We start from the raw sequence: 72089 nt of genomic DNA, 5'->3' as shown, positions 1-72089 counted from the left end.
TCATTATTCTTTGCTTTGTGTTGCTCTTTGACAAAAATTCGGGAATTGTGATCGTGACGTGACAAAATGTTGACAATTTCCGGTTGTAAGAACACTTTTGCAGTCCACCGTTTGTACAAGGCAGAGATTGTTGGGTGGTTGTTGGACCAATCGGACACAAATTGAAGAGTAAAAATAAAGTCTATATAGTTTTAGCGCTGACTGAAGCCATTAGCAGCTCAGTGGTACATGTGGAAACATTACAGCCGACAGGCAGAGGAAATGGGCAGCGCCTGTTAGCACCAAATATACTGTATATTAAGGGCACAGCTGCAGCTAAACCATAGAAAAGTGTTTTAGGAAACGCACATGCCGAGGTACATACTATAACTGAGAGAAGACAGATACATGTAGTAATGGAACATATACGTGCTAATATTTCAGGTATTTTGCAGGATTTTTTTCCATAAAAGGTATCAATAAAATTCTGTGATGAGCAGAAAACTGGAAAAATTACCATCTAAAATAAGAAAAAGTTAATAAGTGCTTGAAATAAGTAATATTTATCATGTTTTGAGTGTCTTTTAACTACTTTAAAGTAAGATTGTCAAGGGAATTGCCATTTACATTTGAAATAAAAACAAAACTTACTTGTTCTATTGGCAAATCATAGAGTAAGAAAGTTAAGAAAATACTGAAAACATGATAAATACGACCGGTACTTAATTACATACATTTTAAATTTATGTTTCCATTTTTCCAGTGCAGAGGTGATAGTCTGCATTCTCAATCGTTATAACTGACGCCAGATAAACATGTTTTATAATTAACGTTTCAAAAGTGAAAAGTGAATTCATTAACCTTGCCTCAACTTTACTACATTTGCTGCACAATGTTTTAGAATTACAATTAGGCCAATTAACATCGACATCAGAAACTATTATAACCGACAAAGATGAATATCAGAACAAGCTGTAAAAAAAAACTACATTTGACCATCCTTTTGTTCTCTGCACATTTATTTCCATGAAGATATTTTGAGGTGAGCTGTGGCTTCATGGGGATTGTCGAGTGTACACCTCCTCACACTGAAGTGGCAGGAAATGGCTCTAACAGCAGAGGCTCATGGGAGAAATGGCAGCGGATGACTATGTCCGTGACACATATTCACCGTGAGGAAATTGCACTTTGTTTCTGATGCAAAAACAGTCAAAGTTTCAAACAGGAAGCAGCATTTGAGATCATATAAAGGAAGTCGAAGTCTGTAGTTAAGATAAAATGCATCACTATTGTTTTCCTCACGTCGATTGATCACAATTTTGAGTACAATTCTATACCCTGATATCAAAAACAGATAAAATGGCTTTCAATATTCATTTTTTAATCATAATCGTCATTTAATTCAATCATTTATTGGCAAAAATAGTCACTTCACATTGTCATTTCTTCCTCTGAACTCCAAAGGATCACAAATGAATTGATTAAAATTAAATGATTGCACAGGTGATATTTACTATAGTACAAAACTGTTTAAAATAATTTTGATTTTTTTTAGTTTATAATTTAGAACATTGTATTTCAAGAAAACTAAAACAACAGTATGTATAACTTTCTGAAGGCGGTATGGAAATATAAAACCATACATTCTCCTTGAAGTAAGTCAGATATGTTTAATTACGTACTGTGGAACAACATTTCCATGGTAACAGGCAGAGGAAGGGTACTCCAGGCCAAGTACAAGTCAGGTTTGCGGAGATGCAAGCCCACACACAGAAAGAACACAGAATAATAAATTCAAATAACTTAAAACATCTCTTTGTTTTGGCGGACAAGTTAAGTACAGGAGCTTTAAGCAAACAAAAGTTAAAGCTTAATTTGGTGATGCTGATATGCTGGTTCCCTCTGCAGCACAGGAAATAAGGAAATAGGTCAGTAAATTGAAATAGGTTTTGTTTTTTTCCATAACGGGTTTTAGCTGCGACCTGGTTTTGTTAAACAGCAGGTTCCTCTTCTGTATGTGTGTATTATGTGTTACTTGTGACGAGGGTGTTCACCTTCTGCTCTCCTCCGTCTCATATCACCGCATACATTAATCCCTGTGTGGAAACTGAGCATATCACAGCCCCCTGAACCCGCCAGAATGACACTGCTTTATGACTTCAGTGCTTTTTCCGGTACAGCAGCAGTGACACATTTTGACAAGAGGAAAATTGCACTTATGGAGCGTTTTAAATGTCACCTGTGTCATATTGTGCTACTTTTATCGACTCCATGCTTCTTTGAGAGATGTTTGTGAAAAACCCTCTATTGTTCATTTTAATCACTAATAATGGAGACGGATCAAACATTTAGTCAAGGGATGTGAACATTTAGGAATACATTAAACACATTACTTTTAACACTTCTAAAATCACTATTTATCCCAGATACCTTTGATAACATGCCACATTCACACTAGTCCTTGGTTCTGGTTTGATCCCAGTTATGTTCTGAATGTGGACTTGGTTTGGTCCTGTTCTAGTCCAGGTTTTGTCATGGCCTAGTTCAGGTCTAATCCCAATTTTACTCCAAGTGTAGTCTCAATATGGGTTCAGGTTAAAGGGAAATTATAATAAATACATGTATATACAGTTATAAATATATATGTATATTAATAACCAACCTACAATAATAATCATAATAAATTCCAAAAATCAAAATCATGTCGTTTTTTGTTTTTGGTACATTTGGCAGGACTTTTTGCAACAAGAACAAACAAAACAGTTGCAGTTTGTTACTTTTTGCAACAAGAACAAACAAAACAGTTGCAGTTTGTTACTTTTTGCAACAAGAACAAACAAAACAGTAGCGCAATTTGTTACTTCTTGCAACAAGAACATACAAAACAGTTGCAGTTTGTTACTTTTTGCATCAAGAACATACAAAACAGAAGCAAAGTTTGTTACTTTTTGCAACAAGAACAAACAAAACAGTTGCAGTTTGTTACTTTTTGCATCAAGAACAAACAAAACAGTTGCAGTTTGTTACTTTTTGCATCAAGAACATGCAAAACAGTTGCAGTTTGTTACTTTTTGCATCAAGAACATACAAAACAGTTGCACAGTTTGTTACTTTTTGCAACAAGAACAAACAAAACAGTTGCAGTTTGTTACTTTTTGCAACAAGAACAAACAAAACAGTAGCGCAATTTGTTACTTTTTGCAACAAGAACATACAAAACAGTTGCAGTTTGTTACTTTTTGCATCAAGAACATACAAAACAGAAGCAAAGTTTGTTACTTTTTGCAACAAGAACATACAAAACAGTAGCGCAATTTGTTACTTTTTGCAACAAGAACATACAAAACAGTTGCAGTTTGTTACTTTTTGCATCAAGAACATGCAAAACAGTTGCAGTTTGTTACTTTTTGCATCAAGAACATACAAAACAGTTGCACAGTTTGTTACTTTTTGCAACAAGAACAAACAAAACAGTTGCAGTTTGTTACTTTTTGCAACAAGAACAAACAAAACAGTTGCAGTTTGTTACTTTTTGCAACAAGAACAAACAAAACAGTAGCGCAATTTGTTACTTTTTGCAACAAGAACATACAAAACAGTTGCAGTTTGTTACTTTTTGCAACAAGAACATACAAAACAGTTGCACAGTTTGTTACTTTTTGCAACAAGAACAAACAAAACAGTTGCAGTTTGTTACTTTTTGCAACAAGAACAAACAAAACAGTTGCAGTTTGTTACTTTTTGCAACAAGAACAAACAAAACAGTAGCGCAATTTGTTACTTTTTGCAACAAGAACAAACAAAACAGAAGCAAAGTTTGTTACTTTTTGCAACAAGAACATACAAAACAGTTGCAGTTTGTTACTTTTTGCAACAAGAACATACAAAACAGAAGCAAAGTTTGTTACTTTTTGCAACAAGAACATAAAAAACAGTAGCGCAATTTGTTACTTTTTGCAGCAAGAACAAACAAAACAGTTGCAGTTTGTTACTTTTTGCATCAAGAACATGCAAAACAGTTGCAGTTTGTTACTTTTTGCATCAAGAACATACAAAACAGTTGCACAGTTTGTTACTTTTTGCAACAAGAACAAACAAAACAGTTGCAGTTTGTTACGTTTTGCAACAAGAACAAACAAAACAGTAGCGCAATTTGTTACTTTTTGCAACAAGAACATACAAAACAGTTGCAGTTTGTTACTTTTTGCATCAAGAACATACAAAACAGAAGCAAAGTTTGTTACTTTTTGCAACAAGAACATACAAAACAGTAGCGCAATTTGTTACTTTTTGCAACAAGAACATACAAAACAGTTGCAGTTTGTTACTTTTTGCATCAAGAACATGCAAAACAGTTGCAGTTTGTTACTTTTTGCATCAAGAACATACAAAACAGTTGCACAGTTTGTTACTTTTTGCAACAAGAACAAACAAAACAGTTGCAGTTTGTTACTTTTTGCAACAAGAACAAACAAAACAGTTGCAGTTTGTTACTTTTTGCAACAAGAACAAACAAAACAGTTGCAGTTTGTTACTTTTTGCAACAAGAACATACAAAACAGTTGCAGTTTGTTACTTTTTGCAACAAGAACATACAAAACAGTTGCAGAGTTTGTTACTTTTTGCAACAAGAACAAACAAAACAGTTGCAGTTTGTTACTTTTTGCAACAAGAACATACAAAACAGTTGCAGTTTGTTACTTTTTGCAACAAGAACAAACAAAACAGTTGCAGAGTGTGTTACTTTTTGCAACAAGAACAAACAAAACAGTTGCAGTTTGTTACTTTTTGCAACAAGAACATGCAAAACAGTAGCAAAGTTTGTTACTTTTTGCAACAAGAACATACAAAACAGTAGCGCAATTTGTTACTTTTTGCAACAAGAACAAACAAAACAGTTGCAGTTTGTTACTTTTTGCATCAAGAACATACAAAACAGTTGCAGTTTGTTACTTTTTGCATCAAGAACATACAAAACAGTTGCAGAGTGTGTTACTTTTTGCAACAAGAACAAACAAAACAGTTGCAGTTTGTTACTTTTTGCAACAAGAACATGCAAAACAGTAGCAAAGTTTGTTACTTTTTGCAACAAGAACAAACAAAACAGTAGCACAGTTTGTTACTGTTTGCAACAAGAACATACAAAACAGTAGCGCAATTTGTTACTTTTTGCAACAAGAACAAACAAAACAGTTGCAGTTTGTTACTTTTTGCAACAAGAACATACAAAACAGTTGCACAATTTGTTACTTTTTGCAACAAGAACATACAAAACAGTTGCACAATTTGTTACTTTTTGCAACAAGAACATACAAAACAGTTGCAGTTTGTTACTTTTTGCAACAAGAACAAACAAAACAGTTGCAGTTTGTTACTTTTTGCATCAAGAACATACAAAACAGTTGCACAGTTTGTTACTTTTTGCAACAAGAACATACAAAACAGTTGCACAATTTGTTACTTTTTGCAACAAGAACATACAAAACAGTTGCACAATTTGTTACTTTTTGCAACACGAACAAACAAAACAGTTGCACAATTTGTTACTTTTTGCAACAAGAACATACAAAACAGTTGCACAATTTGTTACTTTTTGCAACACGAACAAACAAAACAGTTGCACAGTTTGTTACTTTTTGCAACAAGAACATACAAAACAGTTGCAGTTTGTTACTTTTTGCAACAAGAACAAACAAAACAGTTGCAGTTTGTTACTTTTTGCATCAAGAACATACAAAACAGTTGCACAGTTTGTTACTTTTTGCAACAAGAACATACAAAACAGTTGCACAATTTGTTACTTTTTGCAACAAGAACATACAAAACAGTTGCAGTTCGTTACTTTTTGCAACACGAACAAACAAAACAGTTGCACAATTTGTTACTTTTTGCAACAAGAACAAACAAAACAGTTGCAGAGTGTGTTACTTTTTGCAACAAGAACAAACAAAACAGTTGCAGTTTGTTACTTTTTGCAACAAGAACAAACAAAACAGTTGCAGTTTGTTACTTTTTGCAACAAGAACAAACAAAACAGTTGCAGTTTGTTACTTTTTGCAACAAGAACATGCAAAACAGTAGCAAAGTTTGTTACTTTTTGCAACAAGAACATACAAAACAGTAGCAAAGTTTGTTACTTTTTGCAACAAGAACATACAAAACAGAAGCAAAGTTTGTTACTTTTTGCAACAAGAACATACAAAACAGTAGCGCAATTTGTTACTTTTTGCAACAAGAACATACAAAACAGTTGCAGTTTGTTACTTTTTGCATCAAGAACATGCAAAACAGTTGCAGTTTGTTACTTTTTGCATCAAGAACATACAAAACAGTTGCACAGTTTGTTACTTTTTGCAACAAGAACAAACAAAACAGTTGCAGTTTGTTACTTTTTGCAACAAGAACAAACAAAACAGTTGCAGTTTGTTACTTTTTGCAACAAGAACAAACAAAACAGTAGCGCAATTTGTTACTTTTTGCAACAAGAACATACAAAACAGTTGCAGTTTGTTACTTTTTGCAACAAGAACATACAAAACAGTTGCACAGTTTGTTACTTTTTGCAACAAGAACAAACAAAACAGTTGCAGTTTGTTACTTTTTGCAACAAGAACAAACAAAACAGTTGCAGTTTGTTACTTTTTGCAACAAGAACAAACAAAACAGTAGCGCAATTTGTTACTTTTTGCAACAAGAACATACAAAACAGTTGCAGTTTGTTACTTTTTGCAACAAGAACATACAAAACAGTTGCAGAGTTTGTTACTTTTTGCAACAAGAACAAACAAAACAGTTGCAGAGTTTGTTACTTTTTGCAACAAGAACAAACAAAACAGTTGCAGTTTGTTACTTTTTGCAACAAGAACAAACAAAACAGTTGCAGTTTGTTACTTTTTGCAACAAGAACAAACAAAACAGTTGCAGAGTTTGTTACTTTTTGCAACAAGAACAAACAAAACAGTTGCAGTTTGTTACTTTTTGCAACAAGAACATACAAAACAGTTGCAGAGTGTGTTACTTTTTGCAACAAGAACAAACAAAACAGTTGCAGTTTGTTACTTTTTGCAACAAGAACATGCAAAACAGTAGCAAAGTTTGTTACTTTTTGCAACAAGAACATACAAAACAGTAGCGCAATTTGTTACTTTTTGCAACAAGAACAAACAAAACAGTTGCAGTTTGTTACTTTTTGCATCAAGAACATACAAAACAGTTGCAGTTTGTTACTTTTTGCATCAAGAACATACAAAACAGTTGCAGAGTGTGTTACTTTTTGCAACAAGAACAAACAAAACAGTTGCAGTTTGTTACTTTTTGCAACAAGAACATGCAAAACAGTAGCAAAGTTTGTTACTTTTTGCAACAAGAACAAACAAAACAGTAGCACAGTTTGTTACTGTTTGCAAACAAGAACATACAAAACAGTAGCGCAATTTGTTACTTTTTGCAACAAGAACAAACAAAACAGTTGCAGTTTGTTACTTTTTGCAACAAGAACATACAAAACAGTTGCACAATTTGTTACTTTTTGCAACAAGAACATACAAAACAGTTGCACAATTTGTTACTTTTTGCAACAAGAACATACAAAACAGTTGCAGTTTGTTACTTTTTGCAACAAGAACAAACAAAACAGTTGCAGTTTGTTACTTTTTGCATCAAGAACATACAAAACAGTTGCACAGTTTGTTACTTTTTGCAACAAGAACATACAAAACAGTTGCACAATTTGTTACTTTTTGCAACACGAACAAACAAAACAGTTGCACAATTTGTTACTTTTTGCAACAAGAACATACAAAACAGTTGCAGTTTGTTACTTTTTGCAACAAGAACAAACAAAACAGTTGCAGTTTGTTACTTTTTGCATCAAGAACATACAAAACAGTTGCACAGTTTGTTACTTTTTGCAACAAGAACATACAAAACAGTTGCACAATTTGTTACTTTTTGCAACAAGAACATACAAAACAGTTGCAGTTCGTTACTTTTTGCAACACGAACAAACAAAACAGTTGCACAATTTGTTACTTTTTGCAACAAGAACAAACAAAACAGTTGCAGAGTGTGTTACTTTTTGCAACAAGAACAAACAAAACAGTTGCAGTTTGTTACTTTTTGCAACAAGAACATACAAAACAGTTGCAGAGTGTGTTACTTTTTGCAACAAGAACAAACAAAACAGTTGCAGTTTGTTACTTTTTGCAACAAGAACATGCAAAACAGTAGCAAAGTTTGTTACTTTTTGCAACAAGAACATACAAAACAGTAGCAAAGTTTGTTACTTTTTGCAACAAGAACATACAAAACAGTAGCGCAATTTGTTACTTTTTGCAACAAGAACAAACAAAACAGTTGCAGTTTGTTACTTTTTGCAACCAGAACATGCAAAACAGTAGCACAGTTTGTTACTTTTTGCAACAAGAACATACAAAACAGTAGCAAAGTTTGTTACTTTTTGCAACAAGAACAAACAAAACAGTTGCAGTTTGTTACTTTTTGCAACAAGAACATACAAAACAGTTGCAGTTTGTTACTTTTTGCAACCAGAACATGCAAAACAGTAGCACAGTTTGTTACTTTTTGCAACAAGAACAAACAAAACAGTTGCAGTTTGTTACTTTTTGCAACAAGAACATGCAAAACAGTAGCACAGTTTGTTACTTTTTGCAACAAGAACATACAAAACAGTAGCAAAGTTTGTTACTGTTTGCAACAAGAACAAACAAAACAGTAGCGCAAATTGTTACTTTTTGCAACAAGAACAAACAAAACAGTTGCAGTTTGTTACTTTTTGCATCAAGAACATACAAAACAGTTGCAGTTTGTTACTTTTTGCATCAAGAACATACAAAACAGTTGCACAGTTTGTTACTTTTTGCAACAAGAACATACAAAACAGTTGCAGTTTGTTACTTTTTGCAACAAGAACAAACAAAACAGTTGCAGTTTTTTACTTTTTGCATCAAGAACATACAAAACAGTTGCACAGTTTGTTACTTTTTGCAACAAGAACATACAAAACAGTTGCACAATTTGTTACTTTTTGCAACAAGAACATACAAAACAGTTGCAGTTCGTTACTTTTTGCAACACGAACAAACAAAACAGTTTCACAATTTGTTACTTTTTGCAACAAGAACATACAAAACAGTTGCAGTTTGTTACTTTTTGCAACAAGAACAAACAAAACAGTTGCAGTTTGTTACTTTTTGCATCAAGAACATACAAAACAGTTGCACAGTTTGTTACTTTTTGCAACAAGAACATACAAAACAGTTGCACAATTTGTTACTTTTTGCAACAAGAACATACAAAACAGTTGCAGTTCGTTACTTTTTGCAACACGAACAAACAAAACAGTTGCACAATTTGTTACTTTTTGCAACAAGAACAAACAAAACAGTTGCAGAGTGTGTTACTTTTTGCAACAAGAACAAACAAAACAGTTGCAGTTTGTTACTTTTTGCAACAAGAACATACAAAACAGTAGCAAAGTTTGTTACTTTTTGCAACAAGAACATACAAAACAGTAGCAAAGTTTGTTACTTTTTGCAACAAGAACATACAATACAGTAGCACAGTTTGTTACTTTTTGCAACAAGAACATACAAAACAGTAGCAAAGTTTGTTACTGTTTGCAACAAGAACATACAAAACAGTAGCGCAATTTGTTACTTTTTGCAACAAGAACAAACAAAACAGTTGCAGTTTGTTACTTTTTGCAACAAGAACAAACAAAACAGTTGCAGTTTGTTACTTTTTGCATCAAGAACATACAAAACAGTTGCAGTTTGTTACTTTTTGCAACAAGAACATACAAAACAGTTGCACAATTTGTTACTTTTTGCAACAAGAACATACAAAACAGTTGCAGTTCGTTACTTTTTGCAACACGAACATGCAAAACAGTAGCACAGTTTGTTACTTTTTGCAACAAGAACAAACAAAACAGTTGCAGTTTGTTACTTTTTGCAACAAGAACATGCAAAACAGTAGCACAGTTTGTTACTTTTTGCAACAAGAACATACAAAACAGTAGCAAAGTTTGTTACTGTTTGCAACAAGAACATACAAAACAGTAGCGCAATTTGTTACTTTTTGCAACAAGAACAAACAAAACAGTTGCAGTTTGTTACTTTTTGCATCAAGAACATACAAAACAGTTGCAGTTTGTTACTTTTTGCATCAAGAACATACAAAACAGTTGCAGTTTGTTACTTTTTGCAACAAGAACAAACAAAACAGTTGCAGTTTGTTACTTTTTGCATCAAGAACATACAAAACAGTTGCACAATTTGTTACTTTTTGCAACAAGAACATACAAAACAGTTGCAGTTCGTTACTTTTTGCAACAAGAACATACAAAACAGTTGCACAATTTGTTACTTTTTGCAACAAGAACATACAAAACAGTTGCAGTTCGTTACTTTTTGCAACACGAACAAACAAAACAGTTGCACAATTTGTTACTTTTTGCAACAAGAACAAACAAAACAGTTGCAGAGTGTGTTACTTTTTGCAACAAGAACAAACAAAACAGTTGCAGTTTGTTACTTTTTGCAACAAGAACATGCAAAACAGTAGCAAAGTTTGTTACTTTTTGCAACAAGAACATACAAAACAGTAGCAAAGTTTGTTACTTTTTGCAACAAGAACATACAAAACAGTAGCACAGTTTGTTACTTTTTGCAACAAGAACATACAAAACAGTAGCAAAGTTTGTTACTGTTTGCAACAAGAACATACAAAACAGTAGCGCAATTTGTTACTTTTTGCAACAAGAACAAACAAAACAGTTGCAGTTTGTTACTTTTTGCATCAAGAACATACAAAACAGTTGCACAGTTTGTTACTTTTTGCAACAAGAACATACAAAACAGTTGCACAATTTGTTACTTTTTGCAACAAGAACATACAAAACAGTTGCAGTTCGTTACTTTTTGCAACACGAACAAACAAAACAGTTGCACAATTTGTTACTTTTTGCAACAAGAACATACAAAACAGTTGCAGTTTGTTACTTTTTGCAACCAGAACATGCAAAACAGTAGCAGTTTGTTACTTTTTGCAACAAGAACATACAAAACAGTTGCAGAGTTTGTTACTTTTTGCAACAAGAACAAACAAAACAGTTGCAGTTTGTTACTTTTTGCAACAAGAACATGCAAAACAGTAGCACAGTTTGTTACTTTTAGCAACAAGAACATACAAAACAGTAGCAAAGTTTGTTACTGTTTGCAACAAGAACATACAAAACAGTAGCGCAATTTGTTACTTTTTGCAACAAGAACAAACAAAACAGTTGCAGTTTGTTACTTTTTGCAACAAGAACAAACAAAACAGTTGCAGTTTGTTACTTTTTGCATCAAGAACATACAAAACAGTTGCACAGTTTGTTACTTTTTGCAACAAGAACATACAAAACAGTTGCACAATTTGTTACTTTTTGCAACAAGAACATACAAAACAGTTGCAGTTCGTTACTTTTTGCAACACGAACAAACAAAACAGTTGCACAATTTGTTACTTTTTGCAACAAGAACATACAAAACAGTTGCAGTTTGTTACTTTTTGCAACAAGAACAAACAAAACAGTTGCAGTTTGTTACTTTTTGCATCAAGAACAAACAAAACAGTTGCACAATTTGTTACTTTTTGCAACAAGAACATACAAAACAGTTGCAGTTTGTTACTTTTTGCAACCAGAACATGCAAAACAGTAGCACAGTTTGTTACTTTTTGCAACAAGAACATACAAAACAGTAGCAAAGTTTGTTACTTTTTGCAACAAGAACAAACAAAACAGTTGCAGTTTGTTACTTTTTGCAACAAGAACATACAAAACAGTTGCAGAGTTTGTTACTTTTTGCAACAAGAACAAACAAAACAGTTGCAGTTTGTTACTTTTTGCAACAAGAACATGCAAAACAGTAGCACAGTTTGTTACTTTTTGCAACAAGAACATACAAAACAGTAGCAAAGTTTGTTACTGTTTGCAACAAGAACATACAAAACAGTAGCGCAATTTGTTACTTTTTGCAACAAGAACAAACAAAACAGTTGCAGTTTGTTACTTTTTGCATCAAGAACATACAAAACAGTTGCAGTTTGTTACTTTTTGCATCAAGAACATACAAAACAGTTGCACAGTTTGTTACTTTTTGCAACAAGAACATACAAAACAGTAGCGCAATTTGTTACTTTTTGCAACAAGAACAAACAAAACAGTTGCAGTTTGTTACTTTTTGCATCAAGAACATACAAAACAGTTGCAGTTTGTTACTTTTTGCAACAAGAACAAACAAAACAGTTGCAGTTTGTTACTTTTTGCATCAAGAACATACAAAACAGTTGCACAGTTTGTTACTTTTTGCAACAAGAACATACAAAACAGTTGCACAATTTGTTACTTTTTGCAACAAGAACATACAAAACAGTTGCAGTTCGTTACTTTTTGCAACACGAACAAACAAAACAGTTGCACAATTTGTTACTTTTTGCAACAAGAACATACAAAACAGTTGCAGTTTGTTACTTTTTGCAACAAGAACAAACAAAACAGTTGCAGTTTGTTACTTTTTGCAACAAGAACATACAAAACAGTTGCAGTTTGTTACTTTTTGCAACAAGAACATACAAAACAGTTGCACAGTTTGTTACTTTTTGCAACAAGAACATACAAAACAGTTGCACAATTTGTTACTTTTTGCAACACGAACAAACAAAACAGTTGCACAATTTGTTACTTTTTGCAACAAGAACAAACAAAACAGTTGCAGAGTGTGTTACTTTTTGCAACAAGAACAAACAAAACAGTTGCAGTTTGTTACTTTTTGCAACAAGAACATGCAAAACAGTAGCACAGTTTGTTACTTTTTGCAACAAGAACATACAAAACAGTAGCAAAGTTTGTTACTGTTTGCAACAAGAACATACAAAACAGTAGCGCAATTTGTTACTTTTTGCAACAAGAACAAACAAAACAGTTGCAGTTTGTTACTTTTTGCAACAAGAACAAACAAAACAGTTGCAGTTTGTTACTTTTTGCATCAAGAACATACAAAACAGTTGCACAGTTTGTTACTTTTTGCAACAAGAACATACAAAACAGTTGCACAATTTGTTACTTTTTGCAACAAGAACATACAAAACAGTTGCAGTTCGTTACTTTTTGCAACACGAACAAACAAAACAGTTGCACAATTTGTTACTTTTTGCAACAAGAACATACAAAACAGTTGCAGTTCGTTACTTTTTGCAACAAGAACATACAAAACAGTAGCACAGTTTGTTACTTTTTGCAACAAGAACATACAAAACAGTAGCAAAGTTTGTTACTGTTTGCAACAAGAACATACAAAACAGTAGCGCAATTTGTTACTTTTTGCAACAAGAACAAACAAAACAGTTGCAGTTTGTTACTTTTTGCATCAAGAACATACAAAACAGTTGCAGTTTGTTACTTTTTGCATCAAGAACATACAAAACAGTTGCACAGTTTGTTACTTTTTGCAACAAGAACATACAAAACAGTAGCGCAATTTGTTACTTTTTGCAACAAGAACAAACAAAACAGTTGCAGTTTGTTACTTTTTGCATCAAGAACATACAAAACAGTTGCAGTTTGTTACTTTTTGCAACAAGAACAAACAAAACAGTTGCAGTTTGTTACTTTTTGCATCAAGAACATACAAAACAGTTGCACAGTTTGTTACTTTTTGCAACAAGAACATACAAAACAGTTGCACAATTTGTTACTTTTTGCAACAAGAACATACAAAACAGTTGCAGTTCGTTACTTTTTGCAACACGAACAAACAAAACAGTTGCACAATTTGTTACTTTTTGCAACAAGAACATACAAAACAGTTGCAGTTTGTTACTTTTTGCAACAAGAACAAACAAAACAGTTGCAGTTTGTTACTTTTTGCAACAAGAACATACAAAACAGTTGCAGTTTGTTACTTTTTGCAACAAGAACATACAAAACAGTTGCACAGTTTGTTACTTTTTGCAACAAGAACATACAAAACAGTTGCACAATTTGTTACTTTTTGCAACACGAACAAACAAAACAGTTGCACAATTTGTTACTTTTTGCAACAAGAACAAACAAAACAGTTGCAGAGTGTGTTACTTTTTGCAACAAGAACAAACAAAACAGTTGCAGTTTGTTACTTTTTGCAACAAGAACATGCAAAACAGTAGCACAGTTTGTTACTTTTTGCAACAAGAACATACAAAACAGTAGCAAAGTTTGTTACTGTTTGCAACAAGAACATACAAAACAGTAGCGCAATTTGTTACTTTTTGCAACAAGAACAAACAAAACAGTTGCAGTTTGTTACTTTTTGCAACAAGAACAAACAAAACAGTTGCAGTTTGTTACTTTTTGCATCAAGAACATACAAAACAGTTGCACAGTTTGTTACTTTTTGCAACAAGAACATACAAAACAGTTGCACAATTTGTTACTTTTTGCAACAAGAACATACAAAACAGTTGCAGTTCGTTACTTTTTGCAACACGAACAAACAAAACAGTTGCACAATTTGTTACTTTTTGCAACAAGAACATACAAAACAGTTGCAGTTCGTTACTTTTTGCAACAAGAACAAACAAAACAGTTGCACAGTTTGTTACTTTTTGCAACAAGAACATACAAAACAATTGCAGTTTGTTACTTTCTGCAACAAGAACATACAAAACAGTTGCACAGTTTGTTACTTTTTGCATCAAGAACAAACAAAACAGTTGCAGAGTTTGTTACTTTTTGCAACAAGAACATACAAAACAGTAACAAAGTTTGTTACTGTTTGCAACAAGAACAAACAAAACAGTAGCGCAATTTGTTACTTTTTGCAACAAGAACAAACAAAACAGTTGCAGTTTGTTACTTTTTGCAACAAGAACAAACAAAACAGTTGCAGTTTGTTACTTTTTGCAACAAGAACAAACAAAACAGTTGCAGTTTGTTACTTTTTGCATCAAGAACATACAAAACAGTTGCACAGTTTGTTACTTTTTGCAACAAGAACATACAAAACAGTTGCACAATTTGTTACTTTTTGCAACAAGAACATACAAAACAGTTGCAGTTCGTTACTTTTTGCAACACGAACAAACAAAACAGTTGCACAATTTGTTACTTTTTGCAACAAGAACATACAAAACAGTTGCAGTTCGTTACTTTTTGCAACAAGAACAAACAAAACAATTGCAGTTTGTTACTTTTTGCAACAAGAACAAACAAAACAGTAGCGCAATTTGTTACTTTTTGCAACAAGAACATACAAAACAGTTGCAGAGTTTGTTACTTTTTGCAACAAGAACAAACAAAACAGTTACAGAGTTTGTTACTTTTTGCAACAAGAACAAACAAAACAGTTGCAGAGTTTGTTACTTTTTGCAACAAGAACAAACAAAACAGTTGCAGTTTGTTACTTTTTGCAACAAGAACAAACAAAACAGTTGCAGAGTGTGTTACTTTTTGCAACAAGAACAAACTAAACAGTTGCAGTTTGTTACTTTTTGCAACAAGAACATACAAAACAGTTGCAGAGTTTGTTACTTTTTGCAACAAGAACAAACAAAACAGTTGCAGTTTGTTACTTTTTGCAACAAGAACAAACAAAACAGTTGCAGTTTGTTACTTTTTGCAACAAGAACATACAAAACAGTTGCAGAGTTTGTTACTTTTTGCAACAAGAACAAACAAAACAGTAGCGCAATTTGTTACTTTTTGCAACAAGAACAAACAAAACAGTTGCAGTTTGTTACTTTTTGCATCAAGAACATACAAAACAGTTGCAGTTTGTTACTTTTTGCATCAAGAACATACAAAACAGTTGCACAGTTTGTTACTTTTTGCAACAAGAACATACAAAACAGTTGCAGTTTGTTACTTTTGCAACAAGAACAAACAAAACAATTGCAGTTTGTTACTTTTTGCAACAAGAACATACAAAACAATTGCAGTTTGTTACTTTTTGCAACAAGAACAAACAAAACAGTAGCGCAATTTGTTACTTTTTGCAACAAGAACATACAAAACAGTTGCAGTTTGTTACTTTTTGCAACAAGAACATACAAAACAGTTGCAGAGTTTGTTACTTTTTGCAACAAGAACAAACAAAACAGTTGCAGAGTTTGTTACTTTTTGCAACAAGAACAAACAAAACAGTTGCAGTTTGTTACTTTTTGCAACAAGAACATGCAAAACAGTAGCAAAGTTTGTTACTTTTTGCAACAAGAACAAACAAAACAGTTGCAATTTGTTACTTTTTGCAACAAGAACAAACAAAACAGTTGCAGTTTGTTACTTTTTGCAACAAGAACAAACAAAACAGTAGCGCAATTTGTTACTTTTTGCAACAAGAACAAACAAAACAGTTGCAATTTGTTACTTTTTGCAACAAGAACATACAAAACAGTTGCAGTTTGTTACTTTTTGCAACAAGAACATACAAAACAATTGCAGTTTGTTACTTTTTGCAACAAGAACATACAAAACAGTTGCAGTTTGTTACTTTTTGCATCAAGAACAAACAAAACAGTTGCAGAGTTTGTTACTTTTTGCAACAAGAACAAACAAAACAGTTGCAGTTTGTTACTTTTTGCAACAAGAACAAACAAAACAGTTGCAGTTTGTTACTTTTTGCATCAAGAACATACAAAACAGTTGCATTTTGTTACTTTTTGCAACAAGAACAAACAAAACAGTTGCAGAGTTTGTTACTTTTTGCAACAAGAACAAACAAAACAGTTGCAGAGTTTGGTACTTTTTGCAACAAGAACAAACAAAACAGTTGCAGTTTGTTACTTTTTGCAACAAGAACATACAAAACAGTTGCAGTTTGTTACTTTTTGCAACAAGAACAAACAAAACAGTTGCAGTTTGTTACTTTTTGCATCAAGAACATACAAAACAGTTGCACAGTTTGTTACTTTTTGCAACAAGAACATACAAAACAGTTGCACAATTTGTTACTTTTTGCAACAAGAACAAACAAAACAGTTGCAGTTCGTTACTTTTTGCAACAAGAACAAACTAAACAGTAGCGCAATTTGTTACTTTTTGCAACAAGAACATACAAAACAGTTGCACAGTTTGTTACTTTTTGCAACAAGAACAAACAAAACAGTTTGCGCAATTTGTTACTTTTTGCAACAAGAACATACAAAACAGTTGCAGTTTGTTACTTTTTGCAACAAGAACATACAAAACAGTTGCAGTTTGTTACTTTTTGCAACAAGAACAAACAAAACAGTTGCAGTTTGCAGTTTGTTACTTTTTGCAACAAGAACATACAAAACAGTTGCAGAGTTTGTTACTTTTTGCAACAAGAACAAACAAAACAGTTGCAGTTTGTTACTTTTTGCAACAAGAACATGCAAAACAGTAGCAAAGTTTGTTACTTTTTGCAACAAGAACAAACAAAACAGTTGCAATTTGTTACTTTTTGCAACAAGAACAAACAAAACAGTTGCAGTTTGTTACTTTTTGCAACAAGAACAAACAAAACAGTTGCAATTTGTTACTTTTTGCAACAAGAACAAACAAAACAGTTGCAGTTTGTTACTTTTTGCAACAAGAACAAACAAAACAGTAGCGCAATTTGTTACTTTTTGCATCAAGAACAAACAAAACAGTTGCAGTTTGTTATTTTTTGCAACAAGAACAAACAAAACAGTTGCAGTTTGTTACTTTTTGCAACAAGAACATACAAAACAGTAGCAAAGTTTGTTACTGTTTGCAACAAGAACATACAAAACAGTAGCGCAATTTGTTACTTTTTGCAACAAGAACAAACAAAACAGTTGCAGTTTGTTACTTTTTGCAACAAGAACAAACAAAACAGTAGCGCAATTTGTTACTTTTTGCATCAAGAACAAACAAAACAGTTGCAGTTTGTTATTTTTTGCAACAAGAACAAACAAAACAGTTGCAGTTTGTTACTTTTTGCAACAAGAACATACAAAACAGTAGCAAAGTTTGTTACTGTTTGCAACAAGAACATACAAAACAGTAGCGCAATTTGTTACTTTTTGCAACAAGAACAAACAAAACAGTTGCAGTTTGTTACTTTTTGCAACAAGAACAAACAAAACAGTTGCAGTTTGTTACTTTTTGCATCAAGAACATACAAAACAGTTGCACAATTTGTTACTTTTTGCAACAAGAACATACAAAACAGTTGCAGTTCGTTACTTTTTGCAACACGAACATACAAAACAGTAGCAAAGTTTGTTACTTTTTGCAACAAGAACAAACAAAACAGTTGCAGTTTGTTACTTTTTGCAACAAGAACAAACAAAACAGTTGCAGTTTGTTACTTTTTGCATCAAGAACATACAAAACAGTTGCACAGTTTGTTACTTTTTGCAACAAGAACATACAAAACAGTTGCAGTTTGTTACTTTTTGCAACAAGAACAAACAAAACAGTTGCAGTTTGTTACTTTTTGCATCAAGAACATACAAAACAGTTGCACAGTTTGTTACTTTTTGCAACAAGAACATACAAAACAGTTGCACAATTTGTTACTTTTTGCAACAATAACAAACAAAACAGTTGCAGTTCGTTACTTTTTGCAACAAGAACAAACTAAACAGTAGCGCAATTTGTTACTTTTTGCAACAAGAACATACAAAACAGTTGCACAGTTTGTTACTTTTTGCAACAAGAACAAACAAAACAGTAGCGCAATTTGTTACTTTTTGCAACAAGAACATACAAAACAGTTGCAGTTTGTTACTTTTTGCAACAAGAACATACAAAACAGTTGCAGTTTGTTACTTTTTGCAACAAGAACAAACAAAACAGTTGCAGTTTGCAGTTTGTTACTTTTTGCAACAAGAACATACAAAACAGTTGCAGAGTTTGTTACTTTTTGCAACAAGAACAAACAAAACAGTTGCAGTTTGTTACTTTTTGCAACAAGAACATGCAAAACAGTAGCAAAGTTTGTTACTTTTTGCAACAAGAACAAACAAAACAGTTGCAATTTGTTACTTTTTGCAACAAGAACAAACAAAACAGTTGCAGTTTGTTACTTTTTGCAACAAGAACAAACAAAACAGTTGCAATTTGTTACTTTTTGCAACAAGAACAAACAAAACAGTTGCAGTTTGTTACTTTTTGCAACAAGAACAAACAAAACAGTAGCGCAATTTGTTACTTTTTGCATCAAGAACAAACAAAACAGTTGCAGTTTGTTATTTTTTGCAACAAGAACAAACAAAACAGTTGCAGTTTGTTACTTTTTGCAACAAGAACATACAAAACAGTAGCAAAGTTTGTTACTGTTTGCAACAAGAACATACAAAACAGTAGCGCAATTTGTTACTTTTTGCAACAAGAACAAACAAAACAGTTGCAGTTTGTTACTTTTTGCAACAAGAACAAACAAAACAGTAGCGCAATTTGTTACTTTTTGCATCAAGAACAAACAAAACAGTTGCAGTTTGTTATTTTTTGCAACAAGAACAAACAAAACAGTTGCAGTTTGTTACTTTTTGCATCAAGAACATACAAAACAGTTGCACAGTTTGTTACTTTTTGCAACAAGAACATACAAAACAGTTGCACAATTTGTTACTTTTTGCAACAAGAACATGCAAAACAGTAGCACAGTTTGTTACTTTTTGCAACACGAACAAACAAAACAGTTGCACAATTTGTTACTTTTTGCAACAAGAACATACAAAACAGTTGCAGTTTGTTACTTTTTGCATCAAGAACATACAAAACAGTTGCACAGTTTGTTACTTTTTGCAACAAGAACATACAAAACAGTTGCACAATTTGTTACTTTTTGCAACAAGAACATACAAAACAGTTTCAGTTTGTTACTTTTTGCATCAAGAACATACAAAACAGTAGCGCAATTTGTTACTTTTTGCAACAAGAACAAACAAAACAATTGCAGTTTGTTACTTTTTGCAACAAGAACAAACAAAACAGTAGCGCAATTTGTTACTTTTTGCAACAAGAACATACAAAACATTTGCAGTTTGTTACTTTTTGCAACAAGAACATACAAAACAGTTGCAGAGTTTGTTACTTTTTGCAACAAGAACAAACAAAACAGTTGCAGAGTTTGTTACTTTTTGCAACAAGAACAAACAAAACAGTTGCAGAGTTTGTTACTTTTTGCAACAAGAACAAACAAAACAGTTGCAGTTTGTTACTTTTTGCAACAAGAACAAACAAAACAGTTGCAGAGTGTGTTACTTTTTGCAACAAGAACAAACTAAACAGTTGCAGTTTGTTACTTTTTGCAACAAGAACATACAAAACAGTTGCAGAGTTTGTTACTTTTTGCAACAAGAACAAACAAAACAGTTGCAGTTTGTTACTTTTTGCAACAAGAACATGCAAAACAGTTGCAGAGTGTGTTACTTTTTGCAACAAGAACAAACAAAACAGTTGCACAGTTTGTTACTTTTTGCAACAAGAACATACAAAACAGTAGCAAAGTTTGTTACTTTTTGCAACAAGAACAAACAAAACAGTTGCAGTTTGTTACTTTTTGCAACAAGAACAAACAAAACAGTTGCAGTTTGTTACTTTTTGCAACAAGAACATACAATACGGTTGCAGAGTTTGTTACTTTTTGCAACAAGAACAAACAAAACAGTTGCAGTTTGTTACTTTTTGCAACAAGAACATGCAAAACAGTAGCACAGTTTGTTACTTTTTGCAACAAGAACATACAAAACAGTAGCGCAATTTGTTACTTTTTGCAACAAGAACAAACAAAACAGTTGCAGTTTGTTACTTTTTGCATCAAGAACATACAAAACAGTTGCAGTTTGTTACTTTTTGCATCAAGAACATACAAAACAGTTGCAGTTTGTTACTTTTTGCAACAAGAACAAACAAAACAGTTGCAGTTTGTTACTTTTTGCATCAAGAACATACAAAACAGTTGCACAGTTTGTTACTTTTTGCAACAAGAACAAACAAAACAGTTGCAGTTCGTTACTTTTTGCAACACGAACATACAAAACAATTGCAGTTTGTTACTTTTTGCAACAAGAACATACAAAACAATTGCAGTTTGTTACTTTTTGCAACAAGAACAAACAAAACAGTAGCGCAATTTGTTACTTTTTGCAACAAGAACATACAAAACAGTTGCAGTTTGTTACTTTTTGCAACAAGAACATACAAAACAGTTGCAGAGTTTGTTACTTTTTGCAACAAGAACAAACAAAACAGTTGCAGAGTTTGTTACTTTTTGCAACAAGAACAAACAAAACAGTTGCAGTTAGTTACTTTTTGCAACAAGAACATGCAAAACAGTAGCAAAGTTTGTTACTTTTTGCAACAAGAACAAACAAAACAGTTGCAATTTGTTACTTTTTGCAACAAGAACAAACAAAACAGTTGCAGTTTGTTACTTTTTGCAACAAGAACAAACAAAACAGTTGCAATTTGTTACTTTTTGCAACAAGAACATACAAAACAGTTGCAGTTTGTTACTTTTTGCAACAAGAACATACAAAACAATTGCAGTTTGTTACTTTTTGCAACAAGAACATACAAAACAGTAGCGCAATTTGTTACTTTTTGCAACAAGAACATACAAAACAGTTGCAATTTGTTACTTTTTGCAACAAGAACAAACAAAACAGTTGCAGTTTGTTACTTTTTGCAACAAGAACAAACAAAACAGTTGCATTTTGTTACTTTTTGCAACAAGAACAAACAAAACAGTTGCAGTTTGTTACTTTTTGCAACAAGAACAAACAAAACAGTAGCGCAATTTGTTACTTTTTGCAACAAGAACAAACAAAACAGTTGCAATTTGTTACTTTTTGCAACAAGAACATACAAAACAGTTGCAGTTTGTTACTTTTTGCAACAAGAACATACAAAACAATTGCAGTTTGTTACTTTTTGCAACAAGAACATACAAAACAGTTGCAATTTGTTACTTTTTGCAACAAGAACAAACAAAACATTTGCAGTTTGTTACTTTTTGCATCAAGAACATACAAAACAGTTGCATTTTGTTACTTTTTGCAACAAGAACAAACAAAACAGTTGCAGTTTGTTACTTTTTGCATCAAGAACAAACAAAACAGTTGCACAGTTTGTTACTTTTTGCAACAAGAACATACAAAACAATTGCAGTTTGTTACTTTCTGCAACAAGAACAAACAAAACAGTTGCAGTTTGTTACTTTTTGCATCAAGAACATACAAAACAGTTGCACAGTTTGTTACTTTTTGCAACAAGAACATACAAAACAGTTGCACAATTTGTTACTTTTTGCAACAAGAACAAACAAAACAGTTGCAGTTCGTTACTTTTTGCAACAAGAACATACAAAACAATTGCAGTTTGTTACTTTTTGCATCAAGAACATACAAAACAGTTGCACAGTTTGTTACTTTTTGCAACAAGAACATACAAAACAGTTGCACAATTTGTTACTTTTTGCAACAAGAACAAACAAAACAGTTGCAGTTCGTTACTTTTTGCAACAAGAACATACAAAACAATTGCAGTTTGTTACTTTTTGCAACAAGAACAAACAAAACAGTTGCAGTTTGTTACTTTTTGCAACAAGAACATACAAAACAGTTGCAGAGTTTGTTACTTTTTGCAACAAGAACAAACAAAACAGTTACAGTTTGCAGTTTGTTACTTTTTGCAACAAGAACAAACAAAACAGTTGCAGTTTGCAGTTTGTTACTTTTTGCAACAAGAACATACAAAACAGTTGCAGAGTTTGTTACTTTTTGCAACAAGAACAAACAAAACAGTTGCAGTTTGTTACTTTTTGCAACAAGAACATGCAAAACAGTAGCAAAGTTTGTTACTTTTTGCAACAAGAACAAACAAAACAGTTGCAATTTGTTACTTTTTGCAACAAGAACAAACAAAACAGTTGCAATTTGTTACTTTTTGCAACAAGAACATACAAAACAGTTGCAGAGTTTGTTACTTTTAGCAACAAGAACAAACAAAACAGTTGCAGTTTGCAGTTTGTTACTTTTTGCAACAAGAACAAACAAAACAGTTGCAGTTTGCAGTTTGTTACTTTTTGCAACAAGAACATACAAAACAGTTGCAGTTTGTTACTTTTTGCAACAAGAACAAACAAAACAGTTGCAATTTGTTACTTTTTGCAACAAGAACAAACAAAACAGTTGCAGTTTGTTACTTTTTGCAACAAGAACAAACAAAACAGTAGCGCAATTTGTTACTTTTTGCATCAAGAACATACAAAACAGTTGCAGTTTGTTACTTTTTGCAACAAGAACAAACAAAACAGTTGCAGTTTGTTACTTTTTGCAACAAGAACATACAAAACAATTGCAGTTTGTTACTTTTTGCAACAAGAACAAACAAAACAGTTGCAGTTTGTTACTTTTTGCAACAAGAACATACAAAACAGTTGCAGAGTTTGTTACTTTTTGCAACAAGAACAAACAAAACAGTTGCAGTTTGCAGTTTGTTACTTTTTGCAACAAGAACAAACAAAACAGTTGCAGTTTGCAGTTTGTTACTTTTTGCAACAAGAACATACAAAACAGTTGCAGAGTTTGTTACTTTTTGCAACAAGAACAAACAAAACAGTTGCAGTTTGTTACTTTTTGCAACAAGAACATGCAAAACAGTAGCAAAGTTTGTTACTTTTTGCAACAAGAACAAACAAAACAGTTGCAATTTGTTACTTTTTGCAACAAGAACAAACAAAACAGTTGCAATTTGTTACTTTTTGCAACAAGAACATACAAAACAGTTGCAGAGTTTGTTACTTTTTGCAACAAGAACAAACAAAACAGTTGCAGTTTGCAGTTTGTTACTTTTTGCAACAAGAACAAACAAAACAGTTGCAGTTTGCAGTTTGTTACTTTTTGCAACAAGAACATACAAAACAGTTGCAGTTTGTTACTTTTTGCAACAAGAACATGCAAAACAGTAGCAAAGTTTGTTACTTTTTGCAACAAGAACAAACAAAACAGTTGCAATTTGTTACTTTTTGCAACAAGAACAAACAAAACAGTTGCAGTTTGTTACTTTTTGCAACAAGAACAAACAAAACAGTAGCGCAATTTGTTACTTTTTGCATCAAGAACATACAAAACAGTTGCAGTTTGTTACTTTTTGCAACAAGAACAAACAAAACAGTTGCAGTTTGTTACTTTTTGCAACAAGAACATACAAAACAATTGCAGTTTGTTACTTTTTGCAACAAGAACATACAAAACAGTTGCAGTTTGTTACTTTTTGCAACAAGAACAAACAAAACAGTAGCGCAATTTGTTACTTTTTGCAACAAGAACAAACAAAACAGTTGCAGTTTGTTACTTTTTGCATCAAGAACAAACAAAACAGTTGCACAGTTTGTTACTTTTTGCAACAAGAACATACAAAACAGTAGCACAATTTGTTACTTTTTGCAACAAGAACATACAAAACAATTGCAGTTTGTTACTTTTTGCATCAAGAACATACAAAACAGTTGCAGTTTGTTACTTTTTGCAACAAGAACAAACAAAACAGTAGCGCAATTTGTTACTTTTTGCAACAAGAACAAACAAAACAGTTGCAGTTTGTTACTTTTTGCATCAAGAACATACAAAACAGTAGCACAATTTGTTACTTTTTGCAACAAGAACATACAAAACAATTGCAGTTTGTTACTTTTTGCAACAAGAACATACAAAACAATTGCAGTTTGTTACTTTTTGCAACAAGAACAAACAAAACAGTTGCACAGTTTGTTACTTTTTGCATCAAGAACAAACAAAACAGTTGCAGAGTTTGGTACTTTTTGCAACAAGAACAAACAAAACAGTAGCAAAGTTTGTTACTTTTTGCAACAAGAACATACAAAACAGTAGCGCAATTTGTTACTTTTTGCAACAAGAACAAACAAAACAGTTGCAATTTGTTACTTTTTGCAACAAGAACATACAAAACAGTTGCAATTTGTTACTTTTTGCAACAAGAACATACAAAACAGTTGCAGTTTGTTACTTTTTGCATCAAGAACATACAAAACAGTTGCAGTTTGTTACTTTTTGCAACAAGAACATACAAAACAGTTGCAGTTTGTTACTTTTTGCATCAAGAACATACAAAACAGTTGCAGTTTGTTACTTTTTGCATCAAGAACATACAAAACAGTTGCACAATTTGTTACTTTTTGCAACAAGAACATACAAAACAGTTGCAGTTCGTTACTTTTTGCAACAAGAACATACAAAACAGTAGCAAAGTTTGTTACTTTTTGCAACAAGAACATACAAAACAGTTGCAGTTCGTTACTTTTTGCATCAAGAACATACAAAACAGTTGCAGTTTGTTACTTTTTGCAACAAGAACATACAAAACAATTGCAGTTTGTTACTTTTTGCAACAAGAACAAACAAAACAGTAGCGCAATTTGTTACTTTTTGCAACAAGAACATACAAAACAGTTGCAGTTTGTTACTTTTTGCAACAAGAACATACAAAACAGTTGCAGAGTTTGTTACTTTTTGCAACAAGAACAAACAAAACAGTTGCAGTTTGTTACTTTTTGCAACAAGAACAAACAAAACAGTTGCAGTTTGCAGTTTGTTACTTTTTGCAACAAGAACATACAAAACAGTTGCAGAGTTTGTTACTTTTTGCAACAAGAACATGCAAAACAGTAGCAAAGTTTGTTACTTTTTGCAACAAGAACAAACAAAACAGTTGCAATTTGTTACTTTTTGCAACAAGAACAAACAAAACAGTTGCAGTTTGTTACTTTTTGCATCAAGAACATACAAAACAGTTGCAGTTTGTTATTTTTTGCAACAAGAACAAACAAAACAGTTGCAGTTTGTTACTTTTTGCAACAAGAACATACAAAACAGTTGCAGTTTGTTACTTTTTGCAACAAGAACAAACAAAACAGTAGCGCAATTTGTTACTTTTTGCAACAAGAACAAACAAAACAGTTGCAGTTTGTTACTTTTTGCATCAAGAACAAACAAAACAGTAGCACAATTTGTTACTTTTTGCAACAAGAACATACAAAACAATTGCAGTTTGTTACTTTTTGCAACAAGAACATACAAAACAGTTGCACAGTTTGTTACTTTTTGCATCAAGAACAAACAAAACAGTTGCAGAGTTTGTTACTTTTTGCAACAAGAACAAACAAAACAGTTGCAGTTTGCAGTTTGTTACTTTTTGCAACAAGAACAAACAAAACAGTTGCAGTTTGCAGTTTGTTACTTTTTGCAACAAGAACATACAAAACAGTTGCAGAGTTTGGTACTTTTTGCAACAAGAACAAACAAAACAGTAGCAAAGTTTGTTACTTTTTGCAACAAGAACATACAAAACAGTTGCAGTTTGTTACTTTTTGCAACAAGAACAAACAAAACAGTTGCAATTTGTTACTTTTTGCAACAAGAACAAACAAAACAGTTGCAGTTTGTTACTTTTTGCAACAAGAACAAACAAAACAGTAGCGCAATTTGTTACTTTTTGCATCAAGAACATACAAAACAGTTGCAGTTTGTTACTTTTTGCATCAAGAACAAACAAAACAGTTGCACAGTTTGTTACTTTTTGCAACAAGAACATACAAAACAGTAGCACAATTTGTTACTTTTTGCAACAATAACATACAAAACAATTGCAGTTTGTTACTTTTTGCATCAAGAACATACAAAACAGTTGCAGTTTGTTACTTTTTGCAACAAGAACAAACAAAACAGTAGCGCAATTTGTTACTTTTTGCAACAAGAACAAACAAAACAGTTGCAGTTTGTTACTTTTTGCATCAAGAACATACAAAACAGTAGCACAATTTGTTACTTTTTGCAACAAGAACATACAAAACAATTGCAGTTTGTTACTTTTTGCAACAAGAACAAACAAAACAGTTGCAGTTTGTTACTTTTTGCATCAAGAACATACAAAACAGTAGCACAATTTGTTACTTTTTGCAACAAGAACATACAAAACAATTGCAGTTTGTTACTTTTTGCAACAAGAACAAACAAAACAGTTGCACAATTTGTTACTTTTTGCATCAAGAACATACAAAACAGTTGCAGTTTGTTACTTTTTGCAACAAGAACATACAAAACAGTTGCAGAGTTTGTTACTTTTTGCAACAAGAACAAACAAAACAGTTGCAGTTTGTTACTTTTTGCAACAAGAACATACAAAACAGTTGCAGAGTTTGTTACTTTTTGCAACAAGAACAAACAAAACAGTTGCAGTTTGTTACTTTTTGCATCAAGAACATACAAAACAGTTGCACAGTTTGTTACTTTTTGCAACAAGAACATACAAAACAGTTGCAGTTTGTTACTTTTTGCAACAAGAACAAACAAAACAGTTGCAGTTTGTTACTTTTTGCATCAAGAACATACAAAACAGTTGCACAGTTTGTTACTTTTTGCAACAAGAACATACAAAACAATTGCAGTTTGTTACTTTTTGCAACAAGAACATACAAAACAATTGCAGTTTGTTACTTTTTGCAACAAGAACAAACAAAACAGTAGCGCAATTTGTTACTTTTTGCAACAAGAACATACAAAACAGTTGCAGTTTGTTACTTTTTGCAACAAGAACATACAAAACAGTTGCAGAGTTTGTTACTTTTTGCAACAAGAACAAACAAAACAGTTGCAGTTTGTTACTTTTTGCAACAAGAACATGCAAAACAGTAGCAAAGTTTGTTACTTTTTGCAACATTAACAAACAAAACAGTTGCAATTTGTTACTTTTTGCAACAAGAACAAACAAAACAGTTGCAGTTTGTTACTTTTTGCAACAAGAACAAACAAAACAGTAGCGCAATTTGTTACTTTTTGCAACAAGAACAAACAAAACAGTTGCAATTTGTTACTTTTTGCAACAAGAACATACAAAACAGTTGCAGTTTGTTACTTTTTGCAACAAGAACATACAAAACAATTGCAGTTTGTTACTTTTTGCAACAAGAACATACAAAACAGTAGCGCAATTTGTTACTTTTTGCAACAAGAACATACAAAACAGTTGCAGTTTGTTACTTTTTGCAACAAGAACAAACAAAACAGTTGCATTTTGTTACTTTTTGCAACAAGAACAAACAAAACAGTTGCAGTTTGTTACTTTTTGCAACAAGAACAAACAAAACAGTTGCAGTTTGTTACTTTTTGCAACAAGAACAAACAAAACAGTTGCATTTTGTTACTTTTTGCAACAAGAACAAACAAAACAGTTGCAGTTTGTTACTTTTTGCAACAAGAACAAACAAAACAGTAGCGCAATTTGTTACTTTTTGCAACAAGAACAAACAAAACAGTTGCAATTTGTTACTTTTTGCAACAAGAACATACAAAACAGTTGCAGTTTGTTACTTTTTGCAACAAGAACATACAAAACAATTGCAGTTTGTTACTTTTTGCAACAAGAACATACAAAACAGTAGCGCAATTTGTTACTTTTTGCAACAAGAACATACAAAACAGTTGCAATTTGTTACTTTTTGCAACAAGAACAAACAAAACAGTTGCAGTTTGTTACTTTTTGCATCAAGAACATACAAAACAGTTGCATTTTGTTACTTTTTGCAACAAGAACAAACAAAACAGTTGCAGTTTGTTACTTTTTGCATCAAGAACAAACAAAAGAGTTGCACAGTTTGTTACTTTTTGCAACAAGAACATACAAAACAATTGCAGTTTGTTACTTTCTGCAACAAGAACATACAAAACAGTTGCACAGTTTGTTACTTTTTGCATCAAGAACAAACAAAACAGTTGCAGAGTTTGTTACTTTTTGCAACAAGAACAAACAAAACAGTTGCAGAGTTTGGTACTTTTTGCAACAAGAACAAACAAAACAGTTGCAGTTTGTTACTTTTTGCAACAAGAACAAACAAAACAGTTGCAGTTTGTTACTTTTTGCATCAAGAACATACAAAACAGTTGCACAGTTTGTTACTTTTTGCAACAAGAACATACAAAACAGTTGCAGTTTGTTACTTTTTGCAACAAGAACAAACAAAACAGTTGCAGTTTGTTACTTTTTGCATCAAGAACATACAAAACAGTTGCACAGTTTGTTACTTTTTGCAACAAGAACATACAAAACAGTTGCACAATTTGTTACTTTTTGCAACAAGAACAAACAAAACAGTAGCAAAGTTTGTTACTTTTTGCAACAAGAACATACAAAACAGTTGCAGTTTGTTACTTTTTGCAACAAGAACAAACAAAACAGTTGCAATTTGTTACTTTTTGCAACAAGAACAAACAAAACAGTTGCAGTTTGTTACTTTTTGCAACAAGAACAAACAAAACAGTAGCGCAATTTGTTACTTTTTGCATCAAGAACATACAAAACAGTTGCAGTTTGTTACTTTTTGCATCAAGAACAAACAAAACAGTTGCACAGTTTGTTACTTTTTGCAACAAGAACATACAAAACAGTAGCACAATTTGTTACTTTTTGCAACAATAACATACAAAACAATTGCAGTTTGTTACTTTTTGCATCAAGAACATACAAAACAGTTGCAGTTTGTTACTTTTTGCAACAAGAACAAACAAAACAGTAGCGCAATTTGTTACTTTTTGCAACAAGAACAAACAAAACAGTTGCAGTTTGTTACTTTTTGCATCAAGAACATACAAAACAGTAGCACAATTTGTTACTTTTTGCAACAAGAACATACAAAACAATTGCAGTTTGTTACTTTTTGCAACAAGAACAAACAAAACAGTTGCAGTTTGTTACTTTTTGCATCAAGAACATACAAAACAGTAGCACAATTTGTTACTTTTTGCAACAAGAACATACAAAACAATTGCAGTTTGTTACTTTTTGCAACAAGAACAAACAAAACAGTTGCACAATTTGTTACTTTTTGCATCAAGAACATACAAAACAGTTGCAGTTTGTTACTTTTTGCAACAAGAACATACAAAACAGTTGCAGAGTTTGTTACTTTTTGCAACAAGAACAAACAAAACAGTTGCAGTTTGTTACTTTTTGCAACAAGAACATACAAAACAGTTGCAGAGTTTGTTACTTTTTGCAACAAGAACAAACAAAACAGTTGCAGTTTGTTACTTTTTGCATCAAGAACATACAAAACAGTTGCACAGTTTGTTACTTTTTGCAACAAGAACATACAAAACAGTTGCAGTTTGTTACTTTTTGCAACAAGAACAAACAAAACAGTTGCAGTTTGTTACTTTTTGCATCAAGAACATACAAAACAGTTGCACAGTTTGTTACTTTTTGCAACAAGAACATACAAAACAATTGCAGTTTGTTACTTTTTGCAACAAGAACATACAAAACAATTGCAGTTTGTTACTTTTTGCAACAAGAACAAACAAAACAGTAGCGCAATTTGTTACTTTTTGCAACAAGAACATACAAAACAGTTGCAGTTTGTTACTTTTTGCAACAAGAACATACAAAACAGTTGCAGAGTTTGTTACTTTTTGCAACAAGAACAAACAAAACAGTTGCAGTTTGTTACTTTTTGCAACAAGAACATGCAAAACAGTAGCAAAGTTTGTTACTTTTTGCAACATTAACAAACAAAACAGTTGCAATTTGTTACTTTTTGCAACAAGAACAAACAAAACAGTTGCAGTTTGTTACTTTTTGCAACAAGAACAAACAAAACAGTAGCGCAATTTGTTACTTTTTGCAACAAGAACAAACAAAACAGTTGCAATTTGTTACTTTTTGCAACAAGAACATACAAAACAGTTGCAGTTTGTTACTTTTTGCAACAAGAACATACAAAACAATTGCAGTTTGTTACTTTTTGCAACAAGAACATACAAAACAGTAGCGCAATTTGTTACTTTTTGCAACAAGAACATACAAAACAGTTGCAGTTTGTTACTTTTTGCAACAAGAACAAACAAAACAGTTGCATTTTGTTACTTTTTGCAACAAGAACAAACAAAACAGTTGCAGTTTGTTACTTTTTGCAACAAGAACAAACAAAACAGTTGCAGTTTGTTACTTTTTGCAACAAGAACAAACAAAACAGTTGCATTTTGTTACTTTTTGCAACAAGAACAAACAAAACAGTTGCAGTTTGTTACTTTTTGCAACAAGAACAAACAAAACAGTAGCGCAATTTGTTACTTTTTGCAACAAGAACAAACAAAACAGTTGCAATTTGTTACTTTTTGCAACAAGAACATACAAAACAGTTGCAGTTTGTTACTTTTTGCAACAAGAACATACAAAACAATTGCAGTTTGTTACTTTTTGCAACAAGAACATACAAAACAGTAGCGCAATTTGTTACTTTTTGCAACAAGAACATACAAAACAGTTGCAATTTGTTACTTTTTGCAACAAGAACAAACAAAACAGTTGCAGTTTGTTACTTTTTGCATCAAGAACATACAAAACAGTTGCATTTTGTTACTTTTTGCAACAAGAACAAACAAAACAGTTGCAGTTTGTTACTTTTTGCATCAAGAACAAACAAAAGAGTTGCACAGTTTGTTACTTTTTGCAACAAGAACATACAAAACAATTGCAGTTTGTTACTTTCTGCAACAAGAACATACAAAACAGTTGCACAGTTTGTTACTTTTTGCATCAAGAACAAACAAAACAGTTGCAGAGTTTGTTACTTTTTGCAACAAGAACAAACAAAACAGTTGCAGAGTTTGGTACTTTTTGCAACAAGAACAAACAAAACAGTTGCAGTTTGTTACTTTTTGCAACAAGAACAAACAAAACAGTTGCAGTTTGTTACTTTTTGCATCAAGAACATACAAAACAGTTGCACAGTTTGTTACTTTTTGCAACAAGAACATACAAAACAGTTGCAGTTTGTTACTTTTTGCAACAAGAACAAACAAAACAGTTGCAGTTTGTTACTTTTTGCATCAAGAACATACAAAACAGTTGCACAGTTTGTTACTTTTTGCAACAAGAACATACAAAACAGTTGCACAATTTGTTACTTTTTGCAACAAGAACAAACAAAACAGTTGCAGTTCGTTACTTTTTGCAACAAGAACATACAAAACAATTGCAGTTTGTTACTTTTTGCAACAAGAACATACAAAACAGTAGCGCAATTTGTTACTTTTTGCAACAAGAACATACAAAACAGTTGCAATTTGTTACTTTTTGCAACAAGAACAAACAAAACAGTTGCAGTTTGTTACTTTTTGCAACAAGAACAAACAAAACAGTTGCAGTTTGTTACTTTTTGCAACAAGAACAAACAAAACAGTTGCACAATTTGTTACTTTTTGCATCAAGAACATACAAAACAGTTGCAGTTTGTTACTTTTTGCAACAAGAACATACAAAACAGTTGCAGAGTTTGTTACTTTTTGCAACAAGAACAAACAAAACAGTTGCAGTTTGTTACTTTTTGCAACAAGAACATACAAAACAGTTGCAGAGTTTGTTACTTTTTGCAACAAGAACAAACAAAACAGTTGCAGTTTGTTACTTTTTGCATCAAGAACATACAAAACAGTTGCACAGTTTGTTACTTTTTGCAACAAGAACATACAAAACAGTTGCAGTTTGTTACTTTTTGCAACAAGAACAAACAAAACAGTTGCAGTTTGTTACTTTTTGCATCAAGAACATACAAAACAGTTGCACAGTTTGTTACTTTTTGCAACAAGAACATACAAAACAATTGCAGTTTGTTACTTTTTGCAACAAGAACATACAAAACAATTGCAGTTTGTTACTTTTTGCAACAAGAACAAACAAAACAGTAGCGCAATTTGTTACTTTTTGCAACAAGAACATACAAAACAGTTGCAGTTTGTTACTTTTTGCAACAAGAACATACAAAACAGTTGCAGAGTTTGTTACTTTTTGCAACAAGAACAAACAAAACAGTTGCAGTTTGTTACTTTTTGCAACAAGAACATGCAAAACAGTAGCAAAGTTTGTTACTTTTTGCAACATTAACAAACAAAACAGTTGCAATTTGTTACTTTTTGCAACAAGAACAAACAAAACAGTTGCAGTTTGTTACTTTTTGCAACAAGAACAAACAAAACAGTAGCGCAATTTGTTACTTTTTGCAACAAGAACAAACAAAACAGTTGCAATTTGTTACTTTTTGCAACAAGAACATACAAAACAGTTGCAGTTTGTTACTTTTTGCAACAAGAACATACAAAACAATTGCAGTTTGTTACTTTTTGCAACAAGAACATACAAAACAGTAGCGCAATTTGTTACTTTTTGCAACAAGAACATACAAAACAGTTGCAGTTTGTTACTTTTTGCAACAAGAACAAACAAAACAGTTGCATTTTGTTACTTTTTGCAACAAGAACAAACAAAACAGTTGCAGTTTGTTACTTTTTGCAACAAGAACAAACAAAACAGTTGCAGTTTGTTACTTTTTGCAACAAGAACAAACAAAACAGTTGCATTTTGTTACTTTTTGCAACAAGAACAAACAAAACAGTTGCAGTTTGTTACTTTTTGCAACAAGAACAAACAAAACAGTAGCGCAATTTGTTACTTTTTGCAACAAGAACAAACAAAACAGTTGCAATTTGTTACTTTTTGCAACAAGAACATACAAAACAGTTGCAGTTTGTTACTTTTTGCAACAAGAACATACAAAACAATTGCAGTTTGTTACTTTTTGCAACAAGAACATACAAAACAGTAGCGCAATTTGTTACTTTTTGCAACAAGAACATACAAAACAGTTGCAATTTGTTACTTTTTGCAACAAGAACAAACAAAACAGTTGCAGTTTGTTACTTTTTGCATCAAGAACATACAAAACAGTTGCATTTTGTTACTTTTTGCAACAAGAACAAACAAAACAGTTGCAGTTTGTTACTTTTTGCATCAAGAACAAACAAAACAGTTGCACAGTTTGTTACTTTTTGCAACAAGAACATACAAAACAATTGCAGTTTGTTACTTTCTGCAACAAGAACATACAAAACAGTTGCACAGTTTGTTACTTTTTGCATCAAGAACAAACAAAACAGTTGCAGAGTTTGTTACTTTTTGCAACAAGAACAAACAAAACAGTTGCAGAGTTTGGTACTTTTTGCAACAAGAACAAACAAAACAGTTGCAGTTTGTTACTTTTTGCAACAAGAACAAACAAAACAGTTGCAGTTTGTTACTTTTTGCATCAAGAACATACAAAACAGTTGCACAGTTTGTTACTTTTTGCAACAAGAACATACAAAACAGTTGCAGTTTGTTACTTTTTGCAACAAGAACAAACAAAACAGTTGCAGTTTGTTACTTTTTGCAACAAGAACAAACAAAACAGTTGCAGTTTGTTACTTTTTGCATCAAGAACATACAAAACAGTTGCACAGTTTGTTACTTTTTGCAACAAGAACATACAAAACAGTTGCACAATTTGTTACTTTTTGCAACAAGAACAAACAAAACAGTTGCAGTTCGTTACTTTTTGCAACAAGAACATACAAAACAATTGCAGTTTGTTACTTTTTGCAACAAGAACATACAAAACAGTAGCGCAATTTGTTACTTTTTGCAACAAGAACATACAAAACAGTTGCAATTTGTTACTTTTTGCAACAAGAACAAACAAAACAGTTGCAGTTTGTTACTTTTTGCAACAAGAACAAACAAAACAATTGCAGTTTGTTACTTTTTGCAACAAGAACAAACAAAACAGTTGCACAATTTGTTACTTTTTGCATCAAGAACATACAAAACAGTTGCAGTTTGTTACTTTTTGCAACAAGAACATACAAAACAGTTGCAGAGTTTGTTACTTTTTGCAACAAGAACAAACAAAACAGTTGCAGTTTGTTACTTTTTGCAACAAGAACATACAAAACAGTTGCAGAGTTTGTTACTTTTTGCAACAAGAACAAACAAAACAGTTGCAGTTTGTTACTTTTTGCATCAAGAACATACAAAACAGTTGCACAGTTTGTTACTTTTTGCAACAAGAACATACAAAACAGTTGCAGTTTGTTACTTTTTGCAACAAGAACAAACAAAACAGTTGCAGTTTGTTACTTTTTGCATCAAGAACATACAAAACAGTTGCACAGTTTGTTACTTTTTGCAACAAGAACAAACAAAACAGTAGCGCAATTTGTTACTTTTTGCAACAAGAACATACAAAACAGTTGCAGTTTGTTACTTTTTGCAACAAGAACATACAAAACAGTTGCAGAGTTTGTTACTTTTTGCAACAAGAACAAACAAAACAGTTGCAGTTTGTTACTTTTTGCAACAAGAACAAACAAAACAGTTGCAGTTTGCAGTTTGTTACTTTTTGCAACAAGAACATACAAAACAGTTGCAGAGTTTGTTACTTTTTGCAACAAGAACATGCAAAACAGTAGCAAAGTTTGTTACTTTTTGCAACAAGAACAAACAAAACAGTTGCAATTTGTTACTTTTTGCAACAAGAACAAACAAAACAGTTGCAGTTTGTTACTTTTTGCATCAAGAACATACAAAACAGTTGCAGTTTGTTATTTTTTGCAACAAGAACAAACAAAACAGTTGCAGTTTGTTACTTTTTGCAACAAGAACATACAAAACAGTTGCAGAGTTTGTTACTTTTTGCAACAAGAACATACAAAACAGTTGCAGTTTGTTACTTTTTGCAACAAGAACAAACAAAACAGTAGCGCAATTTGTTACTTTTTGCAACAAGAACAAACAAAACAGTTGCAGTTTGTTACTTTTTGCATCAAGAACAAACAAAACAGTAGCACAATTTGTTACTTTTTGCAACAAGAACATACAAAACAATTGCAGTTTGTTACTTTTTGCAACAAGAACATACAAAACAGTTGCACAGTTTGTTACTTTTTGCATCAAGAACAAACAAAACAGTTGCAGAGTTTGTTACTTTTTGCAACAAGAACAAACAAAACAGTTGCAGTTTGCAGTTTGTTACTTTTTGCAACAAGAACAAACAAAACAGTTGCAGTTTGCAGTTTGTTACTTTTTGCAACAAGAACATACAAAACAGTTGCAGAGTTTGTTACTTTTTGCAACAAGAACAAACAAAACAGTAGCAAAGTTTGTTACTTTTTGCAACAAGAACATACAAAACAGTTGCAGTTTGTTACTTTTTGCAACAAGAACAAACAAAACAGTTGCAATTTGTTACTTTTTGCAACAAGAACAAACAAAACAGTTGCAGTTTGTTACTTTTTGCAACAAGAACAAACAAAACAGTAGCGCAATTTGTTACTTTTTGCATCAAGAACATACAAAACAGTTGCAGTTTGTTACTTTTTGCATCAAGAACAAACAAAACAGTTGCACAGTTTGTTACTTTTTGCAACAAGAACATACAAAACAATTGCAGTTTGTTACTTTCTGCAACAAGAACATACAAAACAGTTGCACAGTTTGTTACTTTTTGCATCAAGAACAAACAAAACAGTTGCAGAGTTTGTTACTTTTTGCAACAAGAACAAACAAAACAGTTGCAGAGTTTGGTACTTTTTGCAACAAGAACAAACAAAACAGTTGCAGTTTGTTACTTTTTGCAACAAGAACAAACAAAACAGTTGCAGTTTGTTACTTTTTGCATCAAGAACATACAAAACAGTTGCACAGTTTGTTACTTTTTGCAACAAGAACATACAAAACAGTTGCAGTTTGTTACTTTTTGCAACAAGAACAAACAAAACAGTTGCAGTTTGTTACTTTTTGCATCAAGAACATACAAAACAGTTGCACAGTTTGTTACTTTTTGCAACAAGAACATACAAAACAGTTGCACAATTTGTTACTTTTTGCAACAAGAACAAACAAAACAGTTGCAGTTCGTTACTTTTTGCAACAAGAACATACAAAACAATTGCAGTTTGTTACTTTTTGCAACAAGAACATACAAAACAGTAGCGCAATTTGTTACTTTTTGCAACAAGAACATACAAAACAGTTGCAATTTGTTACTTTTTGCAACAAGAACAAACAAAACAGTTGCAGTTTGTTACTTTTTGCAACAAGAACAAACAAAACAATTGCAGTTTGTTACTTTTTGCAACAAGAACAAACAAAACAGTTGCACAATTTGTTACTTTTTGCATCAAGAACATACAAAACAGTTGCAGTTTGTTACTTTTTGCAACAAGAACATACAAAACAGTTGCAGAGTTTGTTACTTTTTGCAACAAGAACAAACAAAACAGTTGCAGTTTGTTACTTTTTGCAACAAGAACATACAAAACAGTTGCAGAGTTTGTTACTTTTTGCAACAAGAACAAACAAAACAGTTGCAGTTTGTTACTTTTTGCATCAAGAACATACAAAACAGTTGCACAGTTTGTTACTTTTTGCAACAAGAACATACAAAACAGTTGCAGTTTGTTACTTTTTGCAACAAGAACAAACAAAACAGTTGCAGTTTGTTACTTTTTGCATCAAGAACATACAAAACAGTTGCACAGTTTGTTACTTTTTGCAACAAGAACAAACAAAACAGTAGCGCAATTTGTTACTTTTTGCAACAAGAACATACAAAACAGTTGCAGTTTGTTACTTTTTGCAACAAGAACATACAAAACAGTTGCAGAGTTTGTTACTTTTTGCAACAAGAACAAACAAAACAGTTGCAGTTTGTTACTTTTTGCAACAAGAACAAACAAAACAGTTGCAGTTTGCAGTTTGTTACTTTTTGCAACAAGAACATACAAAACAGTTGCAGAGTTTGTTACTTTTTGCAACAAGAACATGCAAAACAGTAGCAAAGTTTGTTACTTTTTGCAACAAGAACAAACAAAACAGTTGCAATTTGTTACTTTTTGCAACAAGAACAAACAAAACAGTTGCAGTTTGTTACTTTTTGCATCAAGAACATACAAAACAGTTGCAGTTTGTTACTTTTTGCAACAAGAACAAACAAAACAGTTGCAGTTTGTTACTTTTTGCAACAAGAACATACAAAACAGTTGCAGAGTTTGTTACTTTTTGCAACAAGAACATACAAAACAGTTGCAGTTTGTTACTTTTTGCAACAAGAACAAACAAAACAGTAGCGCAATTTGTTACTTTTTGCAACAAGAACAAACAAAACAGTTGCAGTTTGTTACTTTTTGCATCAAGAACAAACAAAACAGTAGCACAATTTGTTACTTTTTGCAACAAGAACATACAAAACAATTGCAGTTTGTTACTTTTTGCAACAAGAACATACAAAACAGTTGCACAGTTTGTTACTTTTTGCATCAAGAACAAACAAAACAGTTGCAGAGTTTGTTACTTTTTGCAACAAGAACAAACAAAACAGTTGCAGTTTGCAGTTTGTTACTTTTTGCAACAAGAACAAACAAAACAGTTGCAGTTTGCAGTTTGTTACTTTTTGCAACAAGAACATACAAAACAGTTGCAGAGTTTGTTACTTTTTGCAACAAGAACAAACAAAACAGTAGCAAAGTTTGTTACTTTTTGCAACAAGAACATACAAAACAGTTGCAGTTTGTTACTTTTTGCAACAAGAACAAACAAAACAGTTGCAATTTGTTACTTTTTGCAACAAGAACAAACAAAACAGTTGCAGTTTGTTACTTTTTGCAACAAGAACAAACAAAACAGTAGCGCAATTTGTTACTTTTTGCATCAAGAACATACAAAACAGTTGCAGTTTGTTACTTTTTGCATCAAGAACAAACAAAACAGTTGCACAGTTTGTTACTTTTTGCAACAAGAACATACAAAACAGTAGCACAATTTGTTACTTTTTGCAACAATAACATACAAAACAATTGCAGTTTGTTACTTTTTGCATCAAGAACATACAAAACAGTTGCAGTTTGTTACTTTTTGCAACAAGAACAAACAAAACAGTAGCGCAATTTGTTACTTTTTGCAACAAGAACAAACAAAACAGTTGCAGTTTGTTACTTTTTGCATCAAGAACATACAAAACAGTAGCACAATTTGTTACTTTTTGCAACAAGAACATACAAAACAATTGCAGTTTGTTACTTTTTGCAACAAGAACAAACAAAACAGTTGCAGTTTGTTACTTTTTGCATCAAGAACATACAAAACAGTAGCACAATTTGTTACTTTTTGCAACAAGAACATACAAAACAATTGCAGTTTGTTACTTTTTGCAACAAGAACAAACAAAACAGTTGCACAATTTGTTACTTTTTGCATCAAGAACATACAAAACAGTTGCAGTTTGTTACTTTTTGCAACAAGAACATACAAAACAGTTGCACAGTTTGTTACTTTTTGCAACAAGAACATACAAAACAGTTGCAGTTTGTTACTTTTTGCAACAAGAACAAACAAAACAGTTGCAGTTTGTTACTTTTTGCATCAAGAACATACAAAACAGTTGCACAGTTTGTTACTTTTTGCAACAAGAACATACAAAACAATTGCAGTTTGTTACTTTTTGCAACAAGAACATACAAAACAATTGCAGTTTGTTACTTTTTGCAACAAGAACATACAAAACAGTTGCACAGTTTGTTACTTTTTGCATCAAGAACAAACAAAACAGTTGCAGAGTTTGTTACTTTTTGCAACAAGAACAAACAAAACAGTTGCAGTTTGCAGTTTGTTACTTTTTGCAACAAGAACAAACAAAACAGTTGCAGTTTGCAGTTTGTTACTTTTTGCAACAAGAACATACAAAACAGTTGCAGAGTTTGTTACTTTTTGCAACAAGAACAAACAAAACAGTAGCAAAGTTTGTTACTTTTTGCAACAAGAACATACAAAACAGTTGCAGTTTGTTACTTTTTGCAACAAGAACAAACAAAACAGTTGCAATTTGTTACTTTTTGCAACAAGAACAAACAAAACAGTTGCAGTTTGTTACTTTTTGCAACAAGAACAAACAAAACAGTAGCGCAATTTGTTACTTTTTGCATCAAGAACATACAAAACAGTTGCAGTTTGTTACTTTTTGCATCAAGAACAAACAAAACAGTTGCACAGTTTGTTACTTTTTGCAACAAGAACATACAAAACAGTAGCACAATTTGTTACTTTTTGCAACAATAACATACAAAACAATTGCAGTTTGTTACTTTTTGCATCAAGAACATACAAAACAGTTGCAGTTTGTTACTTTTTGCAACAAGAACAAACAAAACAGTAGCGCAATTTGTTACTTTTTGCAACAAGAACAAACAAAACAGTTGCACAGTTTGTTACTTTTTGCAACAAGAACATACAAAACAGTTGCAGTTTGTTACTTTTTGCAACAAGAACAAACAAAACAGTTGCAGTTTGTTACTTTTTGCATCAAGAACATACAAAACAGTTGCACAGTTTGTTACTTTTTGCAACAAGAACATACAAAACAATTGCAGTTTGTTACTTTTTGCAACAAGAACATACAAAACAATTGCAGTTTGTTACTTTTTGCAACAAGAACAAACAAAACAGTAGCGCAATTTGTTACTTTTTGCAACAAGAACATACAAAACAGTTGCAGTTTGTTACTTTTTGCAACAAGAACATACAAAACAGTTGCAGAGTTTGTTACTTTTTGCAACAAGAACAAACAAAACAGTTGCAGTTTGTTACTTTTTGCAACAAGAACATGCAAAACAGTAGCAAAGTTTGTTACTTTTTGCAACATTAACAAACAAAACAGTTGCAATTTGTTACTTTTTGCAACAAGAACAAACAAAACAGTTGCAGTTTGTTACTTTTTGCAACAAGAACAAACAAAACAGTAGCGCAATTTGTTACTTTTTGCAACAAGAACAAACAAAACAGTTGCAATTTGTTACTTTTTGCAACAAGAACATACAAAACAGTTGCAGTTTGTTACTTTTTGCAACAAGAACATACAAAACAATTGCAGTTTGTTACTTTTTGCAACAAGAACATACAAAACAGTAGCGCAATTTGTTACTTTTTGCAACAAGAACATACAAAACAGTTGCAGTTTGTTACTTTTTGCAACAAGAACAAACAAAACAGTTGCATTTTGTTACTTTTTGCAACAAGAACAAACAAAACAGTTGCAGTTTGTTACTTTTTGCAACAAGAACAAACAAAACAGTTGCAGTTTGTTACTTTTTGCAACAAGAACAAACAAAACAGTTGCATTTTGTTACTTTTTGCAACAAGAACAAACAAAACAGTTGCAGTTTGTTACTTTTTGCAACAAGAACAAACAAAACAGTAGCGCAATTTGTTACTTTTTGCAACAAGAACAAACAAAACAGTTGCAATTTGTTACTTTTTGCAACAAGAACATACAAAACAGTTGCAGTTTGTTACTTTTTGCAACAAGAACATACAAAACAATTGCAGTTTGTTACTTTTTGCAACAAGAACATACAAAACAGTAGCGCAATTTGTTACTTTTTGCAACAAGAACATACAAAACAGTTGCAATTTGTTACTTTTTGCAACAAGAACAAACAAAACAGTTGCAGTTTGTTACTTTTTGCATCAAGAACATACAAAACAGTTGCATTTTGTTACTTTTTGCAACAAGAACATACAAAACAATTGCAGTTTGTTACTTTCTGCAACAAGAACATACAAAACAGTTGCACAGTTTGTTACTTTTTGCATCAAGAACAAACAAAACAGTTGCAGAGTTTGTTACTTTTTGCAACAAGAACAAACAAAACAGTTGCAGAGTTTGGTACTTTTTGCAACAAGAACAAACAAAACAGTTGCAGTTTGTTACTTTTTGCAACAAGAACAAACAAAACAGTTGCAGTTTGTTACTTTTTGCATCAAGAACATACAAAACAGTTGCACAGTTTGTTACTTTTTGCAACAAGAACATACAAAACAGTTGCAGTTTGTTACTTTTTGCAACAAGAACAAACAAAACAGTTGCAGTTTGTTACTTTTTGCATCAAGAACATACAAAACAGTTGCACAGTTTGTTACTTTTTGCAACAAGAACATACAAAACAGTTGCACAATTTGTTACTTTTTGCAACAAGAACAAACAAAACAGTTGCAGTTCGTTACTTTTTGCAACAAGAACATACAAAACAATTGCAGTTTGTTACTTTTTGCAACAAGAACATACAAAACAGTAGCGCAATTTGTTACTTTTTGCAACAAGAACATACAAAACAGTTGCAATTTGTTACTTTTTGCAACAAGAACAAACAAAACAGTTGCAGTTTGTTACTTTTTGCAACAAGAACAAACAAAACAGTTGCATTTTGTTACTTTTTGCAACAAGAACAAACAAAACAGTTGCAGTTTGTTACTTTTTGCAACAAGAACAAACAAAACAGTAGCGCAATTTGTTACTTTTTGCAACAAGAACAAACAAAACAGTTGCAATTTGTTACTTTTTGCAACAAGAACATACAAAACAGTTGCAGTTTGTTACTTTTTGCAACAAGAACATACAAAACAATTGCAGTTTGTTACTTTTTGCAACAAGAACATACAAAACAGTAGCGCAATTTGTTACTTTTTGCAACAAGAACATACAAAACAGTTGCAATTTGTTACTTTTTGCAACAAGAACAAACAAAACAGTTGCAGTTTGTTACTTTTTGCATCAAGAACATACAAAACAGTTGCATTTTGTTACTTTTTGCAACAAGAACAAACAAAACAGTTGCAGTTTGTTACTTTTTGCATCAAGAACAAACAAAACAGTTGCACAGTTTGTTACTTTTTGCAACAAGAACATACAAAACAATTGCAGTTTGTTACTTTCTGCAACAAGAACATACAAAACAGTTGCACAGTTTGTTACTTTTTGCATCAAGAACAAACAAAACAGTTGCAGAGTTTGTTACTTTTTGCAACAAGAACATACAAAACAGTTGCACAGTTTGTTACTTTTTGCATCAAGAACAAACAAAACAGTTGCAGAGTTTTAGTACTTTTTGCATCAAGAACAAACAAAACAGTTGCAGAGTTTGTTACTTTTTGCAACAAGAACAAACAAAACAGTTGCAGAGTTTGGTACTTTTTGCAACAAGAACAAACAAAACAGTTGCAGTTTGTTACTTTTTGCAACAAGAACAAACAAAACAGTTGCAGTATGTTACTTTTTGCATCAAGAACATACAAAACAGTTGCACAGTTTGTTACTTTTTGCAACAAGAACATACAAAACAGTTGCAGTTTGTTACTTTTTGCAACAAGAACAAACAAAACAGTTGCAGTTTGTTACTTTTTGCATCAAGAACATACAAAACAGTTGCACAATTTGTTACTTTTTGCAACAAGAACAAACAAAACAGTTGCAGTTCGTTACTTTTTGCAACAAGAACATACAAAACAATTGCAGTTTGTTACTTTTTGCAACAAGAACAAACAAAACAGTTGCAGTTTGTTACTTTTTGCAACAAGAACATACAAAACAGTTGCAGAGTTTGTTACTTTTTGCAACAAGAACAAACAAAACAGTTGCAGTTTGCAGTTTGTTACTTTTTGCAACAAGAACAAACAAAACAGTTGCAGTTTGCAGTTTGTTACTTTTTGCAACAAGAACATACAAAACAGTTGCAGTTTGCAGTTTGTTACTTTTTGCAACAAGAACAAACAAAACAGTTGCAGCGTTTGTTACTTTTTGCAACAAGAACAAACAAAACAGTTGCAATTTGTTACTTTTTGCAACAAGAACATACAAAACAGTTGCAGTTTGCAGTTTGTTACTTTTTGCAACAAGAACATACAAAACAGTTGCAGAGTTTGTTACTTTTTGCAACAAGAACAAACAAAACAGTTGCAGTTTGTTACTTTTTGCAACAAGAACATGCAAAACAGTGGCAAAGTTTGTTACTTTTTGCAACAAGAACAAACAAAACAGTTGCAATTTGTTACTTTTTGCAACAAGAACATACAAAACAGTTGCAGTTTGCAGTTTGTTACTTTTTGCAACAAGAACATACAAAACAGTTGCAGAGTTTGTTACTTTTTGCAACAAGAACAAACAAAACAGTTGCAGTTTGTTACTTTTTGCAACAAAAACATGCAAAACAGTAGCAAAGTTTGTTACTTTTTGCAACAAGAACAAACAAAACAGTTGCAATTTGTTACTTTTTGCAACAAGAACAAACAAAACAGTTGCAGTTTGTTACTTTTTGCAACAAGAACAAACAAAACAGTTGCAATTTGTTACTTTTTGCAACAAGAACAAACAAAACAGTTGCAGTTTGTTACTTTTTGCAACAAGAACAAACAAAACAGTAGCGCAATTTGTTACTTTTTGCAACAAGAACAAACAAAACAGTTGCAGTTTGTTACTTTTTGCATCAAGAACAAACAAAACAGTTGCATAGTTTGTTACTTTTTGCAACAAGAACATACAAAACAGTAGCACAATTTGTTACTTTTTGCAACAAGAACATACAAAACAATTGCAGTTTGTTACTTTTTGCATCAAGAACATGCAAAACAGTTGCAGTTTGTTACTTTTTGCAACAAGAACAAACAAAACAGTAGCGCAATTTGTTACTTTTTGCATCAAGAACATACAAAACAGTTGCAGTTTGTTACTTTTTGCAACAAGAACATACAAAACAATTGCAGTTTGTTACTTTTTGCAACAAGAACAAACAAAACAGTTGCAGTTTGTTACTTTTTGCAACAAGAACATACAAAACAATTGCAGTTTGTTACTTTTTGCAACAAGAACAAACAAAACAGTTGCAGTTTGTTACTTTTTGCAACAAGAACATACAAAACAGTTGCAGTTTGTTACTTTTTGCAACAAGAACAAACAAAACAGTAGCGCAATTTGTTACTTTTTGCAACAAGAACAAACAAAACAGTTGCAGTTTGTTACTTTTTGCATCAAGAACATACAAAACAGTAGCACAATTTGTTACTTTTTGCAACAAGAACATACAAAACAATTGCAGTTTGTTACTTTTTGCAACAAGAACATACAAAACAATTGCAGTTTGTTACTTTTTGCAACAAGAACAAACAAAACAGTTGCACAGTTTGTTACTTTTTGCATCAAGAACAAACAAAACAGTTGCACAGTTTGTTACTTTTTGCAACAAGAACATACAAAACAATTGCAGTTTGTTACTTTTTGCATCAAGAACATACAAAACAGTTGCAGTTTGTTACTTTTTGCAACAAGAACAAACAAAACAGTAGCGCAATTTGTTACTTTTTGCAACAAGAACAAACAAAACAGTTGCAGTTTGTTACTTTTTGCATCAAGAACATACAAAACAGTAGCACAATTTGTTACTTTTTGCAACAAGAACATACAAAACAATTGCAGTTTGTTACTTTTTGCAACAAGAACAAACAAAACAGTTGCACAATTTGTTACTTTTTGCATCAAGAACAAACAAAACAGTTGCAGCGTTTGTTACTTTTTGCAACACGAACAAACAAAACAGTTGCAGAGTTTGGTACTTTTTGCAACAAGAACAAACAAAACAGTAGCACAGTTTGTTACTTTTTGCAACAAGAACATACAAAACAGTAGCGCAATTTGTTACTTTTTGCAACAAGAACAAACAAAACAGTTGCAGTTTGTTGCTTTTTGCATCAAGAACATACAAAACAGTTGCAGTTTGTTACTTTTTGCAACAAGAACAAACAAAACAGTTGCAGTTTGTTACTTTTTGCAACAAGAACAAACAAAACAGTTGCAGTTTGTTACTTTTTGCATCAAGAACAAACAAAACAGTTGCAGTTTGTTACTTTTTGCAACAAGAACAAACAAAACAGTTGCAGTTTGTTACTTTTTGCATCAAGAACAAACAAAACAGTAGCACAATTTGTTACTTTTTGCAACAAGAACATACAAAACAATTGCAGTTTGTTACTTTTTGCATCAAGAACATACAAAACAGTTGCACAATTTGTTACTTTTTGCAACAAGAACAAACAAAACAGTTGCAGTTTGTTACTTTTTGCAACAAGAACATACAAAACAGTTGCAGAGTTTGTTACTTTTTGCAACAAGAACAAACAAAACAGTTGCAGTTTGTTACTTTTTGCAACAAGAACATGCAAAACAGTAGCAAAGTTTGTTACTTTTTGCAACAAGAACAAACAAAACAGTTGCAATTTGTTACTTTTTGCAACAAGAACAAACAAAACAGTTGCAGTTTGTTACTTTTTGCAACAAGAACAAACAAAACAGTTGCAATTTGTTACTTTTTGCATCAAGAACATACAAAACAGTTGCAGTTTGTTATTTTTTGCAACAAGAACAAACAAAACAGTTGCAGTTTGTTACTTTTTGCAACAAGAACATACAAAACAGTTGCAGTTTGTTACTTTTTGCAACAAGAACAAACAAAACAGTAGCGCAATTTGTTACTTTTTGCAACAAGAACAAACAAAACAGTTGCAGTTTGTTACTTTTTGCATCAAGAACAAACAAAACAGTTGCACAGTTTGTTACTTTTTGCAACAAGAACATACAAAACAATTGCAGTTTGTTACTTTTTGCATCAAGAACAAACAAAACAGTTGCAGTTTGTTACTTTTTGCAACAAGAACAAACAAAACAGTAGCGCAATTTGTTACTTTTTGCAACAAGAACAAACAAAACAGTTGCAGTTTGTTACTTTTTGCATCAAGAACATACAAAACAGTAGCACAATTTGTTACTTTTTGCAACAAGAACATACAAAACAATTGCAGTTTGTTACTTTTTGCAACAAGAACAAACAAAACAGTTGCACAATTTGTTACTTTTTGCATCAAGAACATACAAAACAGTTGCAGTTTGTTACTTTTTGCAACAAGAACATACAAAACAATTGCAGTTTGTTACTTTTTGCAACAAGAACAAACAAAACAGTTGCAGTTTGCAGTTTGTTACTTTTTGCAACAAGAACATACAAAACAGTTGCAGAGTTTGTTACTTTTTGCAACAAGAACATGCAAAACAGTAGCAAAGTTTGTTACTTTTTGCAACAAGAACAAACAAAACAGTTGCAATTTGTTACTTTTTGCAACAAGAACAAACAAAACAGTTGCAGTTTGTTACTTTTTGCAACAAGAACAAACAAAACAGTAGCTCAATTTGTTACTTTTTGCATCAAGAACATACAAAACAGTTGCAGTTTGTTACTTTTTGCATCAAGAACATACAAAACAGTTGCAGTTTGTTATTTTTTGCAACAAGAACAAACAAAACAGTTGCAGTTTGTTACTTTTTGCAACAAGAACATACAAAACAATTGCAGTTTGTTACTTTTTGCAACAAGAACATACAAAACAGTTGCAGTTTGTTACTTTTTGCAACAAGAACAAACAAAACAGTAGCGCAATTTGTTACTTTTTGCAACAAGAACAAACAAAACAGTTGCAGTTTGTTACTTTTTGCATCAAGAACAAACAAAACAGTAGCACAATTTGTTACTTTTTGCAACAAGAACATACAAAACAATTGCAGTTTGTTACTTTTTGCAACAAGAACATACAAAACAGTTGCACAGTTTGTTACTTTTTGCATCAAGAACAAACAAAACAGTTGCAGCGTTTGTTACTTTTTGCAACACGAACAAACAAAACAGTTGCAGAGTTTGGTACTTTTTGCAACAAGAACAAACAAAACAGTAGCACAGTTTGTTACTTTTTGCAACAAGAACATACAAAACAGTAGCGCAATTTGTTACTTTTTGCAACAAGAACAAACAAAACAGTTGCAGTTTGTTGCTTTTTGCATCAAGAACATACAAAACAGTTGCAGTTTGTTACTTTTTGCAACAAGAACAAACAAAACAGTTGCAGTTTGTTACTTTTTGCAACAAGAACAAACAAAACAGTTGCAGTTTGTTACTTTTTGCATCAAGAACATACAAAACAGTTGCAATTTGTTACTTTTTGCAACAAGAACAAACAAAACAGTTGCAGTTTGTTACTTTTTGCAACAAGAACAAACAAAACAGTTGCAGTTTGTTACTTTTTGCATCAAGAACATACAAAACAGTTGCACAATTTGTTACTTTTTGCAACAAGAACATACAAAACAGTTGCAGTTCGTTACTTTTTGCAACAAGAACAAACAAAACAGTTGCAGTTCGTTACTTTTTGCAACAAGAACATACAAAACAGTAGCAAAGTTTGTTACTTTTTGCATCAAGAACATACAAAACAGTTGCAGTTTGTTACTTTTTGCAACAAGAACATACAAAACAAGCAGTCGCTCAGCACACAAGTTGTGTTGAGTGGGTTTTTCCACCAGGCGCTCCAGTTTTCCCCGTCAACCCAAAATATGCACAATGCACCGCCCTCCAGCTGCAGAACATAGTGGACGTTTATCTCTGGGTTAATAAACAAGTGCAGGGCTCAGACCAGCAATCTCGTCCCGAAGGATGATGAACGGCTCACGACACATCAAAATGTCACCGCAAATAAATCCGGAGGCCACAGCAGACACGCAGCTGCAGGTTCAAACAGATCTATCAAACGTGTATTCATGATGAGGAGATAGATGCATTTTCAAAGGTCAGGAAGGTCTGAGACAGGAGCTGGAGAGGCTTTTGGAGACACGTATGGAAAACATAGTCAACACAGGCTCAGCATCATAGTTTGGAAATTCATCACTATATCATAAGTGGTCCATAATAATCAAGGCTGTGGTGAATTATTATATATTAAGAAGGGAAAATGTTCGTCAACTCTTCTGTTGAAATTGCAATTGACAGTTTAAAAATCCAAATTAAGTGATACGGTTGGACTGAATAAACATTAGACCACTTAATTTGGGTTAGTTTTGAGCCACTTTGACCCATTTTCAACTAAAAATGTATTATTTATTAGCTAAAAATTAATCCCTTTCACCTCTCTGCATTAAACCGAATCCATCGATTTTGGGTTTTTACTGATATACAGTGCAATCTTCCTGTTTATGCTTTATAAGACATACAGCAAGCAATAGCCACTAACGTTAAACAAACAAGTATTACATTATCATGGCTGGAAAGAGTACTGGAAAAACCATGTTCAAAATGCAAAAGAGTCCATTACCATCTCCTCATGTCCAGCCGTCTAAACTGAAAATCAATCTGGGCGTTTGTGTTTTTATGCTTAACATCTATTAGTCTCTATTACAAACCCCAATGTCTGTAACATTAGTCTGCCGGCCTCGTTAGGGACAGTAATAGAGCCAGTAAACGCTGTCATTCAAGAGGTGAGCCAGACAGCTGCAGCCTATTCAAACCAGTATCGCATATTACAAATTCAGACCACTCCAATGCGATACACGGCGGCCTTTCTCCGAGCCATGACTGACAATCAACGGCTAACTGCAGTTTGCTCTGTCATCTCTTTTTAAAGCGGGTGGAATCGAGTTATCTGATTTTGTCTGAAAGGATGTGGATTGTTTTATAGAAGAAGTGAGAAGACACGGCACAGTTTTGATCATGAATGATTCTAAACCTGTCAACTACGGCAGAGAAACGTTCAAATGCAACAGTCAGGTGTTTGCTAGTGCGGTCGGAGACATATGGTCAGTTTATTCTTTCTACTTTGCCTTTTACAAGAAAAAACGGTTCACAAATGGTGCACGAAAGTTGTGGTTTTTTGCCAACTTAAGTCCCGCCGGACAGTCAAAGCAGATGCTGAGGCTTTTGAATGTCTTTTTAATGACTACACAGACATATAATGGGCACACGTTCATCAATGTAAGCGCTAAAAGCTCAAAATCAACTAAAAACCAATGGATTTTTAGAGCAGCGCTATTAACAAGCACTTGTACAGTTTCTTTGCCATGTTTCAGTTTTTTGAAGACTTCACAGAGTCCGTTATGTTCATACCATGGTTTATACCTGTATGCTAATAACTATTCCTCATCATTGACAAGCATTTTATAAAAACTCGTAACAACAAAGAGTTGACAGTCAAAATTAGGACCGTTATATAGGATATTTTAGCCGTTTTTGTAGATTCCCTTTGGAGTTTATATTTGTTTACTTTGGGATTGGAACCAATATGGCCGCAATATGGAGTACGGGTGTTTGGCACGGACCGATGTGATACAAAGATGATGTTGCAATGGTAATGATGAATTGAGACTAAAATGAAGCATATTTTAGGATAGGAGAAGCCTTGTTATTGGTCTCAACTGAACCTTTGTGACTGATAATATTTGGGCCAATTTCGCAATGATTACAGCTATTGTTTAAGGAAAGACAGTGCTCAAAATCTGCACCAAAATACTGATTGATTGATTTGCAACAAGAATTACAAGGCAGGGCTTTCAGAGCCGACTCCAGCCTGGACACGGTTTCTGATGAAAGAGATGAAAAAGAAGCATAAAGCAATAAATCAGGCCTATTCAGTCTTTTTCAAACAATCTGATCCGGCCCATCTTCCAGGCATTTACAAAAATAAATGTTCTAGTCTCGTTTTAGTCCCTGTTTGGTCCTGGTTTTGTCCTAGTTTGATTCTGGGATCAAACAAACCCGGTTGATACTAGTCTAGTCTTCGTTTCAATTCTGGTTCAGTCGTGAATTTACAATTTTGCAGTGTTGGTAAAGGCATCAATCATGGCATAAATCTAATAAAGCAGTTATACAAAGACTGTTTTGTTATAAAGTTATAAAAAGGACTTTGTGGAGTGGAACCACCTCCTCATCAACGCAGGGAAGACCAAAGAGATGGTGGTGGACTTCCACAGACGCCACCCCACTGCCCCCTCACCAGTGAACATCCAGGGACGGGACATTGAGAGAGTGACTCATACAAGTACCTGATGTTCATCTGAACCACAAACTGGACTGGACTCATAACACAGACGCACTGTACAGGAAGAGCCAGAGTCGGCTCTACCTCCTGAGAAGACTCAGGTCTTTTGGAGTGACAGGGCCACTCCTGAAGACCTTCTACGACTCTGTGGTGGCATCAGCCCTCCTGTACGGTGTGGCCTGCTGGAGCAGCAGCATCACAGAGAGGGAGAGGAAGAGGCTGGACAAAGTCATCAAGAAGTCCAGCTCCGTCCTGGGCTGTGCTCTGGACTCGGTGAAGGAGGTGGGGGACAGGAGGGTCCTGGCTAGATTCACATCTATGCTGGACCATGAGTGTCGCCCCCTGCAGGACACTCTGTCCACTCTGGAGAGCAGCTTCAGTGAGAGACTGATCCACCCTCGCTGTGTGAAGGAAAGGTTTCGTAGGTCTTTCCTTCTGCTGCTGTCAGACTTTATAACAAACACTGTTAGTCCTGAACACTCGCAATACTGATGTAACCATGTGCAATTCCGTCATATGTGCAATTACTGTCGTGATCACATTCAATGGTATTTATTTATTTATTTTATCTTTATTATTTTTCCCCTCCATCCCTTGTTGGGAAATGGGAGGTTTTGTCTATGGGAGTTTTTGTTTATAGGAGATCTTCTACTGAGAGTGTTTTTCAAACTTCCTATAATTGATCTGTTCTTTTCCCCTGTATCTACCTCTGTATCTACCTGCGTGTGGACAATAACGGATTATCTTATCTTATCTTATAGTTGTTATATAATCATTATTGAAACAGATCTAGTGTTGGGGATATTTAGTTATTTTCCAAATTGTGTAAAATGTAGTTGAATAGCCCTGTAATGTCATGTCATGTGGATGCAAAGCACACATCCTGTTGAAAGAAAAGTAAAACGTTTAGTTTGATCATTTTGAATAGACGTAATCCCTGTTTTTTGTTGTGAAATTCAGTCCTATCAGTCCACATTATTTCCACGTGGCTGTTACAAACACTGGTACAACCCTTGGGGAGACTCTCTGGTCCTCTCTGTCCAGCTGTGTGGCATTTGGGCTCCAGATGGCTCGGTTTCAGGCGGAGGAAGCTTTAACTGTGCACCCTACTTTTGCCAATCGCTCGTGGGCTGGGAAAAGACAAACTTTCTACCAACAGGTTTTCACATTTGAGCAAACAAAAGGACAAGAGTGGCAGTGACCTTAAAACTGTGTGTGAAACGGGGACACGGATCGAGGTCAAGAACATCGTTTTAAACACTCGCGCACACACACACTCATTGTATTTGACTCGCTGAATGAGAAAAGAGCAGATAATGTCCTGTCAACAGAGCTTATTTTCGCAGATCCCCGTGGTTTGCCCCATTCGGAGACGACCATGTCCGAAAGCCGTGTCTCCTTTGAACACAATCACCTGGTTCAGCACTATTCTAGGTCATGGAGGTCATTGCCCGCTGAGATGAATGTTCTCCGGCGTGTTGTCAGAAATGAAAACAACGAGTCGGGTGGAAGAGGGAATCCCACCGGGGAGGGAAAGGCGCAGCGTGGATCAGATTTCAGGTCAATTTTCCAAACAAACCCTCCCTCCAGCGCTGTCCAGGAACACATCAGCTGGGCCTATCAGGTTCAAAAGGGGGGGAAAGAACAGGTTTTGTACAGTGTTTCAGTCAACTATAGGCCAACGCCGACTATTGGGCCAACAATCTGCACCGAGAGAGACGTCTGCTGTTCTTTCTGCTTCACACGGAGAATGCATTTGCCTGGGTTTTCTTTTATCATATTCTGGCTTTAGATACAATTCATAGAATCATTGTGCCAGACACGTCAGTCACAAGCTTGAACAATGCACTTTGAACTTTGATCTAGCACCTTACTGTGTATTTATCGACTTGTTTCACAGTGTTGAAAGGTTTCTTGGGAATTTTTGTGTTTTGTAACTTGTCTTCATTGTTAGTTTATGTGGTTGTTTTTAATGTTTTGCTGTGCACTTTGCGCTTTTTGATTTCCAATGTGGTTCTCAAACTACAAATGTTAAAAAAAAAGAAACTAAAAACAAAACTACAGACAGGTTAACAATATATTAACAGCAACTTCAGACTTGAGGTGCAGTAAATACTTGACCAGTGGCTCCCAAACCTTTCACGTCAGGTCTAAAATAGAATTGTTCCAGATCTAAATTAGGGCTAGACTAGATCTGCACCTTTCCTAAACTAAAACATTGCTGGTTCGTCCAATGCAATAATGCTATGTCCATATTAAATAAAAGATAAAAAGAGGCGCTTGTGTGCATCAGAACCATTTTGTTGTAGAAAAAACTAAATTAAAATCGCTGAAGCAAATCTCTTAAATGCACTATTTCAGAAAGAAAATATAGTTAAATTTTTTTTGAGTAACACGCAGTAGAAATGATGAGCCATGTAACACAAAATATTTGATCCAGTATTTAAGTCATGTTCTCTATTTGTTCTTATACATAAAGTGGTATGCACAGACATGAGGAGAACATGAGAACTTCTCTACACGATTCACAATTACACAATTCAAAACCAGTTCTATTACTTGTTACTTGAGTTGTCTTGGGTATTTTAAATCTCATTTCTCACAACCTAATAGTCCGACTGCTCTCATTCCGTGACCCGGCTCTTGTTGCCCAAGGAGAGGATTTAATTGTGCGCTTGTCACCCGGCTGTTTGAATATGAAACTGTCTCCTTCAAATGTGAATTGCGCTGTGCATTTGTGGAGCGGTTCACTCGGTGCCTCCCAGCGCTGCACCTGCTTCAGACCGAGCCCCATTAAAACTGTATGAAAACTGAAGTGTCCTCTCGGCGCCAGGATGAAAAGTAAGTCTTGACCAGCGCATTTGGAGGAGTATCGTAACTTCAGAGCACAATTTGAAGCTTAAGTTTAAAAATACAAATGTTTTTTTATAATAATTACTGACAAGTTCACAGGTATTTTGCATTATGGTTGCAGTTATTTTTCTTTTCATATTGATCGACCATCCATATTATTCCACTCTCTCCAGCAAATAAAACTAAACCGAGGAATGAAAGCCACAAGGTCTACAACCTGACCTGAAGCTGAACAGATGCAAAACGTCTGCCTTATTTTAGTTTCCAAGCCAACTCCACGCTTAATGAGGTAAAGCAGGGCTATTCAACTTCATTTTCCAGAGGGCCAGATTTTTGGTGGGCCATGACCTCGGGGCCGGAGGTGCACAACACACCACGACATTTAGGGTTCCACAAAATGAACACTGTTTCAATAAATGTTGTTACTATAATAGTATAACTACTGATAGAATAGATTGATTTTTAGTGAGAAATAACATACAAAATGCTTTGCAAAGTTCCAGGACTGAACCAGAATTAAACTAGGACTAGACTAGAACCAACCAGGTCCAAACTAGGACCAACCCTGAATAAAAATCTGTATAATGAAAATTATACATATATCATATATGTAAAATGGGTAGGGGTCAGATTATATCACTTGGAGGACCAAATTTGGCCCCCGGGCCTTATGTTGAATAGCCCTGTGCTAAAGAAGTCTCTATGTCACTTTCCCGGCGGACTGTCGCCATGGAGATGTTATTGCTTCACCTGGAGTGTGCACACATGTGACATTAAGCGTATTTCAGATCAGTGGAGAGGATTAATGCTAATGCTAATGCTAATGTTAATGCATGAGCAACAGAAAAGGAAAAAACACAGAAAAATTTAATGCTACACTGTGGAACATTCAAGGTAAAGCAACAACTAAGAGTTTCCAAACTTCCCTCAAACCTTGCTGGCCTGAAATGATCACATGCAGTACATGTCTTTATTAATCCATTTTGGGCCATAATTTGACCCAGTGCTTGGTGTACCAGGACCCTTCACTATCAAATCAAATCAATTTATTTTTGTAAGGCCCAAAATCACAACAACAGTTGCCTCTGAGGGCCACAGGGAGAAATGAATCAACAATGTCTGTGGTGGCGATGGAGTCAGACAATGTCTGTGGTGGCGATGGAGTCAGACAATGTCTGTGGTGGCGAGGGACGATGTCCCAGGGTCCTCTGTCCTTAGACTCTCCTTCTCGGCCAGGAAAAACTACAAAAAAACCTCTTTGGGAAAAAAGCGTAGAAACCTGGAGGAGTTCCAGTGAAGGAGAGATCCGACTCTCACAGACGGACAGACGGACACAAGGAGACTGGAGCTGGACCCACTCTTCAGGCAGAAGAGGGACCGTCTGAGTCGAGCTGGACCCACTCTTCAGGCAGATGAGGGACCGTCTGAGTCGAGCTGGATCCACTCTTCAGGCAGAAGAGGGACCGACTGAGGCGAACTGGAGCCACTCTTCAGGCAGATGAGGGACCGACTGAGGCGAACTGGACCCACTCTTCAGGCAGATGAGGGACCGTCTGAGTCGAGCTGGACCCACTCTTCAGGCAGATGAGGGACCGACTGAGGCGAACTGGACCCACTCTTCAGATGAGGGACCGACTGAGGCGAACTGGACCCACTCTTCAGGCAGATGAGGGACCGTCTGAGTCGAGCTGGACCCACTATGAGCCAAACCCTGAGGACCTGCAGCCCCAGGACCAAGCTCTTTTCCCCGTTTTTGGATAGTGGGCGACCAGTCAAACTCAACACAGAAAGGCCCTACTTCTTCGGACAAACGAGCAATTTTTCACTAGAACTGATTTCGCGGGGAGAAGTCTTCCCGAAACGACATCAGTTGATTAGCCTGTTTTTGTCAGACGAGTTCTTTCAGCGCGGCCCCTGACAATACCTCCAATCAGGCGGCAAAGCGTTCACCTGCGGGCAGCAATATCGATAATGCCCATTTGATTTCATTGTTACGACTTGAATGCTCGGCAAAGTTTTCTTTTCAGACAAATGTGTTAAGGATCATAAAAAAACCAACAGGTCGCCGCTAGTAGTAGTAGTATTTTATTTCTCCTCGAGGCGAACTGGTGGATCGTAACTGCTACTGCACTGCCAGACAGGGGAAACTTTTAAGATGACAGTGCACGCAAGAGGCCAATAATAATAAAGTTAATATTAATATGAAGAATGGAGTTACAAAGGCATCACCATAAAAAGATATTTACCCCCTATTGTGGCTGGAGGAAATGAAAGGGAAATAGTACTCATCAATAAGTTAATAAACCAGTGCTTGGGTTGCAACGTGTTATGATGATTCAAAACTCAATTGATATACGTGCCTTTAGGCTAAAACGTTTATATATTGGACACACTGTCGGCATAAAACTGAGCAGAGAAGAGCAGTTTAGCTAAAGATTTAATCAATTATTGTATCGGCCACATTTGTTTTACTTAATTAGGTGTAATAAATAGGCAACGAAGGAAACAACTGCTCAAAATTCCACTTTTAAGACGTTTTAAACTTATTTTCTTCCTCTGTTTTGAGAAAATAATCCAAGGCTCAAGGGTTTAAGTCATTAGCCAAAACATAAAATGATGATCCAAAAGTGTGTGGATTAAAATATAGCAGACTAAAGCATGATATGGCTTCTTTAACATGAAAAAGTGTATTTATTTATTTTTCTCCAGACTTTAAATGCGTATAACAAAAATGATCTAAAGGAACAAACGTGAAACTGGTACACAACGTCTGGTTTATCCAAATAAGAAACTAAAGGAATGCACTAAATACATGCATAAGTAAATACAGGTAGTTTAAATGACAAGTTTCCAAAGCTGCTTGGTCTTTCATTGTAAAATGTGGCAAGCAGTGATGTAGGAATATATCTGGGGTGGCCAAAATGGTGAAAAATATATACTGTAATTCCGTTTATTTAAAACATGAGCAGGGCAAGTAACTCATTGCTGCCCACCTCTGTTGAACCGTGACACTTTGCTAAACGTTTTCCAAGTAGCCTGTGAATAATGTACGCTTTACTTCACTGGGGTCAAAGTAGGAGTCAATGTGGATTCAACAAACAACTGGAAACGCCGCCGCCGGTCTCGGAGGGAGGTCAACGGTTTACCATTTTTTTGCTCGATATGTGCAGCCGGCTGGAAGAGTTTGAGATAGTTCTGCTTCTCACCCGCTGACTGTACGTTGGAACACTGGCCTTGCGTGTGTCGAGGCGGCGCGCTGGAGGTCGGCGGCGTTGTAAATCTAACGGCGTTGAAGGAGGAGAGCGGCTCAGACCTGTCCACGGCTCCGGTCCTGATCCTGATTTAAACATGACGCGGCCCAGATGAGCTTTGCATTGTCCACTCCAAAACTTCTCCTTCTCCTCATCTCAACAGAGCAGTTTGCAGCTCATTCTGTGGCTAATGGTCACGGGATGTCAGCGTTTTGATCAATTAATTCAGCGGTTTGTGATCATTTGAGGAGGTTTAGTTTATTAGTTTGTTTCGGTCACTTATATTCAGATATTATGTATTCAAAGACGTTAACACTTGGCTTGCAGAAAGACCAAAAAGGTGTAGATTATGCTTATTCTGCCTATACCTAATAATACAAGTGTGAAACCATTCGTAATTCACAGAAAGCAGACGGAAACTGTGCAATAACAGACGCAAAGCGCATCATTGTTACAAACTAAGACTCAGAATTCACGTATCTGTCGAGAGTTATACATTTTAACCTACATTTTAAAGTGCAAGACAGTGATTTAAGTTCATCTGTGCAACTGTTCCAGAGATGTAGGTTTAGCACGACTGAATTATCTATGTTCAGTATTACCACAAATTACCATTTATAACAATTACCTAATGAAGATGCAGTTGCAAAAAACATGGATAAAAATTAAATCCTGTTGATGTTACGATGATAAAATGTATTTGAATTCTCCAAAATAAAGATTGAGGAAATATAGCTCGGCATAAAAAAACACACACACATTAAATAAAAGCAATAATGAACCAAACATGTTGAAACGTGTTTGAATTAAAGGTACACCGTGCAACTTTTCTGGTGTAGAATCTTGCTTGGAGTGTTCCACATGAGGTTTTTGTCTCCATGAAGACAAGCAGGTGACGCTAGGCCAAGTTACAGGTCAGATCTGTGGCTAGGCGAGCGCTCTCATTCTAAGTGTGCATGTTTTTCAAAGTATATTAAAGCAATGAAAGAAAGATTAGAAGCAACAACATCAGCAGTTACATAGTGCACCTTTAAGTTCCCTATTCAAAATGTTAACTTCTAATAGTGAACTTTTCTTGAGTCTTGATATTGTCGTGCTGTCCAGTTTTAGTCACACATTGTTACTCTTCATCGGTGTGTTGCAGGTCGAACAGCGGGACATGATGATCTATTCACAGCAGACGTGTCGGACTGTGCAGTGTTTCATGTTTACGCCGAGGCAGCCTTGAAACAGGACCCGGCGCTCGAGGACCCGGCACTCGAGGACCCCTTTAAGGCTTTGAGTGATTCGCCTGGTTCTGACTCTGTGGATCCGTGTCCTTGGTCGTACCGTTTTAGCATGTTCAGATGAGTGACGATCAAATGGAAGAACAGAATCAAGTGTTGGCTTTTGCAGACGGCACAGTGTGTTGTGTTGTGGCATTGACTTGACAAAGCGTTGTGCTTTTGGAAAGAGACGTGTTTACTATACATTTTCCTCACGCAGACAGACAGATCATTAAGTTTACATACATACATACATACAGACATACATACATACATACACACATACACACAGACGTACAGACATACATACATACATACAGACACACACACACACACACACATACACACACACATACATACATACATACATACATAGAGACATATAAACATACATACAGACATACAAACTAATAATCCATCCATCCATCCATTTTCTACCGCTTGGTCCTTTTCAATAATAATATTGTACTTAACAAGATTTTGACAGATTTTACAGAAGTATTTGTTCATATCTGATTGAAAAGCTGATTTATTAAGGTTAACTCTAGCACTCTAGGGGGGGGGGGTCTCGCCTTAATTGAAAACTTGAAGTGATGAAGTGGTATTTTCTCCTTATTGTAGGTTTGATCACTTTATTATGTGTCATCTAGGACTTCCCATCCATCTTCCCTGTCAAAGTAAGACACAACTGTATATACTTTTAGACAAAATGATGTACTCACCTTAAATGTTTAAAAATGTCAGATGTTTTGTGTCTGATCTCCTTCTGTTGCATCTGATTTGACGATGAACCCAACTTAAAGAGCCAAGTTTCCTACATAAGATATTGTGGGCGGTTCATGTGTCATTCTGAGTGTTCATCATGAGCCATCACAACCTGTCACTGAATCATCACCAAACAAATACAACACATAATCAGCTGGCCTCAGGTTGGAGCGCTGGCAGCATCACATCTGTGTTGCATTACATGAGGAGAGTCTCTTTCAGGAAATGTCTTTCAGGACACATGTGTATGGAACGCTTCTATGGGATTTGCCCTTCAGCTGCTTTCTATACGCTGGACCACAAGAATGCACCGGCTTCACTCATGCGGCTGGATCTGAGCTTAAAGATGGTGGATACTTGTCTTGTCCACACAAAATACAGCATTTTGATTTCAATTTTTACTTGTAGAATATGGAAAAACATTGCTAAAAAAACAAGAGTATATTTCCACACTGAAGCATATCTCCAGATTAGAAATGACTGGACGCTGTCAAAAGTGACATTCTGACAACGTCCACATTTGCCGAAGGACGAGGCAAAACATATAAAGATGAGGTAAAATATGAATGAATCAAAGAGTGACACGGTGGTTCAGACTGTCACCTACAGAAAGAAGATTCCAAGTTTGATGACACATTTTGCATGTTCTCATGTCTGCGTAGGTTTCCTGTAGACACGCCCCCTGCACCTCCAAAAACATGTGGGTCAAGTTGGCCCAGCAGTGCAAGAGCTACTTATAATAATAAATATTGTACTTTGAAGAAAGTAAAATAAGCATAAGCACAGATAAGCACGTCATAATTTAGGCTTTGATGTCATTTAAAGCAAAGCATAAACTCCCCTTTAAGTCCTACAGGGTTGAGTAACTGCCCCCGATGTCTTTTTATTTATGTTATTTACCTTTATTCTACCAGGTAAAACCCAATGAGATCAAAACCTTTGTTCAAGGGTGACCTGGGGTGAGGTGGAAATGCAGCAGCACAGATCCTCAAACATTTGCACATTTAAAAGAGACATGTAAGAAAATGTAAAACTAAAATGATTTATTGATTTTTGAGATGGTTCTGTTTGTATAGAAATAGCAATAGAGTAAAGCAAAGTATATCCACATTTCTTTGCTAAAACAATACTACAAATTACTTCATTCACGTAAACCATGTACCATTTTAAATAAACGTGCATGCAAATTGTCACGGGATTTTGCTAACGTAAATCTTAAAAGTCGTTTCCTCCGTGCGCGGCGCTGAGCAGCTGTAATATTACACAAACCCGCTGCAAAACCTCCGCTTGTACAAATACACAGCGGTCAGGACGGCCTTGACGAAGTGTTACCTGTTCACGATCTGGTATTTCTGCTCGGTCCACACCAGCGCCTCGTGATTGGCTGCTCAAACTGCGCACGCTCTCCAGGCTAAGCTAAGGCTAATGGGCCCAGCAGGTTAAATGAGGCTATCACTCACCTCGCGCTGCTGCAAAAAAGACTAACTTCAGCAACGCGCTCACAAACGTAGTCCACAGTTTTGTGCAGGTGTTACAGTTTAAAGTGAAACAATACTGAATCTCTCTTTCTCTCTCTCTTGCTCTCTGGATGGTATTTCCTCTGCAAAAGCTGGAAGCAATTGGAGTTCTGTTTCTTACCGTTTTGAGGGTTTATCATTCTTCGCTGGTCTGTTTTATTGCTCTGTAGACGTTGAAAAATGTATGGTTTCAACACATTGTACATTCTCAAAGGGCCTGTGCTTGTTTTAGTTCTTATAGTTTAGGAAAACCTTTTATACCACAAAAAAAAGCAGCTGTTTGTGGGGGAAAAAAGCGCAGGCCGTCTGATTATTGCTTGTACATTTGAAAAGGGATCGCGTTTGATGTCATGAGATTATAGAGGGAGAGAAAGAACTAAGTGGGCGGCGTTAACTGATTATTCTGATAAATGCTCTTCAAAATCTGATACAGGCCCTATAAATTACAGCCAATCAATTTTAATTACACATTTTACAGCCACAACAGAAGCTTCAAAAGTTTCAAAAGTGCAGCGCAATACGAGTAAAAGACACAGACACAATAAGAAGCAATATTCAAATGTCTGTCTCATCTACTTCTGCAGTTTTGAAGTTCTTTGTGGCTGTAATGTCTCATAAACGACACGTAAGATGTCCGTGTTGTAATTATCATTATTTTAAAAGGCTTTGAAATTATTCCCGTACATAATTTCATGCGCTCTCCAGATGGTGAAACAGTTGGTTGTGAGTTGTAGCTTGGTGTTTTCGACAGTGATCAGTCATAGCTCAGGTCTGCGCTCACCTCCGCACACGCACACGCACACGCACACACACACACACACACACACACACACGCACTCACACACACACACACACACACACACACACACACTCACACACACGCACGCACTCCTCCCACAGTCACACGGTGCGAGGCTCCCTGTGGGCTGAACGCGGACAGACATACATCATGTTATTACGTGAATAACAGCGTGTTGGTCGTGGTGCTTGTTGGTGGGTGGGATTTAGGGTTTGAGCCTGTTTAGCAAATTCCCCCGAGAGTGATGCACTGCCTTGTGAGGTCAGATCTAACAGGGTTCTGAATGTCCCTCCGCATTCTTTGCCTCTATTTCATGCTGCTATATCGTCTCAAAGGAATCCTATAACCAGCCAAAACGTCATTAACAGATATCGTACCACTTTATCATAAGAAATTTGCCTCATTAAAGCATGAACAAATATTAATTTAATCATGAACAAAGAGTTTATTGATTCAGGCGAAGTTACCACTTCATCAAGAGTTTAGGAGTTAGGATTATGGTTTTAATTAAGTAGTTACTAATCCTGAATCATTCTTAATGAACCATTTGTTCTTGTTCATATTACATCTCAGATAACCAGTTCACTTAAAAGTTTTTCATGTCTTTTCCTATGTAAAGCTAAATTTTGTATACAATTCAATTCAATCAATGAAAAAGAGTGTCTAAATAAGTGCAGAAGGCCTAAATGGATTTACAGGACAATATATAGGAACTATAGGAACAGTTGGTCACCCAGAGGAACAGACAAACCTTTTTTTCTATTCTCAATTTCTAATATGATTTGATACAATTTACAGATGGATTTGTTGATAGATAATACTAATCCTGCTTTATCAATTCTCAAACTCTAAAAAATGTGGCAGAATTTTAAATTGTATATTTTAAGTCAGATCTAGTTTACTCAGATGCTAAATAAGATGTCAAAAACCCTCTTGTCTTATATGTCAACAAAAGAACCAAGTGGAAACCGAGTGGGATAAAACACATTCAAAAAGTGAATTAAATACGTTTAATACGAGCTTTGGCGCTATAGTGTGCTTAGTGTGCTTTTCCAAACTGTTTCTCTGAGCGGTCTAAAATGTTCAAACTCGTCCTCACCTCCTTCTCTCACGCTCATGCTCTGTCGTGTCCATCACACACACACTTGACACATGTTGTCCACAGAACCTAAAGCAAACATGCCTCCTGCGTCTGTGCGGACATGTGCAACACTCCCCCCTCAGAGTGTGAGGTGAATGTGCTGACGCCCCGCAGACTGCACTGAGACGGCCCGCATTGAGACGGCCCGCAGACTGCACTGAGACGCCCCGCAGACTGCACTGAGACGGCCCGCATTGAGACGGCCCGCAGACTGCACTGAGACGCCCCGCAGACTGCACTGAGACGGCCCGCATTGAGACGGCCCGCAGACTGCACTGAGACGGCCCGCAGACTGCACTGAGACGGCCCGCATTGAGACGGCCCGCAGACTGCACTGAGACGGCCCGCATTGAGACGGCCCGCAGACTGCACTGAGACGGCCCGCAGACTGCACTGAGACGCCCCGCAGACTGCACTGAGACGGCCCGCATTGAGACGGCCCGCAGACTGCACTGAGACGGCCCGCAGACTGCACTGAGACGGCCCGCATTGAGACGGCCCGCAGACTGCACTGAGACGGCCCGCATTGAGACGGCCCGCAGACTGCACTGAGACGGCCCGCAGACTGCACTGAGACGCCCCGCAGACTGCACTGAGACGGCCCGCATTGAGACGGCCCGCAGACTGCACTGAGACGGCCCGCATTGAGACGGCCCGCAGACTGCACTGAGACGGCCCGCAGACTGCACTGAGACGCCCCGCAGACTGCACTGAGACGGCCCGCATTGAGACGGCCCGCAGACTGCACTGAGACGGCCCGCAGACTGCACTGAGACGGCCCGCATTGAGACGGCCCGCAGACTGCACTGAGACGGCCCGCATTGAGACGGCCCGCAGACTGCACTGAGAAGGCCCGCAGACTGCACTGAGACGCCCCGCAGACTGCACTGAGACGGCCCGCATTGAGACGGCCCGCAGACTGCACTGAGACGGCCCGCATTGAGACGGCCCGCAGACTGCACTGAGACGGCCCGCAGACTGCACTGAGACGGCCCGCAGACTGCACTGAGACGCCCCGCAGACTGCACTGAGACGGCCCGCATTGAGACGGCCCGCAGACTGCACTGAGACGGCCCGCACTGAGACGGCCCGCAGACTGCACTGAGACGGCCCGCAGACTGCACTGAGACGCCCCGCAGACTGCACTGAGACGGCCCGCAGACTGCACTGAGACGCCCCGCAGACTGCACTGAGACGGCCCGCATTGAGACGGCCCGCAGACTGCACTGAGACGGCCCGCATTGAGACGGCCCGCAGACTGCACTGAGACGGCCCGCAGACTGCACTGAGACGGCCCGCAGACTGCACTGAGACGCCCCGCAGACTGCACTGAGACGGCCCGCATTGAGACGGCCCGCAGACTGCACTGAGACGGCCCGCATTGAGACGGCCCGCAGACTGCACTGAGACGGCCCGCATTGAGACGGCCCGCAGACTGCACTGAGACGGCCCGCAGACTGCACTGAGACGCCCCGCAGACTGCACTGAGACGGCCCGCATTGAGACGGCCCGCAGACTGCACTGAGACGGCCCGCAGACTGCACTGAGACGGCCCGCATTGAGACGGCCCGCAGACTGCACTGAGACGGCCCGCATTGAGACGGCCCACAGACTGCACTGAGACGGCCCGCAGACTGCACTGAGACGCCCCGCAGACTGCACTGAGACGGCCCGCATTGAGACGGCCCGCAGACTGCACTGAGACGGCCCGCATTGAGACGGCCCGCAGACTGCACTGAGACGGCCCGCAGACTGCACTGAGACGCCCCGCAGACTGCACTGAGACGGCCCGCATTGAGACGGCCCGCAGACTGCACTGAGACGGCCCGCAGACTGCACTGAGACGGCCCGCATTGAGACGGCCCGCAGACTGCACTGAGACGGCCCGCATTGAGACGGCCCGCAGACTGCACTGAGACGGCCCGCAGACTGCACTGAGACGCCCCGCAGACTGCACTGAGACGGCCCGCATTGAGACGGCCCGCAGACTGCACTGAGACGGCCCGCATTGAGACGGCCCGCAGACTGCACTGAGACGGCCCGCAGACTGCACTGAGACGGCCCGCAGACTGCACTGAGACGCCCCGCAGACTGCACTGAGACGGCCCGCATTGAGACGGCCCGCAGACTGCACTGAGACGGCCCGCATTGAGACGGCCCGCAGACTGCACTGAGACGGCCCGCAGACTGCACTGAGACGGCCCGCAGACTGCACTGAGACGCCCCGCAGACTGCACTGAGACGGCCCGCAGACTGCACTGAGACGCCCCGCAGACTGCACTGAGACGGCCCGCAGACTGCACTGAGACGCCCCGCAGACTGCACTGAGACAGCCCGCATTGAGACGGCCCGCAGACTGCACTGAGACGGCCCGCATTGAGACGGCCCGCAGACTGCACTGAGACGGCCCGCAGACTGCACTGAGACGGCCCGCAGACTGCACTGAGACGGCCCGCATTGAGACGGCCCGCAGACTGCACTGAGACGGCCCGCAGACTGCACTGAGACGGCCCGCAGACTGCACTGAGACGCCCCGCAGACTGCACTGAGACGGCCCGCATTGAGACGGCCCGCAGACTGCACTGAGACGGCCCGCATTGAGACGGCCCGCAGACTGCACTGAGACGGCCCGCATTGAGACGGCCCACAGACTGCACTGAGACGGCCCGCAGACTGCATTGAGACGGCCCGCAGACTGCACTGAGACGGCCCGCAGACTGCACTGAGACGGCCCGCATTGAGACGGCCCGCAGACTGCACTGAGACGGCCCGCATTGAGACGGCCCGCAGACTGCACTGAGACGGCCCGCAGACTGCACTGAGACGCCCCGCAGACTGCACTGAGACGGCCCGCATTGAGACGGCCCGCAGACTGCACTGAGACGGCCCGCAGACTGCACTGAGACGGCCCGCATTGAGACGGCCCGCAGACTGCACTGAGACGGCCCGCATTGAGACGGCCCGCAGACTGCACTGAGACGGCCCGCAGACTGCACTGAGACGCCCCGCAGACTGCACTGAGACGGCCCGCATTGAGACGGCCCGCAGACTGCACTGAGACGGCCCGCATTGAGACGGCCCGCAGACTGCACTGAGACGGCCCGCAGACTGCACTGAGACGCCCCGCAGACTGCACTGAGACGGCCCGCATTGAGACGGCCCGCAGACTGCACTGAGACGGCCCGCAGACTGCACTGAGACGGCCCGCATTGAGACGGCCCGCAGACTGCACTGAGACGGCCCGCATTGAGACGGCCCGCAGACTGCACTGAGAAGGCCCGCAGACTGCACTGAGACGCCCCGCAGACTGCACTGAGACGGCCCGCATTGAGACGGCCCGCAGACTGCACTGAGACGGCCCGCATTGAGACGGCCCGCAGACTGCACTGAGACGGCCCGCAGACTGCACTGAGACGGCCCGCAGACTGCACTGAGACGCCCCGCAGACTGCACTGAGACGGCCCGCATTGAGACGGCCCGCAGACTGCACTGAGACGGCCCGCACTGAGACGGCCCGCAGACTGCACTGAGACGGCCCGCAGACTGCACTGAGACGCCCCGCAGACTGCACTGAGACGGCCCGCAGACTGCACTGAGACGCCCCGCAGACTGCACTGAGACGGCCCGCATTGAGACGGCCCGCAGACTGCACTGAGACGGCCCGCAGACTGCACTGAGACGGCCCGCATTGAGACGGCCCGCAGACTGCACTGAGACGGCCCGCATTGAGACGGCCCGCAGACTGCACTGAGACGGCCCGCAGACTGCACTGAGACGGCCCGCAGACTGCACTGAGACGCCCCGCAGACTGCACTGAGACGGCCCGCATTGAGACGGCCCGCAGACTGCACTGAGACGGCCCGCATTGAGACGGCCCGCAGACTGCACTGAGACGGCCCGCATTGAGACGGCCCGCAGACTGCACTGAGACGGCCCGCAGACTGCACTGAGACGCCCCGCAGACTGCACTGAGACGGCCCGCATTGAGACGGCCCGCAGACTGCACTGAGACGGCCCGCATTGAGACGGCCCGCAGACTGCACTGAGACGGCCCGCATTGAGACGGCCCGCAGACTGCACTGAGACGGCCCGCAGACTGCACTGAGACGCCCCGCAGACTGCACTGAGACGGCCCGCATTGAGACGGCCCGCAGACTGCACTGAGACGGCCCGCAGACTGCACTGAGACGGCCCGCATTGAGACGGCCCGCAGACTGCACTGAGACGGCCCGCATTGAGACGGCCCACAGACTGCACTGAGACGGCCCGCAGACTGCACTGAGACGCCCCGCAGACTGCACTGAGACGGCCCGCATTGAGACGGCCCGCAGACTGCACTGAGACGGCCCGCATTGAGACGGCCCGCAGACTGCACTGAGACGGCCCGCAGACTGCACTGAGACGCCCCGCAGACTGCACTGAGACGGCCCGCATTGAGACGGCCCGCAGACTGCACTGAGACGGCCCGCAGACTGCACTGAGACGGCCCGCATTGAGACGGCCCGCAGACTGCACTGAGACGGCCCGCATTGAGACGGCCCGCAGACTGCACTGAGACGGCCCGCAGACTGCACTGAGACGCCCCGCAGACTGCACTGAGACGGCCCGCATTGAGACGGCCCGCAGACTGCACTGAGACGGCCCGCATTGAGACGGCCCGCAGACTGCACTGAGACGGCCCGCAGACTGCACTGAGACGGCCCGCAGACTGCACTGAGACGCCCCGCAGACTGCACTGAGACGGCCCGCATTGAGACGGCCCGCAGACTGCACTGAGACGGCCCGCATTGAGACGGCCCGCAGACTGCACTGAGACGGCCCGCAGACTGCACTGAGACGGCCCGCAGACTGCACTGAGACGCCCCGCAGACTGCACTGAGACGGCCCGCAGACTGCACTGAGACGCCCCGCAGACTGCACTGAGACGGCCCGCAGACTGCACTGAGACGCCCCGCAGACTGCACTGAGACAGCCCGCATTGAGACGGCCCGCAGACTGCACTGAGACGGCCCGCATTGAGACGGCCCGCAGACTGCACTGAGACGGCCCGCAGACTGCACTGAGACGGCCCGCAGACTGCACTGAGACGGCCCGCATTGAGACGGCCCGCAGACTGCACTGAGACGGCCCGCAGACTGCACTGAGACGGCCCGCAGACTGCACTGAGACGCCCCGCAGACTGCACTGAGACGGCCCGCATTGAGACGGCCCGCAGACTGCACTGAGACGGCCCGCATTGAGACGGCCCGCAGACTGCACTGAGACGGCCCGCATTGAGACGGCCCACAGACTGCACTGAGACGGCCCGCAGACTGCATTGAGACGGCCCGCAGACTGCACTGAGACGGCCCGCAGACTGCACTGAGACGGCCCGCATTGAGACGGCCCGCAGACTGCACTGAGACGGCCCGCATTGAGACGGCCCGCAGACTGCACTGAGACGGCCCGCAGACTGCACTGAGACGCCCCGCAGACTGCACTGAGACGGCCCGCATTGAGACGGCCCGCAGACTGCACTGAGACGGCCCGCAGACTGCACTGAGACGGCCCGCATTGAGACGGCCCGCAGACTGCACTGAGACGGCCCGCATTGAGACGGCCCGCAGACTGCACTGAGACGGCCCGCAGACTGCACTGAGACGCCCCGCAGACTGCACTGAGACGGCCCGCATTGAGACGGCCCGCAGACTGCACTGAGACGGCCCGCATTGAGACGGCCCGCAGACTGCACTGAGACGGCCCGCAGACTGCACTGAGACGCCCCGCAGACTGCACTGAGACGGCCCGCATTGAGACGGCCCGCAGACTGCACTGAGACGGCCCGCAGACTGCACTGAGACGGCCCGCATTGAGACGGCCCGCAGACTGCACTGAGACGGCCCGCATTGAGACGGCCCGCAGACTGCACTGAGAAGGCCCGCAGACTGCACTGAGACGCCCCGCAGACTGCACTGAGACGGCCCGCATTGAGACGGCCCGCAGACTGCACTGAGACGGCCCGCATTGAGACGGCCCGCAGACTGCACTGAGACGGCCCGCAGACTGCACTGAGACGGCCCGCAGACTGCACTGAGACGCCCCGCAGACTGCACTGAGACGGCCCGCATTGAGACGGCCCGCAGACTGCACTGAGACGGCCCGCACTGAGACGGCCCGCAGACTGCACTGAGACGGCCCGCAGACTGCACTGAGACGCCCCGCAGACTGCACTGAGACGGCCCGCAGACTGCACTGAGACGCCCCGCAGACTGCACTGAGACGGCCCGCATTGAGACGGCCCGCAGACTGCACTGAGACGGCCCGCATTGAGACGGCCCGCAGACTGCACTGAGACGGCCCGCATTGAGACGGCCCGCAGACTGCACTGAGACGGCCCGCAGACTGCACTGAGACGGCCCGCAGACTGCACTGAGACGCCCCGCAGACTGCACTGAGACGGCCCGCATTGAGACGGCCCGCAGACTGCACTGAGACGGCCCGCATTGAGACGGCCCGCAGACTGCACTGAGACGGCCCGCATTGAGACGGCCCGCAGACTGCACTGAGACGGCCCGCAGACTGCACTGAGACGCCCCGCAGACTGCACTGAGACGGCCCGCATTGAGACGGCCCGCAGACTGCACTGAGACGGCCCGCAGACTGCACTGAGACGGCCCGCATTGAGACGGCCCGCAGACTGCACTGAGACGGCCCGCATTGAGACGGCCCACAGACTGCACTGAGACGGCCCGCAGACTGCACTGAGACGCCCCGCAGACTGCACTGAGACGGCCCGCATTGAGACGGCCCGCAGACTGCACTGAGACGGCCCGCATTGAGACGGCCCGCAGACTGCACTGAGACGGCCCGCAGACTGCACTGAGACGCCCCGCAGACTGCACTGAGACGGCCCGCATTGAGACGGCCCGCAGACTGCACTGAGACGGCCCGCAGACTGCACTGAGACGGCCCGCATTGAGACGGCCCGCAGACTGCACTGAGACGGCCCGCATTGAGACGGCCCGCAGACTGCACTGAGACGGCCCGCAGACTGCACTGAGACGCCCCGCAGACTGCACTGAGACGGCCCGCATTGAGACGGCCCGCAGACTGCACTGAGACGGCCCGCATTGAGACGGCCCGCAGACTGCACTGAGACGGCCCGCAGACTGCACTGAGACGGCCCGCAGACTGCACTGAGACGCCCCGCAGACTGCACTGAGACGGCCCGCATTGAGACGGCCCGCAGACTGCACTGAGACGGCCCGCATTGAGACGGCCCGCAGACTGCACTGAGACGGCCCGCAGACTGCACTGAGACGGCCCGCAGACTGCACTGAGACGCCCCGCAGACTGCACTGAGACGGCCCGCAGACTGCACTGAGACGCCCCGCAGACTGCACTGAGACGGCCCGCAGACTGCACTGAGACGCCCCGCAGACTGCACTGAGACAGCCCGCATTGAGACGGCCCGCAGACTGCACTGAGACGGCCCGCATTGAGACGGCCCGCAGACTGCACTGAGACGGCCCGCAGACTGCACTGAGACGGCCCGCAGACTGCACTGAGACGGCCCGCATTGAGACGGCCCGCAGACTGCACTGAGACGGCCCGCAGACTGCACTGAGACGGCCCGCAGACTGCACTGAGACGCCCCGCAGACTGCACTGAGACGGCCCGCATTGAGACGGCCCGCAGACTGCACTGAGACGGCCCGCATTGAGACGGCCCGCAGACTGCACTGAGACGGCCCGCATTGAGACGGCCCACAGACTGCACTGAGACGGCCCGCAGACTGCATTGAGACGGCCCGCAGACTGCACTGAAACGGCCCGCAGACTGCACTCAGACGCCCCGCAGACTGCACTGAGACGGCCCGCAGACTGCATTGAGACGGCCCGCAGACTGCACTGAAACGGCCCGCAGACTGCACTGAGACACCCCGCAGACTGCACTGAGACGCCCCGCAGACTGCATTGAGACGGCCTGCGCTCAGACACCATTTCCTCTTCTTTCTGTGGGTCTCCTTCCTGGGCGCCTCTATCTAAGTTTGAAAGGCACTTGTGTTTCCCATCGAGACTTTTGTACATCGTATAAAGTGCGGCGCAGTACCAGCCCTAAACTTAACTAAATTAAACCTAATCCTGACCATAACGTGAAGTGTGAAGATCAGTTCCCCCAAAAGCCCCAAAAGTAAAGGTTATGTCCATCAATATTTGCTTTAATAGAGTTATGTTAATGAAATACTTAAAGATCTGAACCCTGAGAACCACTAACCACAAAGCAAAAGAAGCAGAGGCGTCTCAGTGCGGTTCATCAGAGGCTCCGGGTCTGCAGCTTCACACTATTGCTGTCCAGGCTTCACGTGGGCCTCTGCGAGTGGGACGAGGAGGTGAGACGGAGGTGTTTATTTTAGGGGAAACCATCACCACGTTTACATTCCTACAGCTGAATGGACATCTATGGTTTGTTTATTTGTACGAGAGCGGCTCAGTCGGCCTGTTTAAGAGTCGGGCTTATCATCTGCTCCAACGCTGGAAAAAACAACCTGGTCCAGTGGTGGTTTTGAGAGAAGGCGTTTGGCAGTTTGGACTCTCAGAGGGGGAAATAAAATGAGGCTCTTTAGCCAAATGTTTATGATAAGCTTTGTCTGCAAAACCAACACTATATATTACTTATAGTGTGAGACAGAAAGAAAGGCGGGAATAAAGAAAGAAGCAAGGACAGAAAGAAAGCCAAAAAGTCAAAAAGAAAGATGGAAAGAATAAAAATTAAAACTGAAACAAGGATAAAGCCAGAAAGAAAGGAAGAAAGTAAAAAAGAAAAACAGAAATAACTTTAAAAAAAACAAGGACAAAGACAGAAAGAAATACAGGAAGAAAAAAGAATGAGTGAAAAAAGAAAGAAAGGCAGAAAGAAGTCAGTAATAGTATAAAAAGAAAGAAAAATATAGCCGCAAGCGGCAATGATCGGCCCTCGCCACGCCGCAAGAGGAGGGGGCGCTAACGCGCCCCAATTGTCCTTTTATTACGCCTACTGCTGAATCTGTGATGCTGTCACATCTTCTCCCCTTTGTTTTACCATCAAAAAGCAATTTTATTTAGAATTCTTGGCAAAATGTGCGGCTTTGCCGCACAGACACCGTGACTCTTTGAATAAAAATGTGGATAACTTTTGATGGTCCACCCCTGAAGATGAGTCTCAACAAATTTCAGGTTAATAGGGCTAACGCCCTAAGAGGAGTTTGTGAAAGTCTAAAGTGTAAACATGTTCTGGCGATTTCCCCATTGGAATAACATGGGAGGTTTTGGTCATCGTTACGGCAAAACCATAACAATTATGACATGGGTCTCATTGACTTTTTTGATGGGGATGCCAAAATTGAGTTGTGTGTCAAATTTCATATAATTTCGCAAAACTAAATATTTAACCTCCATATAAAATCTGTAGGGGGCGCTGTGGTGCCAAATTAATTTATTTCACTTCAAGTAGGTTTAGGGCAAAGAGTTTAACAACTTATTCTAATTTGACGCAATTCGGACTTTATCTGCGCAAACGGCAGAAATGTTAAATTTGGGAGATTTCTGAAATTCTTGCTACAGTTTGCGGCTTCGCCGCACAGAGACCGTGACAGGTATCAATGTAATTTGGATAACTTTTGATGTCCCACTCCTCAGTAGCATTTTCACCAAATTTCAGCTTTTTAGGGCCAACGCCCTGGGTGGAGTTCGTAAAAGTACGACGTTTGGAAAAACTCCGAAGTCATGTTTAGCCATTTTTGAAGCAATATGGCCGACATTTGGTTGGGCGGACGGCGTTGCCGTAATAATATTTTTTACTTCTCTTGTCACCATCTACCTCTGCGCCAAATTTCATGATTCTACGATCAGATTTTTTTTGGGTCATTTCCCATCTCTCAATGCATTTTTGGTACATTTGGGGGCGCT

Source organism: Eucyclogobius newberryi, unplaced genomic scaffold (genome assembly GCF_026437365.1).
Source record: "Eucyclogobius newberryi isolate DKJ021-1_F unplaced genomic scaffold, fEucNew1.0.hap1 SCAF_18, whole genome shotgun sequence".
Taxonomy (NCBI): Eukaryota; Metazoa; Chordata; class Actinopteri; order Gobiiformes; family Gobiidae; genus Eucyclogobius; species Eucyclogobius newberryi.
This window is presented reverse-complemented; position numbering follows the sequence as displayed.